This window comes from Tasmannia lanceolata, unplaced genomic scaffold, assembly GCF_043159265.1.
Source record: "Tasmannia lanceolata isolate RefF3 unplaced genomic scaffold, GAP_Taslan_0.1 ptg000023l, whole genome shotgun sequence".
NCBI lineage: Eukaryota > Viridiplantae > Streptophyta > Magnoliopsida > Canellales > Winteraceae > Tasmannia > Tasmannia lanceolata.
The window spans coordinates 26,764,269-26,836,357 of NW_027518700.1; the positions used below are offsets into that span (position 1 = coordinate 26,764,269).

The following is a 72,089-nucleotide window of genomic DNA, read 5'->3' on the forward strand; positions in this document are numbered from 1 at the left end:
AATCCAAGCATCCTTGATCTTACTTTATCAAGATCTACAACTTAGACAAACAAACACATTAGTGATAAATGATCACTTGTGTATTGGAATCATCAAAACAAGATGGGAATGCCAAGGTAAAAACCATTGGGCTTACAATCTCCCCCTTTTTGATGATGACAAGCACAAGAGATTTACAAATCAAAGCATATACTCTTTTCACATTTTTCTTACACTAGAGACTTTACTCTAGATTCTTCTCCCCCTTTGTCATCAACAAAAAGAAGGGGTAAGAAAAACAAGGGTTTAAATTTTAGAATTTTAAAGCTCCCCCTTTTTCAAAGAAAAATTCAATTTTAACTCCCCCTAGTTAAAATAATTTTACAATACAAGAGGGGTTATCAAAAAAAACATACAAATGAAATATATTCAATTTTAAGTTCAAAAACCCCTAATCTACACAATATGAATATCATCATATGGGGGTTTTGGGAACCCAAGATTTCTTGGTCCCACATCTAGCCCTACTCTTGGATGCACATTGGAATTGGTAATGACCATTCATTCCACAAAAATGGCATCTAACAAGAGGGTTAGATACACTAGTCCTATCATGATAAGCATGTTGAGGTCTAAGACTAGTTTTACTTAGGATTATGTCAATAATTTTATTTCCATTTAGAAATCCATGTAAACATAATCTAAGTCTTTCATTTTCATTATGAAGATGGGATGTTTGAACTAAAAGCTCATTTCTTTCATCTTCATAAGAATTGGAGGAGCTTGCCATATTTTGAAATTTTAAAAGTTGGCAAGTTTTCTCATCCAAACTACCCTTAAGGGTATTAATCTCAAGTTTATGATTTTCAAGTGTAACTTGTTCTTGAGATATGGAAGAAGATAAATCACTTTTCAAAAATTCAAGTTCTTTTTCTAACTTTAAAATGGATTTTTTAAGAACTTTGTTTTTGGAAATTTGGGTATGCAAGGTTTCACATAATTCATCATAAGGTATGCTATCACTTTTACTAGTAGATGAAGAATATGATGGGTTAGAGTTTACCTCAACTTCATGGGTGAATGTCATGAAGCAAAGATCATCTTTTTTATTTTCTTCCCCTTCACTTGAGCTTTTGCCCGATGTGCTTAACGCATCCCAACCGGCGGCAAGAGCCTTATGCTTCTTCCAATCCTTCTTACCCTTGTACTTAGAGGAAGTTGATTTTAGAAGTGGACAATCCGGTCTTTTGTGTCCTATCTTCTTGCAATTGAAGCATCTTAAGGCTCCATCAACATCACTTTCTTCTTTCTTTTTCTTATCTTTCTTATGCTTCTTTCTCCACAAGCTCTTGAATCTTCGTAAAGCTTCTTCTTCGTCACTATCCGCTTCACTTGATGAGTCTTCCTTGGAAGCCTTGAGTGCTAGGGATCTAAATTCCCTCTCCTTCTCCTTTGGCTTCTTTTCCTCTTGTCGGCTAGTAAGGAGCATCTCATGGGTGATGAGAGATCCTACAAGCTCCTCTATGGTTAGCGTCTTGAGATTTTTTGACTCTTGAATCGCGGTCACCTTTGGATCCCAATGGGGAGGAAGAGACCTAAGTAACTTACTCACAAGCTCATCGTTAGGATAAGATTTACCAAGATTAGCTAGTTCGTTAGAAATAATAGAAAAACGAGTATACATTTCCGAAATACTCTCGTTTGGACTCATTCTAAACATTTCATACTTGCTCTTTAACAAGTTTATTTTGGAATCCTTGACTTGTGATGTTCCCTCATGGGTAGTTGCAAGGGTATCCCAAATAGTCTTGGCGGAATCAAAAAGAGCAACTCTATTAAACTCCTCGGTAGCTAAGGCACAAAACAAGGAATTTATTGCTTTGTAGTTCAAATTAGCTTGCCTTTTCTCTACCATATTCCATTCTTCAAAAGGATTGGAAGGTACATTGTATCCATTTTCAACAATGTACCAAAGTTCCACATCTATCGAAAGAAGATAGATGCGCATCCTTGTTTTCCAATGTCCATAGTTTGACCCATTGAAGAAAGGAGGTCTAGTTGTGGAATGGCCTTCCGGAAGTCCGGTTCCAATTTGGTGTGCCATTTCACAATTAGAAGTTGCCAAATAAAATCTTTCCCTAGTTAGATTTTGAAATAACTTTCACAAAAATTTTAAAATCTTTTAAGAGCCACGGCTCTGATACCAAGTGAAAATCCGATATAGGGGGTCCCAAGTTATAATAGAAATGGCAACTATGAGGAGGGAGAATACGGTTGTTTAAGAAAACTAGAATTTACCAATTTGAAAAACTTAAACCGATTAAGAGATCAAAAACAATATTTTAAGCATACAAGTTAAATCTAATGGTGCAATGCAAATGAAAGAGCAAAGAGATAGAAAGAGTGCACCCGAGATTTAAAGTGGTTCGGTCCTCAAACCCGAGGCCTACTCCACTCCACCAACCAAACCCGTTGATGGCTTCACTATTTGATCTTCTTAACCTTGGCGAAGATCGGTGCCAATTACAATTGCTTTAACCTTGGTGGCAATCCTCACCACGGAGAAAAAGGGCTCCGCTTCTCCGAATACTCGCCCGAATACAAATCTTGAAAGATGAAAGAAAGAACTAAAAAATCCCTTCACAAGGGTTACAAAAGATGTACAATTGAGAGCCTATGATCCAAATCCTAGAGTTGGTGATGAGAGGCACAATTGAAGCTTGATTCACTCTTGGGTATTCAAATGAAGTTTAAGAGTGTTAGGATTGATCGTTTGTATGTTTAGAACACCCATATTTATAGGAAAAACAAAATATGACCGTTCAGTGGCATTACGGTAATTCCAGCAAAATTCCAAACGGCTCTTTTTCAGACCGTTGGAGTGTTCTCGGAGTTCCGAGAATAATTCTCGGAGTTCCGAGAATTCTCGGAGTTCCGAGAAGCCTCACAGAAGTTGAAAAAAGTCTACTGGACCATTTCTCGGAGTTCCGAGAATAATTCTCGGAGTTCCGAGAAAAACTCTCGGAGTTCCGAGAAAAACTCTCGGAGTTCCGAGAAGCCTATGCAGAGCAGATATTCAATTCTGTTTTTGGGCTTCCAGTTCTCAACCAAGATGGGATTGCTATGAGGGTTCCAAGGTGTTGGAACTCCACAAATACAATCACTTGTTTATTTAGGGTGTGTGAGATTACTTTAATTATGCCTCTAAAAACCTAATCTAGGTTTGGATCAATTACATTAAGAAATGGTCTTCAATATTAATTTCTTCATGTCTTCAAGTCTTCATGACTTCTTGCTTGATGACTTTAGCCTTCCAATTAGTGGTCCAATGTGGGCTTCTTGGCCTTCAATCCAAGCATCCTTGATCTTACTTTATCAAGATCTACAACTTAGACAAACAAACACATTAGTGATAAATGATCACTTGTGTATTGGAATCATCAAAACAAGATGGGAATGCCAAGGTAAAAACCATTGGGCTTACAATCTCCCCCTTTTTGATGATGACAAGCACAAGAGATTTACAAATCAAAGCATATACTCTTTTCACATTTTTCTTACACTAGAGACTTTACTCTAGATTCTTCTCCCCCTTTGTCATCAACAAAAAGAAGGGGTAAGAAAAACAAGGGTTTAAATTTTAGAATTTTAAAGCTCCCCCTTTTTCAAAGAAAAATTCAATTTTAACTCCCCCTAGTTAAAATAATTTTACAATACAAGAGGGGTTATCAAAAAAAACATACAAATGAAATATATTCAATTTTAAGTTCAAAAACCCCTAATCTACACAATATGAATATCATCATATGGGGGTTTTGGGAACCCAAGATTTCTTGGTCCCACATCTAGCCCTACTCTTGGATGCACATTGGAATTGGTAATGACCATTCATTCCACAAAAATGGCATCTAACAAGAGGGTTAGATACACTAGTCCTATCATGATAAGCATGTTGAGGTCTAAGACTAGTTTTACTTAGGATTATGTCAATAATTTTATTTCCATTTAGAAATCCATGTAAACATAATCTAAGTCTTTCATTTTCATTATGAAGATGGGATGTTTGAACTAAAAGCTCATTTCTTTCATCTTCATAAGAATTGGAGGAGCTTGCCATATTTTGAAATTTTAAAAGTTGGCAAGTTTTCTCATCCAAACTACCCTTAAGGGTATTAATCTCAAGTTTATGATTTTCAAGTGTAACTTGTTCTTGAGATATGGAAGAAGATAAATCACTTTTCAAAAATTCAAGTTCTTTTTCTAACTTTAAAATGAATTTTTTAAGAACTTTGTTTTTGGAAATTTGGGTATGCAAGGTTTCACATAATTCATCATAAGGTATGCTATCACTTTTACTACTAGATGAAGAATATGATGGGTTAGAGTTTACCTCAACTTCATGGGTGAATGTCATGAAGCAAAGATCATCTTTTTTATTTTCTTCCCCTTCACTTGAGCTTTTGCCCGATGTGCTTAACGCATCCCAACCGGCGGCAAGAGCCTTATGCTTCTTCCAATCCTTCTTACCCTTGTACTTAGAGGAAGTTGATTTTAGAAGTGGACAATCCGGTCTTTTGTGTCCTATCTTCTTGCAATTGAAGCATCTTAAGGCTCCATCAACATCACTTTCTTCTTTCTTTTTCTTATCTTTCTTATGCTTCTTTCTCCACAAGCTCTTGAATCTTCGTAAAGCTTCTTCTTCGTCACTATCCGCTTCACTTGATGAGTCTTCCTTGGAAGCCTTGAGTGCTAGGGATCTAAATTCCCTCTCCTTCTCCTTTGGCTTCTTTTCCTCTTGTCGGCTAGTAAGGAGCATCTCATGGGTGATGAGAGATCCTACAAGCTCCTCTATGGTTAGCGTCTTGAGATTTTTTGACTCTTGAATCGCGGTCACCTTTGGATCCCAATGGGGAGGAAGAGACCTAAGTAACTTACTCACAAGCTCATCGTTAGGATAAGATTTACCAAGATTAGCTAGTTCGTTAGAAATAATAGAAAAACGAGTATACATTTCCGAAATACTCTCGTTTGGACTCATTCTAAACATTTCATACTTGCTCTTTAACAAGTTTATTTTGGAATCCTTGACTTGTGATGTTCCCTCATGGGTAGTTGCAAGGGTATCCCAAATAGTCTTGGCGGAATCAAAAAGAGCAACTCTATTAAACTCCTCGGTAGCTAAGGCACAAAACAAGGAATTTATTGCTTTGTAGTTCAAATTAGCTTGCCTTTTCTCTACCATATTCCATTCTTCAAAAGGATTGGAAGGTACATTGTATCCATTTTCAACAATGTACCAAAGTTCCACATCTATCGAAAGAAGATAGATGCGCATCCTTGTTTTCCAATGTCCATAGTTTGACCCATTGAAGAAAGGAGGTCTAGTTGTGGAATGGCCTTCCGGAAGTCCGGTTCCAATTTGGTGTGCCATTTCACAATTAGAAGTTGCCAAATAAAATCTTTCCCTAGTTAGATTTTGAAATAACTTTCACAAAAATTTTAAAATCTTTTAAGAGCCACGGCTCTGATACCAAGTGAAAATCCGATATAGGGGGTCCCAAGTTATAATAGAAATGGCAACTATGAGGAGGGAGAATACGGTTGTTTAAGAAAACTAGAATTTACCAATTTGAAAAACTTAAACCGATTAAGAGATCAAAAACAATATTTTAAGCATACAAGTTAAATCTAATGGTGCAATGCAAATGAAAGAGCAAAGAGATAGAAAGAGTGCACCCGAGATTTAAAGTGGTTCGGTCCTCAAACCCGAGGCCTACTCCACTCCACCAACCAAACCCGTTGATGGCTTCACTATTTGATCTTCTTAACCTTGGCGAAGATCGGTGCCAATTACAATTGCTTTAACCTTGGTGGCAATCCTCACCACGGAGAAAAAGGGCTCCGCTTCTCCGAATACTCGCCCGAATACAAATCTTGAAAGATGAAAGAAAGAACTAAAAAATCCCTTCACAAGGGTTACAAAAGATGTACAATTGAGAGCCTATGATCCAAATCCTAGAGTTGGTGATGAGAGGCACAATTGAAGCTTGATTCACTCTTGGGTATTCAAATGAAGTTTAAGAGTGTTAGGATTGATCGTTTGTATGTTTAGAACACCCATATTTATAGGAAAAACAAAATATGACCGTTCAGTGGCATTACGGTAATTCCAGCAAAATTCCAAACGGCTCTTTTTCAGACCGTTGGAGTGTTCTCGGAGTTCCGAGAATAATTCTCGGAGTTCCGAGAATTCTCGGAGTTCCGAGAAGCCTCACAGAAGTTGAAAAAAGTCTACTGGACCATTTCTCGGAGTTCCGAGAATAATTCTCGGAGTTCCGAGAAAAACTCTCGGAGTTCCGAGAAGCCTATGCAGAGCAGATATTCAATTCTGTTTTTGGGCTTCCAGTTCTCAACCAAGATGGGATTGCTATGAGGGTTCCAAGGTGTTGGAACTCCACAAATACAATCACTTGTTTATTTAGGGTGTGTGAGATTACTTTAATTATGCCTCTAAAAACCTAATCTAGGTTTGGATCAATTACATTAAGAAATGGTCTTCAATATTAATTTCTTCATGTCTTCAAGTCTTCATGACTTCTTGCTTGATGACTTTAGCCTTCCAATTAGTGGTCCAATGTGGGCTTCTTGGCCTTCAATCCAAGCATCCTTGATCTTACTTTATCAAGATCTACAACTTAGACAAACAAACACATTAGTGATAAATGATCACTTGTGTATTGGAATCATCAAAACAAGATGGGAATGCCAAGGTAAAAACCATTGGGCTTACAATCTCCCCCTTTTTGATGATGACAAGCACAAGAGATTTACAAATCAAAGCATATACTCTTTTCACATTTTTCTTACACTAGAGACTTTACTCTAGATTCTTCTCCCCCTTTGTCATCAACAAAAAGAAGGGGTAAGAAAAACAAGGGTTTAAATTTTAGAATTTTAAAGCTCCCCCTTTTTCAAAGAAAAATTCAATTTTAACTCCCCCTAGTTAAAATAATTTTACAATACAAGAGGGGTTATCAAAAAAAACATACAAATGAAATATATTCAATTTTAAGTTCAAAAACCCCTAATCTACACAATATGAATATCATCATATGGGGGTTTTGGGAACCCAAGATTTCTTGGTCCCACATCTAGCCCTACTCTTGGATGCACATTGGAATTGGTAATGACCATTCATTCCACAAAAATGGCATCTAACAAGAGGGTTAGATACACTAGTCCTATCATGATAAGCATGTTGAGGTCTAAGACTAGTTTTACTTAGGATTATGTCAATAATTTTATTTCCATTTAGAAATCCATGTAAACATAATCTAAGTCTTTCATTTTCATTATGAAGATGGGATGTTTGAACTAAAAGCTCATTTCTTTCATCTTCATAAGAATTGGAGGAGCTTGCCATATTTTGAAATTTTAAAAGTTGGCAAGTTTTCTCATCCAAACTACCCTTAAGGGTATTAATCTCAAGTTTATGATTTTCAAGTGTAACTTGTTCTTGAGATATGGAAGAAGATAAATCACTTTTCAAAAATTCAAGTTCTTTTTCTAACTTTAAAATGGATTTTTTAAGAACTTTGTTTTTGGAAATTTGGGTATGCAAGGTTTCACATAATTCATCATAAGGTATGCTATCACTTTTACTACTAGATGAAGAATATGAGGGGTTAGAGTTTACCTCAACTTCATGGGTGAATGTCATGAAGCAAAGATCATCTTTTTTATTTTCTTCCCCTTCACTTGAGCTTTTGCCCGATGTGCTTAACGCATCCCAACCGGCGGCAAGAGCCTTATGCTTCTTCCAATCCTTCTTACCCTTGTACTTAGAGGAAGTTGATTTTAGAAGTGGACAATCCGGTCTTTTGTGTCCTATCTTCTTGCAATTGAAGCATCTTAAGGCTCCATCAACATCACTTTCTTCTTTCTTTTTCTTATCTTTCTTATGCTTCTTTCTCCACAAGCTCTTGAATCTTCGTAAAGCTTCTTCTTCGTCACTATCCGCTTCACTTGATGAGTCTTCCTTGGAAGCCTTGAGTGCTAGGGATCTAAATTCCCTCTCCTTCTCCTTTGGCTTCTTTTCCTCTTGTCGGCTAGTAAGGAGCATCTCATGGGTGATGAGAGATCCTACAAGCTCCTCTATGGTTAGCGTCTTGAGATTTTTTGACTCTTGAATCGCGGTCACCTTTGGATCCCAATGGGGAGGAAGAGACCTAAGTAACTTACTCACAAGCTCATCGTTAGGATAAGATTTACCAAGATTAGCTAGTTCGTTAGAAATAATAGAAAAACGAGTATACATTTCCGAAATACTCTCGTTTGGACTCATTCTAAACATTTCATACTTGCTCTTTAACAAGTTTATTTTGGAATCCTTGACTTGTGATGTTCCCTCATGGGTAGTTGCAAGGGTATCCCAAATAGTCTTGGCGGAATCAAAAAGAGCAACTCTATTAAACTCCTCGGTAGCTAAGGCACAAAACAAGGAATTTATTGCTTTGTAGTTCAAATTAGCTTGCCTTTTCTCTACCATATTCCATTCTTCAAAAGGATTGGAAGGTACATTGTATCCATTTTCAACAATGTACCAAAGTTCCACATCTATCGAAAGAAGATAGATGCGCATCCTTGTTTTCCAATGTCCATAGTTTGACCCATTGAAGAAAGGAGGTCTAGTTGTGGAATGGCCTTCCGGAAGTCCGGTTCCAATTTGGTGTGCCATTTCACAATTAGAAGTTGCCAAATAAAATCTTTCCCTAGTTAGATTTTGAAATAACTTTCACAAAAATTTTAAAATCTTTTAAGAGCCACGGCTCTGATACCAAGTGAAAATCCGATATAGGGGGTCCCAAGTTATAATAGAAATGGCAACTATGAGGAGGGAGAATACGGTTGTTTAAGAAAACTAGAATTTACCAATTTGAAAAACTTAAACCGATTAAGAGATCAAAAACAATATTTTAAGCATACAAGTTAAATCTAATGGTGCAATGCAAATGAAAGAGCAAAGAGATAGAAAGAGTGCACCCGAGATTTAAAGTGGTTCGGTCCTCAAACCCGAGGCCTACTCCACTCCACCAACCAAACCCGTTGATGGCTTCACTATTTGATCTTCTTAACCTTGGCGAAGATCGGTGCCAATTACAATTGCTTTAACCTTGGTGGCAATCCTCACCACGGAGAAAAAGGGCTCCGCTTCTCCGAATACTCGCCCGAATACAAATCTTGAAAGATGAAAGAAAGAACTAAAAAATCCCTTCACAAGGGTTACAAAAGATGTACAATTGAGAGCCTATGATCCAAATCCTAGAGTTGGTGATGAGAGGCACAATTGAAGCTTGATTCACTCTTGGGTATTCAAATGAAGTTTAAGAGTGTTAGGATTGATCGTTTGTATGTTTAGAACACCCATATTTATAGGAAAAACAAAATATGACCGTTCAGTGGCATTACGGTAATTCCAGCAAAATTCCAAACGGCTCTTTTTCAGACCGTTGGAGTGTTCTCGGAGTTCCGAGAATAATTCTCGGAGTTCCGAGAAGCCTCACAGAAGTTGAAAAAAGTCTACTGGACCATTTCTCGGAGTTCCGAGAATAATTCTCGGAGTTCCGAGAAAAACTCTCGGAGTTCCGAGAAGCCTATGCAGAGCAGATATTCAATTCTGTTTTTGGGCTTCCAGTTCTCAACCAAGATGGGATTGCTATGAGGGTTCCAAGGTGTTGGAACTCCACAAATACAATCACTTGTTTATTTAGGGTGTGTGAGATTACTTTAATTATGCCTCTAAAAACCTAATCTAGGTTTGGATCAATTACATTAAGAAATGGTCTTCAATATTAATTTCTTCATGTCTTCAAGTCTTCATGACTTCTTGCTTGATGACTTTGGCCTTCCAATTAGTGGTCCAATGTGGGCTTCTTGGCCTTCAATCCAAGCATCCTTGATCTTACTTTATCAAGATCTACAACTTAGACAAACAAACACATTAGTGATAAATGATCACTTGTGTATTGGAATCATCAAAACAAGATGGGAATGCCAAGGTAAAAACCATTGGGCTTACAACCAGGATGGTGTACATAACATTATCAGCGACCCATTCGGTAATACGTATACAAGGGAGCCGATGGAAGTAGATGAAATGGTTGTTGATGAATTAAATGTGGGGAGTATAGGACTTGAGGAGTTGAAGGTGGGGGGAATCTTCCCGAATTTAAAAGTATTTAAGAATAAAGTCAGGGAGTATGCAATTGAACGGCATTTTGTATTCATCCCAATAGACTCAAACCCTACAAAGTATGCAGTTAGATGCAAGAATCGAAGTTGTCCTTTCAGAATCAGTGGGACAAATTACCTGGATTGTGTTAGGGTGAACAGGTTTGTGCCAGAGCATACATGCTCAAGTACGATGAGTGGTAATGATCATCCCCTTGCCACAACAACTTGGGTAGCAGAAACTTACCCAGGGTTATTTCCTCATCCAGGAGACGTGAAGCCTAGTTTGATAAGAGCATATATCAAGGATAAGTGGAGTATAACCATAAGCTATACGAAGGCTTTCAATGCGAAGGTCATTATACACGAAATTATGTGTGGAAATGCCGAGGCTTCTTACCATATCCTTCCTGCATATGCTCAGGAGATGGAGAGATGTAATCCTTGCACCATTATGCGTGTATACCGAAATCAGCAGCAATGGGGGAGTGGAGATGACGCATTTGGTCGTTTATTTTGGTCATTCGGCCCCAGCATACGTGAGTTCAGTCGAACAATTAGACCCCTGATACTAATTGATGGGACACATTTGCTAGAGAAGTATAAAAGAATCTTATTGGCTGCAACTACTATAGATGATGATGGTGGATTATTTATGTTAGCTTATGCAGTGGTTGAGAATGAGAACTATGATAGTTGGCTATGGTTTCTTCTTTTGCTCCGCCAGAGGGTCATGCCAGTAGATAAAAACAACAATGAATTTACGATTTCCTCCGATCGGATGAAGGGTTTGCCTAGAGCTGTTGCTGAAGCATTACCGAGATCATACCATAGCTACTGTATTCATCACCTCAATGCCAATCTGTTGAAGACCTTTAAGAGTAAAAAACGTTGTAAACTATTCACGAGAGCGGCATGTGCCTTAAGGGAGAGTGACCATAAGGAGGCAATGGAACTCATAAAAGCGAAGAATGAAAAAGCAGAGAAATTGATATCTGAGATTCCTAAAGAAAATTGGGCTAATGTATATTTTAAAGGAGCCAGGTGGAATGTGTTGACAACTAATGCAGCAAACTGCTTCAACAACGTATTGAAGGGAGCAAGGGAGTTGCCGATTGCTGCTCTAGTTGGTCACACTAGATGGAAAGTACAAGACAAAGCTCGGGCTACATGGAAAACACATTTGACTCATAGAGCAGAAAAGTGGTTAGACACATCATGTTCGTATGGCAGTAAGTTTATACCCCGCGTGTGTAGTTGGAATGAATATGAGGTGCTCTCGTCAACTCATACAGATAGTGTGGACTTAGAGAAGAAAACGTGTACGTGTGGTCTTTTCCAAATGATGGGATTGCCGTGTGGACATGCCATAGCAGCTATGGGATTAAACAAGATGGATCGATATAAGTACTACCAGGATTGGTTTTTGGCTTCAACATATCGGAGTACGTATGAGGAAGTGATTCATCCTACTTTAGATCGAACACAATGGCCGAAGCCTTCCCATGATTTACAAGTACTATTCCCACCGCGAGCAAGACGACAGCCCGGACGACCCAAAAAAGTACTAATAGAAAGAGGGCTACAATTTGGAGAACATCACAAGTGCAAATCATGTGGGGAACCTGGACATAACAAAAGAACGTGTAGAAACCCGCTCCTCATAAATTGTCAGTTAAATATGGCTCCTATCGGTCCTACCGCACCTATGCAAAACAGGTATGAGATACCACTAGATGTATACCACTATTACTCAGTCGATATGGGTTGGAACTTTTAATCCGTTATAGTTAATTGATGGGTGCAACATTTTTTGAAGGTCCGGGGTGTCCTTTGCACCGCCATTTTTTGCTTAGGGATGGAGTTGTTGCTTTTTTTTGTACAAAATGTTCACCTTGCATCGTTTGACAAACTCGCATTGTTTTTGCATCAAGGCTACTGCACATGATACTTGTAATTAGACCTTGTACTCACTATTTGGCCGGGGGTGTACATGCTTTGGAACAACAATTATATTTTTCATACTAGAACCACAGTTTTGATTCTAGAACCACTCTTTTCCTTTGATAACTCAAAATTTGGAGTTGACAACCACCTTTTTGCCCTACTGTACTGTGTTTTGGCTCAAGGCTAGTGGACAGTGCAATATCGATGGAGAGGCCACTAGCCAGGACCAAATCCAAAAACCCACTCTATAACAAAACCTTTAGTTTGGAACCACTTTTCTGGTATTTGGAACCACTATCTCGAACCCATTCGAAAGTCCAGACGATCCTTCGGACTTCCGTTCGGAGTCCAGTAGCAAATGAAGTCTACTGGATTCCAATCGGAAGTCCAACGTGTACTTCAGAAGTTCGAATCGGGAGTCCGAATGGAGTCCAGTAGACTTGGTTTTGCTAATGGACTCCAATTGGAAGTCCGAAGGACCATTCGAACTTCTGATTCGGACTTCCGAATGATACCTCGGACTTCCGATTGGAATCCAGTAGATTTGGTTTCCTACTGGACTCCAATCGGATGTCCGAAGGTTCGCTCGGACTTTCGAAGCTAACCTCGGACTTCCGATTAGAGTCCAGTAGAATTGGTTTCCTACAGGATTTCAATCGGAAGTCTGAGGGTTCACTCGGACTTCCGATTGGAATCCAGTAGAATTGGTTTCCTACTGGACTCCAATCGGACGTCCGAAAGTTCGCTCTGACTCCCGAAGCTTATTTCGGACTTCCGATTGGAATCCAATACAATTTGTTGAGTACTGGACTTCAATCAGAAGTCCGAGAGTTTGCTCGGACTTCCGAGTCAAAATTCCGAAGGAAATTCGGACTTCCGATTGGAACCAATAGAATGGGTGTAGTTAGTGATGTGGTCAATTTAGTGAAGGTATGGTTGCTGGGGTCAATTTAGTGAGGATAATGACACCAAAAATTGTTTAACTTGGGAATCCAATGTTCTAATAATAGGTCTCACAAAGCTATCATGGGTGATAGAGACCCTTGGAAATCATTATCAAAGCTATCACGGATGATAGAGTCCTCAACATTTATGCTGCACATGTGACTTTTTATTTTCTTTTTAAAGGTGAACATGAATTGGAAAAGAGCTAAATTGTTTACTCGAAAATAACAAAATCAGTATTTCATGGTGGTTGCACTCCTACCAATTAATGCATATACTGCCCCCATCAAACAGGCTGAATCCATATTTGGTATGACAGAGCTTAAGACAACAAAAATGTGAAGGTCAGATTTCAAACAAATCCAAATATCTTTTAACTTCTCGGTAGATGTGCTTTTCTAGAATATCATTTTCTCTTATCTCACCCAAGATGGTATGAAAGATTCACCTTCTCAGTAGATGTGCTTTTCTGGAATACCCATATTCTCCTGTCATTTCTAGGTCCAAGCAAATCACAAGACACAACTAGTCATAAATTTCTCATGTGTTGAATAGACTTTCATCCACACTCTGTACCATATACAATCATATGCAACCATATACAACCACTGCCTTATACAAACATTCATCCACAACCACAACCACATACAAACATGGAATATAAACATAATGTACTTTACAATCAACAACAATGTCTCCCACGTAAGGGTGTCCATAAGTTACCTTCCGGATACTTTCCCATACACCCCATTCAGCATTTCGGAAAGTAGAGAAGCTCTCATAGCTGTAATATCTTTCTGGGTGAAATCCAAACTAGCATCGTGGCTGAGGTATTCCATCTCTTTCTAAACGAACAACCCACAGTCGTAGCTGCAAAACATGAAGAATATGCAACAATAAGAATTAATCATTTACGTGGGTTTCCCTAACTGAAGTAATTGCAAGTTACATCACCAGTTATCTTGTATGGGTCGAAGAGCCACTTCATCTATGGGGAATGCACTTATATCAATGTCTTTCACACTTTTGAACCATTGAACAAAGTAATTAACCTAGAAATCAATAATTATATGCATTAGGGCAGTAGTTAGCACAAATTAATAATTGGCCTACGAATCAAGTTTAGGGTAGTACTCACAAGGGGTTGCACCCTTCCAGAATGCGTGTGATGGACTAGAGAGTCGTACAGAAAGAAGGTACGCTGACCCATATCCAAGACTAGAAGAATCCAATGAACCATATCTATGTTGATTAGAATAAGTACTTTTCTTAGCTCTTCAAGAGGGATATTCTTTAGACGATTTACGAATAGGGAACATGCGTTGGAATTTTCACATCTATCGGCAATTATAAGTTGCTGCAAGCACCAAAACAAATGTTAGAATTGCCTGTAGCTTCAAATACAAAAAGCATTACTTATAAGTCACTTTAATCTCACCACTAGATGGGTAGTAAGGCAAATGCATGCTCCCTTTCATTCTTTCCGCGAACATTCGTCCTGCAAGTTCAAGTAGTCGGTATAGACATTAACAATCTACAGAACAGACCATAGGTCAGCGAGAATGAACTTAACAAGAAATGTGTAACAAAGCATTACTCACTCTTTACGTTACTCAATGAACCATATCTAACAAATATCGTAAGATCTTACCGAAGATGACAACCACCCTCTAGGATCGGTTAGTATAAGCAAGTCTTCTTTACACATGTAATAGCCATCACTTTCAATGACTTTGTCACTGCAAATCCAGTAAAAAGTCATCTCAGCTCATATCAGTCTACTGAAATAATCTATCTATTAATTTAATCAGACAAATTAGAGTTCCTAAAATTGAAATGGGCTTTCCAACATAATCTAGGTTATAAGGAAATTTACTAAGGTTGTAGTGCTGCCAATGCATCCACCTTGATCGTTGCAAGCTCGGTGACATTGCCAAGAGCATCATTGGTTTTCTGCTTGCCTATGAAATACCGTGAACTGAGTGCTCTACTAGGTTGTCTCCTCCTTAGACATTGCTTAACATTTTTTTCATTGCTCCCAATAAGTTTCTTATATTGTTTCTTATTTTGTTTCTTACTTTGACTGGGCTTCATTTCGGGACTGTCAAGCAAGATAGCAACCATATTAGCTGCAGCATCCCTGACATCCTGGGTAATTTGGCTATCAATATAGATATGTTCTATGCTATCATCAACCACAACTTTCCCCACATCATACTCTTCATCCACAATATCAATTTTCTTCATATCATCTAGTAATACACCATCCCCTATTCCCCCCTTATCACTCACTATCTCGGCTTCCCCATCCTTATTTTCACCATACCCTGTTTTAAGTAGTTCTTCACCTTCCCTCTTTGGCATCCTCTTCGTTGGGACATCATTCCATAAATGCAAACCCTTCCTCTTCTTCGAATCTCTCCTAAACAAATGACTTTTTATCTCCCTCATTTCGCGTTCAAGTTTCACTACCCTCTCTAACAAAGATCTCTTTGTAACAGATTCCTCTGCTTCGGACTTCCCATGTGCCTCTCTTCCTCTCCTACTTCTCCTCCTTTGTTCCCTCCCCTGATCTACCGCAATTGCCCCGATTGAATCCCCCACTACAGGCACAATTAGACCTATGCAATCCCCCACTGCAACCACAATTGAACCGACTGAATTGCAAGCAATACCAACATCGCCGTCTTGATCCTCGACGACTAGTAGGGATTCTTCCCTTGCCACAGCTTCTAACCTCCTATCCACCTAAATGAAATACATTTCATATTATCGATTAGAAATACGACTATAAAAAATAACAAGAAAGACATACAACGACCAATATGCATTATACTCTCACATATGAGGCTTTCACCGTCCCATGAAGAATACGGTTAATCAACTCTCTATGCTCCATCATCTTTGTATCCATCTCACCGGTCCTCTTAAATAGACGTGGATACGCATCAGGATGATTAGGTGCCCAAAATGTGGTATGCTCAAATAGCCATACCTGATATCAAACTAGATTAGATCGAACAATCCTATACGTTAGAAACAAGAAAATATATACAATGAATGGAAAATTACCTGCAAAAGGATAGAACAACCCAATCTATGTCCCTTTCCACGGAGTGCGGCATGGGAATTTAATGACCCGACCAAGAACTCATGAACGAGATAAGCCCATGCAACATTTCCTATAGTCGGCAGATCAATATACGGGAAGAAGCAAGAACATGCCTTGTGATCCCTCTGGGCAAACAAGACAATGCTGCAGAATAGCTATAGCTATATCAAATGTTTCACAGTCGACTTAATCAACTCTTCTTCATTTGAATCCATTTCGGTCTTCAAAGTTGGTTGTTGGAACCCCAAACCTCCAACCATCCGCACTTTCCATGCTACCCCAATCTAATTGCGGCCTCTCCCCTATCATACTTAAACCTAAAGTTTTCGCTACATCACTAACTAGAAAAAGAACTACAATGTCGCCCAAACGAAATGCTTTCCGTTTCGGATCCCATTTTTTTGACCAATGTGGTCAAAATCCTCTTCTGCAACTCGACATCTTCGAGGCCCTCATGTAGTATTAAATCTCTAAATGGTCTCATTTATCAAATTCACATGCGCATCCCTTAAACGAAACGTTTTTAGGGACTCGTGAAAGCGTGAAGGACAGTATCTAGATAAGACTTATTTCACCTGGGAAAAATGCCACTATGAAACAGGTGAGGTAGAAACACGAGGAGATGCAAACGGAAAATAGAACAGTTACTCACCATGACGAAGATGCAAATAATTGATGGGAAATGTCCACTATATCCTTAACTCGGTCCGTATCTGTACAAACCAACAACAATCACTTGAAACACAATATTAGTCTATTGAAACACAATATTACTCTATTGAAACAACATGGATAGAGCAACAATAGCTAATCCCTTGAAACAACCATAGGTAAAGATCATCAACATCAACTACAATTACGACAACCATAGCTAATCCCTTGAAATTTAAACAAGCAAAAATCACTTCAAAGAACATAGGGCTCCCCAACTCATAACAACCATACAAACCATACGAGTGGCAGCTAAACCATTCAAACTTAAACCACCAAAAACCACTACAAAATACAACACGTGCTCTCCAAGTGACTTCAAACAACCATAGCTATATAAATACTTCAATAATATTCATACAACCATGAAAACATACCATCCATCCAAGACAGAGAAATAGAACAACCATAATAACATATCATCCATCCATCCATCCATAATAACCTATGAAACCCATATATAACATACCATCCATCCATCCATAATATCAACCACAATAACATTTCACTTCATAACAACCATAATAACATACCATCCATATACATGCTAGAAACACTAAACCAAAAAGTAAATAACTGCACAGTGATCATTTAGAGCTCTCATCGGCAGCAACGGCCTAATGATCTGGGGGCAGCAGACGGCGGACCAAGTCGCTAAGTGAAGAAACCTGCTCACTGAGGGAGGTGACTGCAGTGCCGTACTCTTGGTGGAGGGTGGGACCTCGGTGCCTAGCGCAGTCAAATCTTGCTGAGTCGCCAAACGGTCCTGATGATGAGATTCGACAAGCTGATGAACCGTGGTAAAGTGGTCGTCAAGGTACTGACGATGTGCACAAAGCTCCTGCGCAAGAAACTCCTGTGATGCTAAACGCTGACCCGGCTGACGAGGGGGCTGAGCAGGGCATTGTTCATCAAGACGCATGGCCTTTATAGTTTTAGCATTCAATGTAGTAGAGGGACTAAGGCGTTCTTCACGACCTTGTATCAGCTTCGCATGCTTGAAGACATGTGTGACAAGCATTCCGAATGGTAAAGTAGCCAAGGCCTTCGTCCTGGTGTCCTCCATGAACCTAAGGATGATATAGCCAAGGTGAAGGGCCCTGCCGCTAAGAAGTCGGTGCATAATAAAGGCCTCAAAAGGCCAGACCATGTCAGCATTACCTCCGCGAGGCATGATATTGCTGGTCAGAATCTTGTGTAGGACCTTGCACTTAGAGCTGAGGGAATTATAGGAATCTGTTGGTTGAGCCGTCAGTAGGTGGACCTCCACAACCAAGCTCCCTATAGGCGGTGACAAGATCACGCATACAAGCACTAAGATCATCCATAGTACCGGGCCAAAAGTAGATTTGGTCGCCTGTGGTGGGAAGAGAAGCGACTTCACAAAACTTTTCAATTGTCATATGGATGGTTTTATTATTGCCTGTGGATTGGAAGAACTTCTAATATCTGTTGAATCTATAATTGGCATAGAATTGCTTCACGAGAGTCGAGTACGAGTCACAGTGAATTTTGAGAAAATTGACCCATCCAAAGGGGTTTAACATTAAAAGCTGCGAGATCTTTAAAAATGACTTTCCTACCTCGGAGTATGCCCTTCGTTTCTATACGACCGAGGGAGCCGACCTCTACATCCAGATCGTCATCGCCCATATCTTCGTCAGAGGCAGGAGGAGTAGGGGAGGGCTCACGGACAGCCTTCCCACGCCGTTTGCAGGTGGAAGAGCCTGCGTCCTGATTCACATTCTTCTTTGTTTGCTTGCTGCGCCGCATGACTATAGGGCTTTTGGCTTAGATGGTTAGGGGGTTGACACAGTTAAAAGGGAACCGCTTCCGGTCCTTATCTGCAGAAAGCAGGAGAACATACTTGGAGGGGAAGATACTTCAACGAGAAAATACTTGAAAAGTTCAAAAAGAAGATACTTCCAACAAAACCATTTCTCACATAGTTTGTACAAACACCACTATTTAGAGACTTCCAACCACTTCAAACCAATGTTAGAGGATACACGAAACCACAATTACGACAGTTAGAACCATATAGTAGAAAGTTCAAACCACATTTAATGGATGGAGGAACTAGGGAAGCACAAATTAGACAGTTGGAACCAGTATTACTGGATAGAGGGTCCATGGAATACTGGTTCCAACTTTGTAATATGTGGTTTCATGGATCCAACTTCCACGGAATACTAGTTCCAACTTTCAAACCCTTTCAAAGCATTGAAACCATTGAAAACCATTGAAACCCCAAATGAAACCCTTCAAACCATTGAAATCATTGAAACCCTATATGAAACCATTGAAAACCTATATGAAACCATTGAAACCATAAATGAAACACTAAATGAAACCATTGAAACCATAAACCCGAAACCTTCGAAACCCTTTCAAACCCTGAATGAAACCATTGAGACCCCTTCAAACCATAAATGAAACCCTTTCAAACCCAAAATGAATAATGGCAAAATACCAACTACAAATGAAACCTGTGGAACCACAAATTTGATACTTAAGAACATATATTAGAAAGCTGGACCGAGTATTACTGGATAGAGGATCCACAGAACCGCAAATTAAACAGTTGGAACCAGTCTTACCGGGTAGAGTATCCATGGAACCACTGTTTCCAACTTTGTAATATGTGGTTCCAAGGATCCAACTTCCATGGAATACTGGTTCCAACATTCTCAACCCTAAATGAAACCCTTCAAACGATTGAAACCCTAAATGAAACTATTGAAAACCATTGAAAACCTTGGATGAAACCCTAAATGAAACCGTGGATGAAACTCTAAACCATTGAAACCCTTTCAAACCCTAGACCATTGAAACCCTTTCAAACCCTAAACCAATGAAACCCTTCTAAACCCTAAATAAAACCATTGAAACCCTTTGAAACCCAAAATTCTGAAATACCAACTCTAACCCTTTCAAACCCTAAATGAAACCTTAATAAACCCTCATTGAAACCCTATGAAACCATTGAAAATCATTGCAACCCTAAATGAAACCCTAATTGAAACAATTTAAGCCACTATTGCAACCTAAACCATTGAAATCCTTTGAAACCATTACGAAACAACTGAAATCCTTTGAAACCATTACGAAACAACTGAAACCATAACGGAACCATTGAAACCCTCTCAAACCATCAATGAAACCCGTTAAAACCCACAATGAAACCGAAAAAGATGAAATCACAACTATATGAAACCATTGAAAACAATACATTGAAAAGATTCAAACCCTAAATCACAATCGTAGGAAACCACAGATCCTTCGAACCCAAAAAAATTATTTCATTTGCAATATTTCGGAATTTCAGACCATTGAAACCCTAAAATTTCAAAAACCCACCAAATGAAACTCTATGCAAAGCATTTCAAACCCTTCAAACAGTAGAAACCAACCGTACTCTTCCAACCCATCAAAAAGAAAAGAATTAAAACGAAACCCTAGAGGAAATGCAGTAAAAAAATACCTTTCGGGCTGATTTCCGGCGAGAACGAGTTCCTTCCGCCGAGGTGGGGATCATTTCCGGCGACAATGAGGTGGGGATTGTTTCTGGCGATGAGGGACGAGTTTCCGACCAAGATCGCATATTTCCAGCAAGATTGAGATCAAACCAGGGAGATAAGGAAAAGAGGCAAGGGTTTCTTCGTGATAAATGGTGAAAAGAGGGGAGAAAGGAGAGTAACAGACGAGGGTTTTTTCGTTCATTTTCAAAACCTAACCGTACCTGACACCCCTCTTTTAAAATGAAACAGAATATACCCTTACTAGACAATAACACCTAAAGTTTGCATTTTTCTAACAATTTTTCCTATAAAAAATTATTCTTAGAAATAAATTAAGAAAAATGATTATCATTCTGAGAGCACTCCAAAGAATAAGAATTGATTCTAGCTTCCAGAATGAAGATTAGGAGAATGGTTAAAGAACGCAACCTAATTTTAGCACAAAGAGTATCAAAACATTTCATGAATTTTCTCAACATTTGCCTTGCCAATTCATTACCCAAACTGAACTTCATAACTGTGAATTGAGGCATCTCTCATGATGGGTCCACTAGATGGTCAGGATCATGTAAAATGGAGGGGGTGTATGGACCAAATCATCACCTGAGGCATGATAATCATGACATCGTCATAGCCAAAACATTTGGCACTTTTAGATTTGAATTAGCAACTGAACTGTTAGGGGCATTTCCGAAGAAATTCGATTAACGTTTTGAGATGCCTAAAGTGCCCCTGAAATTTAGTAATCACATGTACAGATTAATCAAACCCAAATGAATGTTAATCAAAACGGATTTGCTAGGGACCATAGCAGAGGGCATTTCGCACTTGGGCTGTTGCATGTGAGAGCAGCCACCTCATATAAATTAAATGAATAAGACAAAATCTGAACCTGTGTGGCTTCTCTCGCATGCAACAGCACAAGCGCGAAATGCCCTCTGTGATGGTCCTTAGCAAATCCCTAATAAAAAAGACAATGCTGTAGACATGTGTCACGTGTCCAGAGGAACAGGAAAGGCAGCAAAAATAAACCTATTTTAGTAGTTAATTTTCAAGAGAACAGGAGCAAAGATATCTCCTGCAACACCAACTAGTCTCACCACCCAACAAATAGGGATTCCAGAAAGTCCGGCCAGCAAAAGAATCCCACAAGTTCGATCTAAAATGTAATGGAGATGGACATGGAGATAAAGGTACTCAATTTGGAAATCAACCCATGAACTAGGGTTATTTTTGTCAGATTGCACCGTTGTATCATTTTCAAAAAAAAAAAAACATAAATTCCCTCTAAAATATCAGTAATACCCATGCCTTAGAAAAATCAAAACCCAAAAACATGTAATAATCATTGATCTTCAAATGAGCAGATCATAATGGTTCCTACAACTGTATAACAGCCTCACTGCCTTCCTTGGGTTTGCCTTCTTTGATGCCTCGCCGAACTCAGATCCGTACTCTGCTATCGGAATAAAACCACTACCCCATGTCCCTGCCCTGTGCTGAATTCATTGGAACCATAGTGTTGTAAGCAGATGAGCATCAATGAGAAACATAGAACATTATTGAAGAGGTGCATCCATTTAAGATTTTAAAAAATATAAACAATACAATAGTAAGAACCGGTTGAGCTAGTTGCCTCCGCTTTTTTGGGTTACTTTACATGATGTGGCTATGCCATGGCGCCCTTGGGTTTGGACTTGGTTTTTTGAGTTTGGATTTGGGATCTTAACTTGGCTAAGGACCATTATACTGCTGATGGTTTTGGATTTTTTTAAAATCACAGAGGTCATCCTCGTCATTTGTTGGGATGTCATCGTTACTAAATGTGACGAGTTTTTTTTTTTTTTTTTGAATGATAGCAAAAAATTTATTAAAAAAGATGACACCGAGATGGTCGAAAAACAAAAGAAAAAATAAAAAGGAAAATAAAAAAGAAACAAACAGCCTTCCCACTTAAAAAGTAATTAAGGGGGAAGGGTATCAAATAACGCTAGTGTTGGAAGGGTTGTCACTCTCGGGCAAAATCGCTACGCGCAGCGGAACTACACTACAAATCGCGTAGAACAAAAATTTTCACGTAAATTTCACCCTTAAACCCAGGATTCCTAGGGTCTAGGACTCTAGATGACCTGATTGTGATTCAAATTGAAATATAAGACATAAAAAAATACCTTTGTGACTGACCGTAATATTAGCCTCTGCTTGATCTACTCCTCGAACGGCCACGAACAATCTCATCGCCGCGGACCAACAAATTGAACCGATGGATTCCTTCAAGTTGCGCGAAGGGAAATTGAATAACTTTTATTCAATTGTGTACGTTGATCATATCAGCACCTTTGGATGGATAATATGAATTTTCTTGATGGAGCTTTAATGATTTTTCCAAAAACTCCAACTAGAAGTGGAGAAACTACAAGAATTAGAAGAGAGAAGAGAAGAGAAATTTTGGACGTTCTCCCAAAGAAGGGAGAACATTTTGTCCAGCCAAATATCTGTAGAAAACATTCTCATATGTGTTTATATAGTTTTTGCTTTCCTCCTTTCAAGTTTCCAATTATCTCTCCTTAAAACTAGCTAATTCAGAAAACTAGCTTTTCTCTTTCACTAAATAAAAACAAGATTTAATCGGAAATCTTTAATACAAATTTGGACGTGTTTCCAACAAGTGAAAACGCCTTTTCCACTTTGTTTCCAACAAGTGAAAACACCTTTTCCACTTTGAAAACGTTCATAATTGGCTCAAATAAAATTCCAAAAAAATCTCCTAAAATCTCTCCTACATTCTTTCTCTACTTTCCCGCTCCAATGTTACTGGCCAAATTTCGACTTCGTTTTTGGACTATTAGATGGCCGAATCTGAAAAAGTCATAAACTACAAAGTTGTTCGAAACAAGTACTTACACACTCATTTTGGCAAAAAGGTTAGAAAGTTATGACTGCTTTAGTAAAATGAGTCTATAAGCTAAATACACACTTATTAAATAATTTTTCTAATTAAATAAACTTATTTCCTCCCATCCAATGGGATAAAAGCTCCATCTATAATATTCTATAATTCGCAAAATACCCCTAAGTTAACAATTAACTCTTTGGGTATTCCAAATGCGTCCTATGGTGTGTATACACAAAAGGAACTACGTAAATCTTTTCTCTGGCATCAAATGCGACGAATCTAGTTCGTCCATGCAATCTAGTAAATGTGGGACCCTTATCCAAAGGATATAAATGGGTCATTCGAGTTGTGAGTGGAATCCTTGCAGGGTTCCAACGATCGATCCTACAAAACCCAATGATGTGCCCCACTGCGATCTTGCTCCGTAGTTAACAACTACAATCGCATTGGATTAGTGGCCCCCATCAAGACGGAACCCTGAAGATGACCGTCAAATCATCATACGCCTAATCACATCTAATATGTGCAAGTCCCTTCTCCATTCCACATCTATTGAGTTGAATCCTACGGGGGGATAGACAACTACTACCTCGTGGGTCCACTCATGGTATACCTTCCAGTCAAGCAGTTAAGACCTGCAAATGCATTTGCAAAATCATTTAAAAATAATCAAGTGTTTTAGTAAAACTTTTGATAAACCATTCATCAAATCCACTTGGCCAAGCTATTTTATAGGCCCAGTGCTCTGACCGAAACTGTAAATGATATCCCCATAGTTGGGGCAGAGAATTCCATGTCGGGTATCACTATTAGCCTCGTGGGTTTATCCAAGACTGTATTACTACCCTCTGGTGATCTCTAGAAGGACCACGGTTAGATAGGCTAAGAATCAAGGTCGTGCTCACAGACTAATATGACCGCTCAGGTCTAAGGACATGTAAAGGGTCCTATCTGGTAGAATAGCCTTACTAACTTCTGTCCAGAGGCTATTCTAGTGTGATCATGTTCAGTGTGCAGTCCCTATTGTCACACACATTCTTTTTGCTTAGGGTCTGCTACCCAAGTGACTGCGACCCTCTGGTGATCTCTAAAAGGACCACGGTTAGATAGGCTAAGAATCAAGACCGTGCCCACAGACCAATATGACCCCTCAGGTCTAAGGACATGTAAAGGGTCCTATCTGGTAGAATAGCCTTACTAACTCCTGTCCAGAGGCTATTCTAGTGTGATCTTGTTCAGTGTGCAGTCCCTATTGTCACACACTTTTTTTGCTTAGGGTCTACTACCCAAGTGACTGCGATAAAGCACTTCACGACATGTGCATGTAGACAAGACCGGTGCTGGTTGTGTACGAGAGATATCCAATCTCGACTCTAACCAGGAACTTTTAAGGTTTGCAAAGAACCGGGATACCATATCTCCCTGCTCTTTAAGATCTGTGAATCCTTGAACATGGTATTCCTACTTTGCTACCTAAGGACGAATATGTGACGAATAACAAGCACATCACACATATTCAATCATTCATTACCCATTAGATGTCCTGAAATTAAACCTTTATTAATATTAATGTGACAAGACATACGAAATGTACTGGCTTTTAGGGCACTAACTCTAACAGCTAGTGTTTCTTTGGAAATTCCATCCCTCGCCGGACTATCCACCACCGAGTTAGCAGATCGCTTCATATGATGAAGCAGTACGGGCGATGAGACAATCCAATCAAACACTTCTTCAAAAAACCTGTCAAGGAGAAACATTTGGAAGGCCCTTTCTTGTACGATGGAGCAATAACTAGTGTCAGAACCACGAATGGCACGTCTAGTGAGTTTCCAATTACAATAGGAGTGCACCAAGGATCAGCTCTAAGCCCTTATCTTTTTACGCTAGTTATGGATTAGCTTACGGAGGGTATCCAGGATGAGATGCCGTGGTGTATGTTATTTGTAGATGACATAGTATTAATCGACGAAACCAAAGCAGAAGTAAATGCTAAATTAGAGTAATGGAGAACTACTTTGGAATCTAAAGGTTTTAGACTGAGTAGGACTAAGACAAAATATATGGAATGCAACTTTAGTAAAGTAAGGAGGCGGGACGAGGATGTAGTAAATATGACTGGACAGGAGGTACCTAAGAGGGATATCTTTCACTAGCTTGGTTCAATTATACATAAGGAATGAGAGATTAAAGAGGATGTTAACCATAGACTAAGAGCAGGTTGGTTGAAGTGGAAGCTTGCCTCTGAGTTCTGTGCGACCGTAAAATCCCTACCAAGTTGAAGGGAAAGTTTTATAAGACAGTTGTGAGGCCAGCCATGCTGTACGGCTTAGAATGTTGGGCCACCAAAAAGCAGCATGTGCATAAGATGAGTGTAGCGGAGATGCGAATGGTTGGATGTGCAACCACACAAGGCTATATAGAATTAAAAATGAAGACATTCGTAAAAAGGTGGGGGTGGCTCCAATTGAGGAGAAGATGAGAGAGCACCACTTAAGATGGTTTGGACATATCCAACGTAGGCCTTTGGATGCTCCGGTGAGAAGAGGCGACTCGTGCCAAATTGATGGAGTAAAAAGGGGTAGGGGCAGACTGAAAATAACTTGAGTAGAAACATTGAGGAAATACTTGATAGCTAGGAACATAACAGAGATCATGACCTTGGATAGGATAGAATGGAAGACAATAATCCCTCTTCATGAATTTTTTCTAAAGGATTCATTTAGCCGACCCTAACTAGTTTGGGACAGGCTTCGTTGAGTTGAGTTGAGAATTACACTTTCTTTTTTCTTTTCTTTGGTGGTGGTGGCGTGTGTGGGGTGGGGGGGAGGCTCCTGAGAGTTTATTGGGAATTGTAATAAGTAATAACATTTGACAGCTAGATAAAACATGTAAAACAAGCTGAGTTCTTCACATAATCGAAACATGGTCGTGCAGATATCAGTCCCCTTATATATATATATGTATATATATATATATATATATATATATAGGAAAGTGTTCCAAAGCTACAGCTTTTTTTTTCTGAAAGGTAACAATTCCTAAGCTACAGCTTAGATAAGCTTATCTACGCTATAGCTCAAAAACACATGTGGCCCCACATTGTTTGGGGATCCAAAGCATTCATTTGGAAGGCCCTTCCATAGATAGGGTGTGTACCAAAAATCAGCCCTATAGGATCATCCTGACCTTGCCATCTGTTGAGGGAAAAAATGGGCAGAAACATGGAGACACAGTGTGTAAGCCCAAGGATCCCATGAGTTCAATCATTCACCTTACCTTCTTGTTTTGATGCTAGCAAACAGAAATTGATGAGCATTGTCAGACTAATGTGTTGTTTTGAGATGTTGTGTTCTACACAAGAATTTGATATGTTATATCGCCATTACACAACTCAACACAACACATAGCTTGTAGATCAAGAAAGCAAGGAACAAAGATATTGCACCTACATTGAAGTCATCACCATTTCGAGATGATCAAGTCAAGGAGCTCAACATGAAGATCCCACAAGTCCCTAAGCAAGTGTCAAGAAGAAGCTTGAAGTTGAACAAGTCATTGGTGACACCTCATGCACCTCACAACATGCAGTGAAGATTGGAGGATGTCACAAGAACCAAGACAAGGTCAAGATGTTCACCCAAGTCCAAGAAAGTGCAAAGCAGCCAAGACATTCCAAGAAGATTCAATGTTCTTAATTTTAGAATGTATTTGGAGTCCTCTTGATTTTATATAAAATGCACTTTCAAAAGGTTTTCAAAATGGTTTTTACACTTAACATTTTACATCTTTGAAACAACACACCCAAAAATGTGTTTGAAAACCTTGGACTAAAGCCCAAAGACCATAGCCAAAAGCCCCTGTATTTTAAAATTAAAATGGAATTTCACTCAAGGCCGGTCGACCGGGCTATGCCGGGCGACCGCGGGATGGAACCTGGAAATCCAGGCTATCTCGAATTCTATCGGGCCGGTTGACCGGGGTAAGCCGAGCGACCGCGGATACGTTTCTGTTTTAAACAGAAACAATCCAGTATGGTGTAGGCGGTCGACCTCCATTGGTCCGATCGACCGCGATAGTATTTTGAGCGAAAATTTAATTCAAACAGTAAGCCCTCGCCGGGCGACCGCCATGGGCCGGTCGACCTCGCCGGTATGAAATTTGAATTTCGAAAGAAGAGCCCGATAAGAGCGGTCGACCGCCGTGCCTCGGTCGACCGCCGCAACTGGGAAATAGATCCGTTGGGGCTTTCGCATGTTGACTTTTTCAACCCTGTAAATTACAGTTTTACCCCCAAACGGTCATATTTCCTTGTGGGCTATATATACACTATCTAAACCTTTCTATACAACCTTTTGGCAAGATCAAATCCCATCTTCTTGAACTTAAACTTTCATATGAAAGGTTAAACCTCTTTGAACTTGATTTTTACATTCTATCAAGAGAATCTCCATAGGCTTTACATTTGTATATATTCCTTGGAGAATTTGTGAGCTTTGAAAGTTGCAGTCAGCCTATAGAGAGGCATTAAGAGTTCTTTCATTTTATTTCTTCATTCTATGTTTGAGGGTCTCTGATTTGGCCCGGAAAGAAAGGTAAATCAAGTGTACGAGAAAGGTGTTCTCTGTAAGGCTTCGTGCAAAAAAGGGTGTGATCCCTTTGAAGGAGTTGGTGTAAGGCTTTAAGATTCGCCCTTTGAAGAATCTTATTGGTTAGTGAAGAACCCTAAGGAGGAAAACTTGGAAGAGTGGAGTAGGTCAAGTTGTGACCGAACCACTATAAATCTTGTGCCTTGTGGATGCCTTCTTCTTCTCCTTCTCATTTGCACATTGTGGTGATTAGAAATCTCTAACCCAACTTGTATCTATGTTTTAATCAAACAAGGGTTAGTGAATGCATGCTTAAAGTAACATCTAAACCCTAGCTCTTAATATCTTTATTGATTGATCAAGGGATAAACATATTAAGGCTTAATTGGTAAATTGATTTTAGTAAATCCAATTAATTAAGCCCCAAATTTTTAATTAGCCAATTCACCCCCCCTTCTTGGGTTGTCACCTTGTATTTCACTTGGTATTAGAGCTAAGGCTCTTAAAGAGATTTTTAAATCCAAAATCTACAAGAGATAAAGATCCGTGACAATTCAATGGATTTTGGGCTAGGCCAATCCGCTATAATTCCTCCATTTTTTTTATGGAACAAATTTTAGAGGTTGAAAAATTAAAATGCTTGCCTATCTCAAATCCATAGACTTTGATATCTTAGATGTCATTGAAAGGGGATTTTCTATTCCAAGGAAATGCACTAAAAATGATGCAAAATTATTTTCATTAAATTCAAAAGCTATTATTAAAATATTTTGTGGACTATGTCCCAATGCTTTTGAAAAAATTTCATCATGTTCCAATGCAAAAGATATTTGGACTAATCTTGAAAATTTTTATGAGAAAAATGATGGTCTCTTTTTCAATGATAAAAATATTATCTTTAAACAAAAAGAGAATCAACAAAAATCTTTCGCAAAAGAGAATTCTTTCAAACATTCAATTTCCGACTTAGAAAAACAAATTGAAAAGTTGAAATCAGAAATTAATGATTGTTTGAAAAGAAATGAAAAATTTAGTCATTTGAGCAAAATTTTGATAATAAAAAATGATAACTTAATTAAATAGTGCAATATCCTTGGAAAAGGAAAGGAAAGCCTTGAAACCACAAACAAGAATTTAAATAAAGAATATAAACTTGTTTGTGAGAATGAAGAAAAACTGAAAGCTAATTTATCTCAACAAACAAATTGCTTTGAAAGTTAATTAATTGAGATTAAGTTAGTTAATGAAGAACTCTCTATGAAGAACCAAAGAATACAAGAAGAAAATGACAAACATGTTTGTCATCATATGTATTCTTATGGTTCTAGCCGCTCTTCATCTACCCACACTTATTCATGTTCATATTGTGGTAGATTAGGACATCACAAATCTAGGTGTAGGCTTAGATTTGTGAAATCAAGCAAGTTTGTGTGGATAAGAAAAGATACTCCCACACACAAACTTGATTGGAACCAAATGGATTTGGGTTCCAAAATCCCCCACTCAACTCATTATTTAAAATTATTAATATGAGGTTGTGCTTTCATTGTTATATCATATGAATTCTTTCTAGATACTATTTAAATGTTGCATTCATTGTATCTAGATCATTCGTGATTAAATGACATCATTTTATAATCAAGCATAGATTCACATCATTAGTAATGTATTTAATAGAATGTATCATTGCTTATTAAGCCTCATGATCATATATCATATATCTCATAGTATGTAGAAAACAAGAAAATACTTTTCTAGACTATGCTTGTACTTTATTGAAAATCTTTTAGAAAAATCCATCTAAGTGCAAAAGCACACATATATGCACTTAGCATCCACAACTAGAAGAGCTAACATGTCAAACATTGCTAGATATAGATCAACATGTATCATATTGTGTATCTAGCAAAATTCAACTAGTGCATAAAAAAAAAAGGACTTCATTGAAAACATATGTCCATTCATCCATTTGAGCTTAAATGATAGAAAAATAGAAATGAATTTTTTAGGAGTCCTCACATAACCTAGGGATCGAGTTTACATGTTCATTAGAATCCCATGAATGCAAGAAAAATAGGAGAAAATCGATTTGTCCACAAAGTCCCTTGAAAAATATCAAGAAATTGAAAACAGGGGTGTGCCGGTCGACTGAGCCTCGGAGGGCGACCGCGGAAGGCAATTTGGACAAAAATGAAAAATGGACAGTAGTGTCACGGCGGACGAGCGTGTGAATACGGTCGACCGCGGATGATCGCGAGTGAAAAATAAAAAAGGACAGTAGCGTCACAGTGGGCGACCGCGATAGCCCGGTCGACCGCGACGATCGAAAACTGCTTTTAAAGGACTCCCACCGTTTCATTTTTTACTCCCGCCGTTTCATTTTTTACTCCTAGGGTTTTCTTCCCCCTTTGCTCCCAAGCCATTTTCAATTGAAGATCATCAAGTGTAAGGCATTTTAGTGAGGTTTGATCCATTTTCCTTCTTCTATTTCTCATTCTCTCTCCGTATTCTTCGTTTCTCTCCATTAAATCTCTCCATTGCTCTTGATTCGTTATTTTCCTTACCATATCTCCTTTAATCTCTCTTCTTTTCATTGTTCATCATCCCTCTATTTTTTCCTCATTTTCCTCTTGTTTTTCTCATCCCTCTCAAAACCCTAGCTCTCTAAAATGTCGACATTAAGGAAAACCACCGCAAGTAAGGAAAGAGAGTGAGAACCGAACCCGAAGAAGAAGTGTTTCCCACCGAGCACTTCTTCAACAAACGAGCAATGGACCGCTATGAAGAATATTCAAAGCGAGTTCTCATTTCTGGAAAAAGGGTGACGTTTAGAGACTTCAAAAAATTCCAACTTAGGCCGCTCTTCGCTCATCAAGGTTGGGAATTCTTTCTTGAATATAATGCTATAATCTATCCCAAATTGATCAAATACTTCTATGCTAATCTTGAGATTTCTCAAAACGGTGTTGTGATGAACACATATCTCAAAAAGGCGGTTGGGCTAAGTTTAGCTGATTTTTGTACAATCATTGAAGTGCATAATGATGGTCAAAGAATTTTCTTCTGGAATAAGAATGAGATTGACAATCACTTCAACATGACAGATGTTTATAGAACCTTAGGAACTGTACCTCCTCAGGGCGAAAAATTAAATATAGTTGCCAGCTCCATGAAGGACAGTGCTAGATTGATTCACAAAATAGTAGCCTACAATCACACCACGGGCTAGAAATTTTGATGCCGTGAAGCCCTTTGAAGCCTTAGTAATTACTACATTATGCAGAAGATTAAACTGAATTTGGGATATATTATTTTTGGGTACATGGATGCGGCGGTTAAGAGAGGACAGGGAGGACTACCCTATGGGATGCTCATTACCAAGCCTGTAAGATATTGAAAAATTAATATAATAAATGAGCCCTACAAAAACCCTGATCCCATGCTCAACCAAACCACTATTACACTTATGAAGATCCCTGTACCTGGTCAAGAAGGTCCTAGTGCAGTTTCACGAGATGAGATTGATCATGCGGCAGATGAAGCCGAATGAGTGGCTCAGGTGCAGCAGGAGAGGAGAGCACATGAGAGATCACAGCATCAGGCTCCTACCGCTGGCTCATATGAGGATTTGGCCAGAGATATCTCATCCTTGAGGTCTGGATTAGATACCGTCTCGAGTAGACTGGAGACTCTCATGACTGGGTTCGATACACTATCTACTGCTTTTACGACTGCAAAGAGTCAGAGAGCCTCTAATCATGAGAGACTTATGCAGCTTATGGCGAGGCAGCATAGGGAGATGATGCAGGCTTATCAGAGAAGTCAGTCCACCAGATACTACACCTCCCGGTCTCCACCCCGTGAGCATCATCCTCCTCCTCCTCCTCAGGATTGACAGATGGCCAGTACCTTCTCGGCAGCAGTTGCAGTTGATTACATCTTTTAGCTACTTGATCATCTTTTTGATTTCATCTTCTCGCCCAGTTTGGGCTTTTGGACATTATGTTTCATTTTCTTCATGGATGATGGTTATGCCCGATGTGGGCTTTTATTTTGGTTTGTACATGCCCAGGATGGGCTCTTATGACTATGTGGATGTTGCCCTAGATGGGCTTGTGGATAGTATGTTGGGATGCCCAGTATGAGCTTGATATTATGGATGTATAGGATCTCTGCCCAGAAAGGGCTTTTTATGGATTATTTTATTTTTCATGTCTCAAAGATTGTATGACCGTATCTATTCATGTATCTTTGATTATGTTTTTATCTTGGTTCATGATGTGAAGGGGGTGTGTCTCTTCCATCATTCATTCATGTATATGGGATCTATTCATGTCTCATCTTTATATATATACATGAGTTCTTTTGGTTGCCATGGATATGTACTCCTGTGATTGTTTATTATTTTGGTATCCATGTGATTATTAGACTGTAGTTGTTTCAATTTTATAATCCTATGTCTAATATTCATCCATTCTAATTCAAAGTGTACTTCTCATTTGAATGGAGCAAAAATTAAAATGGGTAAGGTGATTAAAAATCATGGGCTTATGTGTTAGAGACAATTACATTTAGATTAATCGCACATAATCAGGGAGAGCTTTTCACTTACAAATGTATAATAATCTAGGGTCAAACAACTTAAACTCAAAAGTTAAGATATAGTTCTGAGCATGTTCATGCTCAGGAAGAGACTTCTCTGCCCTATGTCAAGAAATCCCCAACAAAATGCAACTAGTAAACTTAAATGCTTAAGTCATAGATCTGAGCATATCTTTGCTCAGGTAAATACCTATATGCCTTCAAAAGTTGTAAATAAAGCCCAAGTGTTTAAATCATTCACCTTGCATCATTGTACCTTGGCATGCCCTCCAACACAGGTTTCACCTAGGGCCTATGACAAATTCATAGGGGGAGAGATCAATGGTTATATATTGATTATGATATAAACCAATGTGATGTGCTCACATGGTTTATTGTCCCTATTATTGTGCTTAACTCGCAAATCATTTGATCTTTTTTTTTTTGGCTTATCATGCATTTCAATTGTGTTTTCTCTCTGATAAGCATTCTTAGAGCTTAAATGTATTATCATGTACAAGGCACATAGCTTAGCAAAGCTATTATTCATCTTGATACCCCACTTGCACTTTCACTTGTTTATCCCTACCTTTTTGCTGTTGCCAAAAGGGGGAGAATTTTGGGAATTGATTAGGTAGTCCAATTGTATATGCACCATATGTTTTACAGTTATTAATTATATTTGTGCATATAGTGAGGGGGAGCTATGCTCTATTGTGTATATCATATCATGCTTATTCGTCTATTGGTTGATATCTCCTTCATCCCTAATCAATTTGTTTGCCATCATCAAAAAGGGGGAGAATGTAAGCCCAAGGGTTCAATCATTCACCTTACCTTCTTGTTTTGATACTAGCAAACACAAATTGATTAGCATTGTCAGACTAATGTGTTGCTTTGAGATGTTGTGTTCTACACAGGAATTTGATATGTTATATCGTCATTACACAACTCAACACAACACATAGCTTGTGAATAAAGAAAGCAAGGAACAAAGAGCTTGCACCTACATTGAAGTCATCACCATTTGGAGATGATCAAGTCAAGGAGTTCAACATGAAGATCCCACGAGTCCCTAAGCAAGTGTCGAGAAGAAGCTTGGAGTTGAACAAGTCATTGGTGACACCTCATGCACCTCACAACATGCAGTGAAGATTGGAGGATGTCACAAGAACCAAGACAAGGTCAAGATGTTCGCCCAAGCTGAAGAAGTCCAAGAAAGTGCAAAGGAGCCAAGACATTCCAAGAAGACTCAAGGTTCTTATTTTTAGAATGTATTTGGAGTCCTCTTGATTTTATATAAAATGCACTTTCAAAAGGTTTTCAAAATGGTTTCTACACTTAACATTTTACATCTTTGAAAACCATCAACACACCCAAAAATGTGTTTGAAAAACTTGGACTAAAGCCCAAAGACCATAGCCCAAAAGCCCCTGTATTTTAAAGTTAAAATGGAATTTCACTGGACCGGTCGACCGGGCTATGCCGGGCGACCGCGGGATGGAACCTGGAAATCTAGGCCATCTCGAATTCTATCGGGCCGGTCGATCGGGGTAATCCGGGCGACCGCGGATACGTTTCTATTTCAAACAGAAACAATCCAGTATGGTGTGGGCGGTCGACCTCCATGGGTCCGATCGACTGCGATAGTGTTTTGAGCAAAAATTTAATTCAAACAGTAAGCCTTCGCCGGACGACCGTCATAGGGCCGGTCGACCTCGCCGATATGAAATTTGAATTTCAAAAGAAGAGCCCGATAAGGGCGGTCGACCGTCCGTTGGGGCTTTCGCAGGTTGACTTTTTCAACCCTGTAAATTACAGTTTTACCCCCAAACGGTCGTATTTCCTTGTGGGCTATATATACACTATCTAAACCTTTCTACACAACTTTTTGGCAAGATCAAATCCCATATTCTTGAACTTAAACTTTCATATGAAAGGTTAAACCTCTTTGAACTTAATTTTTACATTCTATAAAAAAGATCTCCATAGGCTTTACATTTGTATATATTCCTTAGAGAGTTTGTGAGCATTGAAAGTTGTAATCAGTCTATCAAGAGGCATTAAGAGTTCTTTCATTTTATTTCTTCATTCTATGTTTGAGGGTCTCCGATTTGGCCCGGAAAGAAAGGTAAATCAAGTGTACGAGAAAGGTGTCCTCGGAAAGGCTTCGTGCAGAAAAAGGTGTGATCCCATTGAAGGAGGAGTTGGTGTAAGGCTTTGAGATTCGCCCTTTGGAGAATCTTATTAGTTAGTGAAGAACCCCAAGGAGGAAAACTTGGAAGAGTGGAGTAGGTCAAGTTGTGACAGAACCACTATAAATCTTGTGCCTTGTGGATGCCTTCTTCTTCTCCTTCTCATTTGCACATTTGGTGATTGGTAATCTCTAACCCAACTTGTATCTATGTTTTAATCAAATAAGGGTTAGTGAATGCATGCTTAAAGTAACATCTAAACCCTAGCTCTTAATATATTTATTGATTGATCAAGGGATAAACATGTTAAGGCTTAGCTGGTAAATTGATTTCAGTAATCCAATTAATTAAGCCCCAAATTTTTAATTAGCCAATTCACAACCCCCCCCCCCCATCTTGGGTTGTCACCTTGTATTTCACAGTGCTTGTCCATTTTCCACTCCACCTTTGATTGGGTTTAGGATTATCCTATAGGGCTAATTTTTGGTACACACCCTATCCATGGAAGGGCCTTCCAAATGAATGCTTTGGATCCCCCAAAAAATGTGAGGCCACATGTGTTTTTGAGCTATAGCTTAGATAAGCTTAGATAAGTTATAGCTTAGGAACACTTTCTCATATATATATATATATATATATATATATATAAGCTTAGATAAGCTATAGCTTAGGAACACTTTCTCATATATATATATATATATATATATATATATATATATATATATATATATATATATATATATATTGATGTATTTCTATTCAAACAAATGTGTGCAATGATTTATAATGCAATGAAAAACAATATATCTTTTAATATTATGATATAATGGTATAGACATGTTGCCAGAGAGTGAATGAAAGCATTCTATTTGGGATGAGCCTCTAGCTGAATGATCAAGGCTCTGTTCTTCAACCTCGAGGTCGGGGGTTCAATCCAGCCTACCTACCAAAAAAAATGTTGGCAGAGACAAATGTGTCTGCGTGCTACCAAGGTTAGCATACACTTATTGTTTGCCCATATTGACTAGTTCTCCCTCATGCAATGGTCAATGAGAACCATTATTTAAAACTCTCTCATATACAGAGATGAGTTGATCCCCTGCAAGGTTTTAAATTTCGGTTTCGGAATGCGTTTCGGTCCTCACCGAAAGCAAAATTTCATCCGAAATTTCCAAAATTTCAGCGAAATCTGACAAAATCTTTCTACGGCTATTTTCTAGGGTACAGAATTTCCACAGGGGTACAGAATTTCCACAGAAATTTCTGGCAAATTTTCGGTAATTTCAGCTGAAAATTTGGGATAATATTAAATAATCATCAAGAATCGAGATTTTTGGGTGAAATCCCTTAAATTTCGGACGACATTTCGGGATAAGCGAAATTTTGATTGAAATAAAATACCGTTTCGAGTATAGTCCATTTCGATTTCGGTCTCAACCGAAACCCGAAATTTTGGATTTCGGTCGAAATTTAAAACCTTAATCCCATGAAGAGAAGAACTATTACTATAGCACTACATGTAGTCACCTTCTCTGAGCAAGTACCAAGAAAGCCTATCAGTTTATGTTTACCATCAATAGAAAGCCTGTCAGTTTAAGTTTCCCAATTTACTAGATCCCACTTAACTTTGATGGAAGCTCCCTTGGAAATCCTGGCAGGGCAGGATTTGGAGGCGTAATCCGTGATCATAACAGTCCTATCGTCATGTCATACTCCGGTTCCACGGGGATTTGTGACGCTAATGAGGCTGAGGCAACGGCACTACTATAGAGGTTGAGATGGTACGAGAAGCATAATTTAGGGCCATTGATTGTCGAGGGTGATTCTGCAAATGTTATTGCATGGGCTCGGAACAAAAGCCCGGGACCCTGGAGATTAGCTGACAAGATTGACGCAAGGAGGAGATCTGCAAATATTGTGGCGGACGAGTTGGCAAAGCCGCAAAGGCAGGACTAGATCGAGATATATCCCCGGGTGGTGATGCAGTTTTGGCGGGGGCCTCCGTTTGATCTACTTTTTATCTTATTTCTGGTTGTAACTGCTGACCTTCCTATGGTCTAGAATTTTCGGGGACATCTTGTCCCCTGTTTCTGTTCTTCTTTGGGAATAAAATTTTCATTATCTTTAAAAAAAAAAAAATTGGAGATATAAATATAAAAAATATGTAGAACAGCTGCTAACAACAATATAAGGAAATCAATTGAAATGTCCATGAGAATCATATTACATTTCTTTATTACTTTCAGATTATTTAAGAAGCTACATAAAAGTACTTCACATTTCTTTATCAATTCAAATCTTTGATGGCACAAGCACAGAAAACAGACCCAGACTGTCAAATATATGAATTGAGTGTATTTATAATGTGAATCAGAAGAGCCGTTCAAACTTGCATTTCCATCCCAAATTAAAAAAATTATAATCACTGTAGTAGTGGCTTGGTGAGGGACGAGGATACCTCATGCTCTGGTATGTACACAATGATTGGCTGGCGACATAACTTTGACAACACCTGGGGAAAGTTTTACGGTCAAAACTCTAGATGTCGAACCAGAGAAATTAGAAAAGAGGAAGTCAGATTGTGTTAATCAAGAAATTCATAATCTGCAGAAAATGAAAACTAACACACATCTTTTCAGTTCAATAAGATGGCCTTCTTTTAGGTATCGTTCATAAGTTCAAGGCCCGACAATTAGGGCATCAGCAGTTTTTACAAACTTGTTAGTCACAAACTGATTTATTTCGATAGAAATCAAAACCTTTCAAAAAGGGAAGTGATATGTCCGCCCCCTTTTGATCACCAGAACACCCACTGTCAGTGTTTGTGCCAATCAGGGGCATTGAATTCTTCTGACACAAGTACAACAGCCCTATTTAGTCATTGATACACTGACAGGGGGGTGTTCCTGGTGATCAAAAGGGGCAGATATATCATTTCCCTTAAAAAATTTAAGGATAAATTAAGTCATATCTGACGCTATAGTGCTAAAAAACCAGGCACTAGTAGAGCACTGACCAATAGTTCAGATTCTCCTCCCCAGAAATCAGATTGTCCAATGCGTTGGCAGTACCTACAATAAGGAACCAATGAATTAGTTAAACTGCTTTACATCATAGAAATCCAAGAGAAACTTTTTCCAGATTTACATAAAGACCGAGGTTCCCCTTCATACCGGGAGTCCCTACGCATGCAGGGTGAGCTAAATCCAAGAGAACTAAAGTGTGCATTTAGGGAAAAAGGAGTACAACTAAACAAAAATCTTCAAAATATTTAAAGCTTCTAAAATACACTTGCCGATTCAAAGGCTCTTCAACAGTGATTGCAATTATTGCTTCTTGATGCTGAAGTCGCTCTTTTTCACTTTCACATATAACCTCCTTTACGGCCATCCTCAATTCATCTGCATCATCTCAAAATCATCGATAAAAAGTCCAAGGCATTCCATGACAACATTTCACAAAATAGTATTGGTTCCAGAAGAAAATTAAGTTCTGAACTTGCTTAATCTTATGAGCTCAAAGCCTCAAACCATGGCACTAGTCATTACTCATTAGCCTTAAAACAGAGAGAAGTAATGCAGTCATAAATAGAGATTGCCAATAGGGTAGTTCAATGCATTGCCTAAAAATTTTGCCACGTAAATCGTCGACTCGCCTGAGTTGATTCTTGTTCGGGTCCGAGTTTTGCCCTGCCAAGTCAATCAAAACTCCTGTGACTCGGCTCAGTCAGTGAAAAATTGACTGTGTAGATCATTGAGTCACCCAAGTTGACTCCCGTTTACCGTAAGTCCGTAACTCGGCCTCATCTTAGTTTTGAAACACTGGTTCAATGAATTAGTTGCATTGTTTCCAGCATTAATTCACTAGTCATTTCAACTCAGATGCACCTCTGCCAAGAATGATATTTACATCATTTTTTCAGGATATTAACACCATTTTTTATAGCAACAAGCCAACAACTAAACTTCCTTTGATCTCCAAAACTTTAAGTGTGCATATTCACACTGTTTTTCAAACACAAACCAACTAGTTTCACTTGGATCTACAAAACATAAGTGCCCTCAACTGCAATTCGTGCAACTTTCCTCACAGAAAATTAATGTCATTGAAGACGCAGAAAGACAGGTACATTTCAAATCTGAAAGAAAAAATGGTATACTGGAACAAAATTTACATCATTGTACACCCTACCCTCCTAGATCTTATATTTTTGCGAAGGGTATTCAATCGTAATTCTTGTACTAATCAATTCCACGATATGGAATTATTATATGAATTTATAATAACACTGATGAGAATCATGAATATCACCGAATTATATTGAAATAAATGAAATCCCCACCTAATCACATACACGGTGACAAGTACAGTCAATGAATGTGGTCTATGTCAACGAAACTCTCATTTAAATGTCCAGTGTAGAGGTCTATTTCTCTCATTAGTAGACCAAGAAAGATGTTGCACCCAATAAGAATACAAAGTATACTGCTACTTTGTATAAAACCATCATACTCTTACGCCACCTATTAATATGAAAACCTCCAAGTTTCCATTCTTCTAATCTCACTTGACCCCAATGTAGTGGCATCACCTGCGTTGCATCTTTCAAGAGTAACAAGACTCATTTGCTGATGCCAAAATTCAGCCCCAAATCCCTCCAAAGAATGTCAAAACGTACTTCAGAAGGAAAAAAAAGAGTAGCAGAAATCTGTGTCCAAAGGGAGGCCGTATGGCTGTTGATCGCATGAGATCTGTGTGATGCCTGCTGATGTCAGGAGGTGGGTCCAACCTTTTAAGAACAAGATAAAATTCTCTATGCACTGCTGCTTTTTATTTCTGGTAATTATAGGCAATTTCCAGAAGTACAGGAATGATTGCACGGGGTTTTAAGAGGTTTCTACTTGGGACAAACATATGGCCTGAACAGTACAGAAATTGAATCAAATCCAAAATTCTCTATGCACTGCTGCTTTTTATTTCTGGTAATTATAGGCAATTTCCAGAAGTACTGGAATGATTTCAAGGGGTTTTAAGAGGTTTCTACTTGGGACAAACGTATGGCCTGCACAGTACAGAAATTGAATCAAATCCAATGCCAGAATTTGGATTAAATCCAATGTATTCTGAAGGTAATATAGAGGTCATTAGAGCTAGAATTGGATAACAATATGACAGCCGATTGGGATTGGGATTTTAGAAGTTGTTTTAAGTGCTATAGTTGATTTACACATTGATTATAGTAAAGAGCTCTGTATTTTCTGAAAATTAACTCAGAAAACTAACTCAGAAAACCCAAGTCTCAGTCCTTTATTTGTGTTAGGCAAGGAAGCAGGAATCTTCCCCTGCATCGGGGAATCACGATTCCCAGGAACCTGATTCTAAATCGGGAATCTCTACACTTCCCCAAAAAGTGGGAATCGCGCTTCCCCAAAATGAGAATCCCGCTTCCCTAATAATGGGAATTGCGTTTTCCCAAAATGGGAATCGGGCTTCCCCAAAATGGGAATTGCGCTTCCCCAAAATGGGAACGCACTTCCCTGTCACTTCCTATCATTTTAATTTTATGGGAATCACCAAAATGGGAACAATGCTTCCCCGGCACACTTCCCCGACCCTTCACGCTTCCCTCTTCCCGCCATGCCGGGGCCTTCGCTTCCCGCTTCCTGCTTCCTGCTTCCTGCTTCCTGCTCTGGCAACCTTGGTTAGGATAGATTAGATGTCAGCGTAGAAGTTGCTAGATAATAGTTTGGTCAAGACTGTAAGAGTAGAAAGTATGAGTGATTAGTCAAGGTTTTGGGTATATAGATAGTGACTGTTGGGCAGTTGCTACAGTTACAAGTTCCATGAAAAAAATTATTCTTTTATAGCTCAAAATTTAGATCCATAATTATCATTCTGTTACTTATTCCTCCTCAGCCTTGCTTGCCTTTGCTATTGCCTCTTATCATTGATCAATTACAAGAAGATAATATTATTTCTAGTTCTGAAATTTCAGAGAACTCAAATTTCTGGATTTAGTGAAAGCAAGGTAGTCCCCTATCTTTAATTGTTAACTGCTTCGATCAATTGCTAGAAGTAGGGGTGTTCATTATTCTGTAACAACCGAATTAACCGATCGAACCGAATTTGTTCGTTTATTTCGGTTCGGTTTCGGTTGTGTTTTTTTTACAACCTTCGATTTTCGGTTTGAGTTCGGCTTTGATAAAAAAATCCGGTGCAACCGAAAAACCGAATAAAGTGCCGCTTATTGGGCCCCATGCATGTGACGTGCATGTGATTGGACACGTGACCGACCAAAGTTTGGTCAATTGTCATTGATCCCACGTCCCGACCTTTATAGGATGATCGATCCTAGGCCCTTCACGGCTTCACTTATCAAGCCTCATGTTATCTAATGTACATTGGAATTGATGTGAGATGTGATTGCGAAGAAATATAGGTGGTCATCATTAGATTGGCAGTGTATTATGGGGTGCTTAATTGATGTGAGATGCATACTGCCGAGGTACTGATGCTTTAACTGAATAACCGAATAACCGAAATATAAATCGGTTTCAATTATTTCGGTTTTTAGAGAGTTAGGTTTCGGTTTCGGTTACTTAAAATAGATAAGCAAAATGAATAGGTTAGTTCGATTCAGTTAAGTTCGGTTTGGTAATAACAGAATGAACACCCCTAGCTAGAAGGCAGAATCCGCAGAACAAATGTCGCCTGCATATAAAGGGCTGGACCGAAAGACAGTTAATTTCTACAATCATATAAGTTGGAGCTGAACAATATCAGAAATTTCAGTGGAATTTCAAAACTGAAACCCATCAATTACATCTAAATGATCATGGGAATTTTCTTATTTAGCAGGGAGTAGGAGAACAGTAGCAACTGTAGTACAAGCAGTTTTAAGGTTATACCTGCATCATCTTTCTCTTCCCGTGGGCCAAGAGAAATTCCTTTGTTGATAGCCATTCCTTTTACCTATCGGTACCATTTGGATTGCATAAATCAGAACTAGACTTCTTGCTGCAATCAAGTTAGCCCATAAAAAACCCAATTTCTGAAGAAAACAGAGTACCACAATAAGCCCCAAAATAAGAGACATTATCAATCAGATGAAGTGCAAGCCAGTGGATATTTCAATCAATGTTAAAAAAACACCAGCATTTGAAATGAAAAATAGTACTTATTGCAGCAAAACTGCAAATTGTCACTAAGAAAAACCATGAAGGCCAGGTAAAAAGCCAATAATTTTAGAGATAATATCCCCTTATTCTGATGTTGGCCTCCAAATATATTATGATGTTGTGTGCCACAGCTTCGCACAGATGGACCCCAACTTTGAACAATTTGGATTGTCCAGATGGTGGGTGCACCTTGAATTCCCATTTGCAGGTACTGGATTTGACAGTTAGGATCTTCTGATTACAGAAAATTTGCTCCAAGGGAATCCAAGGTTACCAACAGTAGGATTGTCCATATCCAGATCCATATCCATCAATGGTATGGCCATCTATTGTAATTGTTGGGATATGTCTTGTTTCCTACGCAAGCGTGACTCTCTGTGATGTGGTGAAGAAATCTTCCCTTGTATTCACCAAGTTGGACTAGAAGAGAGGAACAGATAGGTTAGTTCTTTTTGAGATTTCCTAGTTAGAATAGGGTTCAGTTTAGGTTTTTTGAGAGAATAAAGAACCAACCCGTAGGAAAAGAGGGTGAACACACAACACAGGCACTTTGTTGTCTCAAGGAGAGAGAATGGCTTGAGGGTCTGATTCAGTTAGAAGTGAAGAGTTACTAGTTTTGGGGGCTGGGTTAATCCCAGTGTAATCTTTACTTATTCTTTCTCACACAGTGGAAGATCAGATCCCGCCCGTGGAGGTAGGCATCACTGCTCTTTTTTTTTTTGAACCAAAAATATCGTCTGTTCGTGGGTATGTTGGCATCTTCCTAGATTTCAATTACATTTTACATGATTCAATCAGTTTTTTGCCTTTCAGATTATCTACAAAAGTAGTATAAGAAATGTGGATTCATCTAATTAGAGAAGAATAACGGAAGATAGAAAGCTTGTTCTAGAGATTCTCGTTGGAGGTGAAGTTCAAAAAATGAAGCATTTATCATCTAAACATTTCTCTATAATTTACAAAGGTTGTTAAATTAATCTAAGGTTGTTTAGATTAATCTGTGTGTAAAGAGAGTTTTATACTTGTCTTTCCTAGATTTGCTACTGTGTGGGAAGACCGACATTACAAATTTTCAATTAGAGGTGTGGGTAGTCTGAAATGGTGGCTAAAACTCAAAATTTGATACTAAGAAATTTAATAGAATTGGGAGCTTCACCCTTTGGCAGAGAAGAATGAATCCATGTTCAACAAGACCTGGGTAAGGCATTGCATGGAGGAGGAAAGCTGGGGAAGATGCAAGATGCTGCGTAGGAGGACGTTGAATCAGCGCAAAGTTTTAAATTTCCGTTTCAGTTTTGGTTTCGGACACTACAGAAATTGAAACTTTTCAATTTCGGTTAGGTATTTCGGAAAAATCCTGTAAAATCACAAATGGATGCGGAAACATAAACAAATAATAGAATTTAAAGATGAAATTTCAAGAAACACTAGAATAAACACAAATACACACTTAGAAACCACCACATATGCATTCAACCAACGAGAATGGTTAAATAATTTCAAACACCTAGTGACGTGCGTTGTTGCGCATATTCTGTGTAGTCACAAGTAATCGTACTTATCCTCATGATGAGTGGATTCTAGATTTAGGATGCTCTCACGGGTCCACTTGAAAGATCATAAACATTAGGACAATGGAGATCAAGTAGTTTGAGAAGGGTTGTTTGTAGTTTGGGTGTTGTAGCACCTCCTAAAGATGCAACATAATCTAATGTTTCTTGGCCAGTTGGACTGTAGGGATTGCAGCTATTCAGTTGCCGGTATTCGATTGTAGGTGGAGCCATGAAAATCGCACGTGACTGCATGGTTCTAATGAAAGAATAGAAGTGTGGCAGATTATTATATCATCTGGTCGGAAACACGATGAAATGTGGTGTGCGTGGTAGTTCGATGGATAATTGAAAAGGGAGTGGCGTGCGCACGCATAAGGTCTCTTTCGTAGTTAATACAGAGACGAGTTTCCAGACTGCAGACGGTAGTGAGCAGGTGACAATTCCTGTCCGTTGGGATATAAAAGGTCCGTCTCTAGAGTTGACTGCGCGAGTTGACTCGGGCAGCTACACTTGTCTATCTAGCGTGTTGATCAAGTCAAGTCAAGTCATAACCGATTTGATTCGATGCTCTTGTGTAGCTGATACTTCAGACGGTCAATGGTGGTTTGCAATGACAACATATCAGTAGAGATGCCAATGGTGATTTGGGAGTCAGCGGACAGATAAAGACACCAATGGAAAATCATTGGGTGACTGGAAAATAAGACAAGGTGGAGATCGGTTGGATAGGTGTCTTGTTTCTAATGCAAGTGGATGTGGAGTGGGACTCTTCCCTTGTAGTCTACTGCTTGAACTATGAGAGAAAGGGAGAAATATGTCAGTTCTCTTTGAGGTTTCCTACTTCCACAAGGATTAAGTTGACGATTTTTGAGAGAATAAAAAGCCAACCCATAGAAGACACAACATATGGCCACGTAAAACCTTATGAGATATTAAGGGTTTTCCCTTTGTTGTGTTGGGGAGAGTGAAGGACTTGATAGTGTTATTTCCAGGATTAGAGAAGGAGAATTAAAGATTTTTTGGGTTAGATTAATCCTAAGTCCTGACATAAACTTTGTTTATTCTTTCTCACAGTGTATAAAACACCAACGGACAACGATGAAAATGCCACTGGTCAACACACCTTACGAATCAAAGACTCTGGTAAAGGGTTCTTATAGGTGTTGGGACCAGACGGCCAAGTCGGTGTCAAACAAAAACCGAGTTTTCATGGGATTTCTTTATATTGGAAGATTGGATCTCACCCGTTAACCTAGGCATCATTACCGAGCCAGTATATCTTGTGTTTGTGAGTGTGTGTGCATCTTTATCATCGTTCCCGTCGGATTTTCTACAGTAATGAAGGCCTAGGACATCATAAGATACTCGAAATGGCATGATACGTTTTCAAATATGTTAACTTACCAACTTCTCCAAAAAGCTTAAGCTGTAGAAGAAAGGCGTTATTATCCTTTATACTTTAACACTCCCCAGCACGTGTGGCCCACTTGGCAAACATGTGGCACATGTGGTCCCACTTTGGGCCAACCATCGCATGTGGATTTTTGCTATCCGGGAGGTTTGAACTTGAGACCTTTGGCTCTGATACCATGTTAACTTACCAACTTCAGCTTAAGCTGTTTGAGGAAGGTGTTATTTATCTTTTATACTTTAACAAAATAAATCTAGCATTATCCCTGTTGGGAAAGTTGCCTTATTTCCCACCCACGGTGGTTGCTTGGGTGGGAAGGCAAAGGCAAAAATAGAAACCCTCTTATTTGGGTTTCTTGGAAACAACTAAAAAGATGAAGTGGCTCTCTTCTTTGGAGTGTGGAAAAATCAAGCGAGGGAAAGAGATAAAAACGAAAAAGAGAAGTGAAGAGAGAGAGAGAGACAAAGGAAGAAGAAGAAGAATAGAGGATTTTCTATTTGGGTTTTCTTCTTAGGGTATTCTCTTGGGTTTCTCTTGGGGTTTTCTCTCGAGTTTTCTCTTGGGTACGATCTTAGGTTTGAGAAGCGAGGAAAGGTTTGCGGGTTTTGCGTTTTGGGTTAAATCCATTGAAATCCTTGTTTATTGTTTTCTCATAGTGGAAGATCGTGTTTCTCGCCCGTGGAGTAGGCTTGGCCGAACCATGTAAAATCTTGGTGTTCATCTTGTGGCTTGATTTATTATTTTACTTTTCCGTTAATTTATGCACGATCGGATCGGATTGCTCGGCGGATTTTCTCAACAAGTAGTATCAAAGCTCAGGTGGAGCGATCGTCAAGGTCGGGTGGAGTGATCGTGGGTGTTGTGGTTGGATCGCAGTTAGAGCGATCTTTGGGAGTATAAAGATTGTCCAAGAAAGATTCTCGTTCGAGGTGGAGCGCTACACCGTGAAGAGAGAAAAGTACTCTAAGATGGCGGTAAAATCAAGTTCTACTCAGTTCAACATCGACAGATTTGACGGAAGGGGTAGTTTCACCCTATGGCAGATGAAGGTGAAGGACATCCTAGTTCAACAGGGCTTGGCTAAGGCGTTGAAGGGAAAGGATGGCAAACGTGAGAGGATGACGGTACTTGCGTTGGGGAGGATGGATCGAGATCCCTCTCCAAGGTTGACTAGGTAAGTCAACGGGTTGGCAGCTACACATGTGCATTGGCCGTGTTGATCGAATCGAGAGGAGTCAGAACCAAGGTGATTCGAGGGTGTGTAGCTGGTACTTCGGAAGGCTAATGGTGGTTTGTTGCGATAGCGGACCGGTGGCGACATCAACGGAAAATCTTCAGGTGGTTGGGAAATAAGCCAAGGTGGAGATTGTTGAGAAAGTTGCCTTATTTCCCACCCACGGTGGTTGCTTGGGTGGCGGCAAAGGCAAAAATAGAAATTCTATTTTAGCATTTGGGGAAAACTAAACTATAAAAAGAGAAGTGTTGTTCTCTTGGGTGGCGGCGAAGCAAGACGTCTTTGGTGTGTCGGCTGCCAAAGGAGATAGAAGAAAGAGAGAGAGAGAAAGGGAGAAGTGGTTTTTCATCTCGGGGTTCTCTCTTACGTTCTTTTTCGGGTTTATCTCTTGTGTACGTACGGTCTTGGGTTTGAGAAGCAAGGAAAGGGTTGCAGGTTTGTGGGTTTGAGATTAATCCATTGTAATCCTTGTAAATTGTTTTCTCATAGTGGAAGATCGTGTTTCTCGCCCGTGGAGTAGGCTTCGCCGAACCACGTAAAATCTTGATGTTCATCTTATGGCTTGCTTGATTTATTACTTTTACTTTTCTAAATTTGTGCGTCATCGGATTGTTTTACCCGGCGGATTTTCTCAACAATCCCCATTTTGCTGCAATTGTTTTTCTTAAAACGAAATTCAAACAGAGATTCTGTTTGCAGAGCAATAAAAAGTATTATAAAAAGAAAAGGAGCAAAAGATTTGTTACCAGAGCCCGGAACATACAACGACCATCTCCAGTTACTTTCCGAACCGAGTAACGCTCCACTTTCTTCATCGCCGGAGAAATCTCACCCCTTAAAAACAACAAATGTCAAATGTAACGAAATTCGTAGAGCAAAAACTGAAATTTCATAAAGCAAAAAAAACGAATGAATAAAAAAATTACAGAGATTGTCCAATTCTTGAAAAGAATCGGTGATTGCCCCGATGTTCGCGAGAAAAACTCGTAGCCAGAATCGGAGAAACCGGCGAAGAGACGAACTCGAATTTTGCGGTGCCGTCTTTCAGCTGCTGCAGAAGAATCTCTGCAACGAAAATAGAGAGAGAGGGGGCGGGAGAGAGAGAGAGAGAGAGAGAGAGAGAGAGAGATGAGTGTCTGTAAATTCCAAGTTAGGGCTTTGGATGGGAAGGGTGCATAGAATTCAACAGTGAAAGTGACAATGGGTTTTGAGATAAGATTACCGTTTAAAGGCTTGCGGGGAATCTCCATGAGACAGAGAGAGAGGCGGCTGTTCTTACAAATATTGAGGGAAAGTAGGGGTTTGCTGAGAATGAAGAGAGCACGAGTGGCAGAATTGAATGAAGAGTTACTGAATTACCATAGGAACTCAGTACTGTATAATGTGCCCTACCTTCGTTGGATCTAGACTGTTCACCGGATAGATACCCTTGATCTAGACGTTACGGTCCTGAGTGGGGCTGCTTAGGTTTGGGACTATGTGGGACCCATCTCTGAACGGGTAGACCTAGCAAAATGGGACCCGTACTAGCGGGTACACCCGGCCCGCAGGGGTACGGGTACCAATTTCATTACCCGTGAAAAAAAATACCCGCACCCAACCTGTACCCGTGAACCGCGGGTGGGTCTAGGTCGAGCGTTGGTGCCCGCGGGTGCCCACGGGTTACCTGCCATTCGGTTTTCAACTTTTTATTCTTAAGGCCTAAACACTAAACAGTAAAAAATAGACTGTTGGTGGGCCAACAAAACAAGTCAAAACAATCAGACTATGTGACTGGTATCTTTTGTTGTACCAAAACAAACACTTGTTAAAGAAAATGAAATTTGTATGATGAATGGGCATATAAACATGTACTCATCATCCCATCCTTGATATTTGATCCAACAACAGCTGACTTGTTAAGAAGCTGCTGTTGGATTAAATATCAAGGCTTGTACATCCATCGTACCACCTTTATGTGTTCATACACCCATTCATCATATAATTTCTTTTGGTAAATATATATATAATTTCTTCTTTAAATTTGCCGGGTTACCCGCAGGTATACTCGTACTCGCTCGAGTGGGTTCCGGGTTCATGAAAGGCTACCCGTACCCGTGCCGGTATTTCTTACCCGTACCTGCGCGGGTTACCCGTTTGCCAGGTCTATGTACGGGACAGGTTTGGCCTCCCCTTGGGTTCCAACAGCTTAGATCTTTTCACATATTGGTGCAATCTAACATTCAAATAGCCCAAAAATATGCTGACAGTAAGATTATTTGAGTTTTGGAAATCTATGATGCTACAATGGTTGTCATGGAGAAATGCACAAGTCTTGAATAGAAAATTGGGAAGGTGACAAAAAAACATGGGCTTTGAATATGAAATAATGCATGCAAAGGAGAGATTTCAAAATGAACAAAACTTGTCTCTCAACGTTGAGGAGGAGACTTGCGCAATTCAACGTGGCCGACTCTTCATAATGCATGGAAAGGAGAGATTTCAAAATCAACAAAACTTGGCAACTCAGCGTTGAGGAGGAGACTCCTGCGCAATTCAACGTGGCCGACTAAGAGTCTGCCACATTGAGAACTCTTTAAACAAAAACAAAAAAAAAACTAAACTTTCACGAGGGCAATCCTCCCCCTAAACCGTTGACTTAACTATCATGAGTACAATCGTACCCCTAAACCCTTTTCATGAAGTTGTATCGTTTTTCGCTGTGGAGCCTGATCCTGAGGTGGCGGCGAGGAACGAGTCTCCGTCGGTCCTTTGGGATCTCCACATGAATGAGACATCTACTAAAGAACTCTTGAAACAAAACGCCTTATGGCGATATATGAGATACCTCTTGATCCGGAGACAAAAAGCATCGAAACCAAGACGTACATAAAATAACTTAGAGTCGTCATTCATGGATAGGCTATGGAACCAAAAATATGCTCTGTTTGCAATGGATAACCAGAGAAGAGAGGGTCCGTGCCTGATTACGAGTTGGGAAGGTGGTAGCATCCAACTCACCATAGCACACTCGGTCTGTTATGCCATATTTTATTAACTTTGAAGAGTTTTGAGCGAAAATTATGTGAAATTGGAACAAATATCTCCGAGAAAACGTTTACCTAAACATGCATAACTCGGGGATGGGCAAAAAAAAATAAACATCCAAGTCCTAAGAGAATTGATATCAGTGCCATCCAACATTGTATTAAACACTAGAATCCGCCGTCTCTAAAAGAGACAGAGAAGACTAGAGTTTATCCAATATCACATAACCCTGCTATCTATCTCTACACATCACATCTAACATTCATGCCTAAAGAGAAATGGAACCAGTATCATCTGTCATTATAATAAACACTAGAATTCTCTGTCTCTGAAAGAGGCAGAGAATACTAGAGTTTATCTAATAATAGATAACCCTGTTACCTATCTCCAAACATTCCATCTAATCCTAACTAATCACATCTACAACTAAAGAGATAAACCTGCACAGTGAGCAAATGTCAGTAGATAATAGCAAAAATAATATCAGCAATAGTAAAGAACTACAGCTAAGCATAAGATCAAGAGATAATGAACTAATAAGCAGTAAAGAAATATAGCTAAACATGTGAATAAGCAAAGCGATATAGTCATAAACACTCTACAGCTAAGCATGTGAATCACCTAAAGAAATATGTGTAACGCCAACTGACCGGACAGAGGCGTAACAAACTCCTAGCTAGGACAAACTCCTAACTGTAACACAAATACAAAACACCCAAAAAACTCAATATATCTATAATAAAATCCTAACTCTAGAGGAAGATCTTTTTTAAAACAAGGTTTTAAAATGGTTTTAAAAGTTTTTACTTACAAAGTTTAGTTGGACTTGGGAAAAATATCCCAAGCTGCTTACGTACCTCGTGAAAGAGGATCAAGCTAACGTAGTACGAAAATAAAGTTTCCTAACTACACTCCTAAAACTATGAAATTTTCTAGTTTTTAAATGTTTTTAAGTTTCAACTTTCTAATGTTTTTGAGTTTTTAAGAGTTTCTGATATTTTTTGAGTTTTAAAATGTTCAAGTGTTTTTAGATTTTTAAAATGTTCCAATGTTTTTGGACTTTTAAATGTTTTCACCCTTAAAGGGAACATGCAAACATAACAACAAACTAGGGCAAAATCCTAAGGCTAAAAGGGAAAATCCCGAACAAGCAAACTAATGTCCCAAGAACATGAAAATGATAAGATCCCAAGTAGTTCTAACACAAGGCAAACTCCTAAGCTAAGGACAAACTAAAAATCTATAAAACGGACTCCTAGACAACCAACTTTAAGAGGGGAGGGTAAATAAGTCAAAGAGTGTCTCACACTCTAAAAGTTGGTGCAAATGTATCAAAGAATGTCTCACACTCTAAAAGTGGGTGCAAATGTATCAAAGAATGTCTCACACTCTAAAAGTGCGTGCAAATGAGTCAAAAAATGAATACTAACACAAAAGAGATAAACAAGGGTGCTCGTGAGACTAGACAAGTCTCCTAGACACAAAGGTGGGCTCCAAGCATCCTTATCATCGCCCCTGCAATGATAAATAGGGATAAGACAACTAAAAACTAAGTTCTTAGTAGGGGTACAACTTAAAGGGGGTTCTATAAATGAGACTAGGCATGCTTCCTATAGGTTAACTCTCTAATATGACCAAGGTAAACTCCCTAAGGGGTAGGTTTTAAACAACAAGGCTTGTCTCTAAGGAGAATCGCCTTATGAGACAGAGTGTGTCTCTTAGTGGGGGCACTAGATGACTCTTTCATTGCCCTTGCAATGAGAAGAACTAATGTACAAAGGTATCTAAAAGATTAAGTAAGTCTACTAAAATAAAAGAAGGGAGTACTACTAGGACCGAGCATGTCCCCTAAGGATGGGCTTGGGTTGACACCTTCATCGCCCTTGACATGAGATCAGTTTCCTCACGGAGGAGAGAAGACTCAAGAAGACATGATCAAGATGAAGGATAACTATACCCCCTAAGGGTGGAATCAAAGCAAACATGTGAGTACATGTCATATCCCATGAAATGAGAAGAATCACCAAACATGTGAAGCACATGTAGGCTCCCTTACGGAGAAAGGACACACTAAGCTAGAAAGAATTCTAGGAATTGATGAGATAGGATGAGCCTAAGGCAGAGGGTATCCCATTAGATGTAATCAAGAAGTGAGTGAAGGATGTAAGGCAATCAATGGATGATGTCTGCAAAAGATGTAATCAATGGGCAATAATGCAACCGAGAGGCAAGAGATGCAAGCAATGGATCTCAAAGACGGAATGACACATGACATGTCTCCAAGAATGAAACTCGCAAGATTTGAAAGATTTAAACATGTTTTAGAAGTGATCCAATAAATTTTATATGCTAAGTTGTCATTTATTTCAAGAACCGGAGAATGGAGCAAGCGTGTTCGTGGTGTGTCTCTAGCAAGGTCCTAGCATCTTTTAATGCTTAATTTCAACTTCTTTTAGATATTTTCAACATATTTTATTCAGGTTTGATCATGATTAAATCATTTGTTTGCATACATCATTGATTTCAATCACTTAGTACTGTAAAGGTATTGAAAGCACACAACACAATATGCAAATTTCACTAAAAAAGCACAAACATTCAAAATAAATTATAAGAATTACTCTATATATGATTTATAATCTGCTGGCATGCTCAACATAATCAAAAGCATCAATTTGAATTAATCTAAGCTCAAAACAACCTTAAAAATGAAGAAAAGGCAAAATTTTCACCAAACATGTAATTTTCACCAAAAAGGGTAAAAAATGCTAAACAATTCATGAAAATTATTCAATATATGATTTAAAACTTGTTAGCATGCTCACCATATCCATCTATAAGCATTATAAATGATTTAATCCCAAAATAGCCTTGAAAAGCAATAAAAAGCAAAATCACAACTAAATATGCAATTTTCACAAAAATGTCCCAAAAATGACAAGTAAATCATGAAAAATATCCAAAAGATGATTCATGACTTGCTACCAAGCTCAAAACATCCAAAAACAACTACTAAAAACGATTAGAGCTCATGTTGTCCATGATTTTTAAGAAATTGCAAAGTTATGTCATATAATGTGAAAAATATAACTTTGCATTGAATTTCGGACCCCTCAAACATCAAAACCATAAAAAACCCTACTAATCAAAATTGTAGATCTCAGCATGGGTGACATTCTCAGTTAACCACTTAGTCTGGTTCAGGCCGAAAGTGGCCGAAAAATGGCCATTTCCGGCTCATCGCCATTAAAAAGCACATTAGTGTTTTAGCTGAGAGTTCGTGCTCAGTTTTGACACTCAAAACATCATTTTTGGAACAATTTGCTCAAGGACAAAGTTTTAGAAAATTATTCAAGGAACAACTTTTTATTCTTCGGCTCCGGCCAGATCCAGCCGGAAGTGCCCCAAAAATGGCTGTCAATATGTTGTTACAGCAAACATAGTTTTACTAGAAAACTAAAATTTTGAAAGTGATTTTAGACACATCAGACATTGTTTCTGAAAAAATGCTCATATCGACAAAGTTCTAGAAAATCTCATGACGAACAACTTTGTCTTCCATGGTTCCGGCCGAACACGGCTAGAAGTAGCCCATAAGTTACTCGACGCGATAAATTTTTAAAAACTTAAAAAAATTACACATTGAATGACTGAAACTTAAAATGAGCATAACTCTCATCCTTTGGCCAAATTAAGGCCATAATATGCCAAATCGAAGATCTCGGAATGTTCTACAACCTCATTAGTCCATTCCTTTCAGATTTGACAGAAAATAATGAAAAATGATGAAAAACAAATCTAAACACCATGTAATTTTGAGGTTTTTTAACATCTTGCAAGAGCATTTCACATCAAAACCCTAGATCTATCATGTATTTCAGTAGATATTCATATTACATACATATAAACACAAAATTTTGAATTCCAAAGCCTAACACATCAAATCTAAAGATTTTCACAAAAATTATTCAAGAATTCACCATTTTAACAAAAAAATTCAGCTGAAATCTTAAAATTAGCATAACTTCTTCGTTTTTTGGCCAATTTTGGACCATAATATGCCAAATTGAAGATCTCAACGAGCTCTACACATTTTTGTGAGAAATTTTCATAAATTCCAACAAAATATTGATGAAAAATTGGCAAAAATAAGGCTGTACAACACCTAGTTTTGCTATTTTCACATCGAAATTCAACTAGAACTCAAATTCTGAGGTAAATTCCTTTAGATCTTTATATGAGACATGTTTTTAAACATATTTTGGTAGATTTTAGCCCTATATTGCTAGATCTAACCATTTTAAGCATTTTTCACTTAGATTTTCTATTTTAGGCTAGATTTTTAAAGAAAACTCAAAATAAACTCAAAATCTAATAATATTGTGCTCTTCTCTTGGATCTCTCAATAAAAGCTTTTTCTCATCATTCTTTCTCTCTCTAGATCTTCTTCTTTCTCTCTCTAAAACTCTTTCTTACTCTAGAATTCTCTCTCTCTAGAAAGCTTTCTCTCTATCCCTCTAGAAAACTCTCTCTCTAAAAAGCTCTCTCTCACTTAAAGCACAAACCCTAGATTTAGAAGAGAGATCCCCAAATGAGGGCCCTTGATCTCCTATTTATAGAAAAAATGTGTTACCCCCATAAGTTTCCTCAAACCACCTTCTTTTATGTATATTTTGTGCTTTGATTAAAAAAAATGGGTAATTTCAAGTAAAATTCTTCATGGGCGAATTTACAGGGATAATACACCTTCCTTTTTGCTCTAGTGTAAATACTGGTTGTGTAAGCCCAATGGTTCCCACCTTGGCATTCGCATCTTCTTTTGATGATTCCAATACACAAGTGATTTTATATCACAAATGTGTTTGTTTGTCTAAGTTGTAGATCATGATTGTATAAAGACAAGATTGCTTGGATTGACGCCAAGAAGCTCTCTTTGGACCACATTCGGAAGGTCAAGACATCGGAGATCCAAGACGCATGAAGACTTGAAGCATCACAATTGAAGATCGAAGTCGTTTTAGAATATAAAGATCCAATCCTAGTTTAGGTGTTTAGAGGCATAAATAAACTAATCTCACACACCCTAAAATGTTTAAGAGATTGTCCTTGTGGTGTTCCAACACTTTGGAACCCTCATAACAATCCCAACTTGGTGTAGAGTTGGAAGCCCAAATGAATAAGAAACAGAATTGAAAAACAAGCTGCATATAGGCTTCTCGGAACTCCGAGAAATTTCTCTGGGCTCCGAGAAATGGTCCAGTAGCATTTTTCCATCTTCTGTTTGTATTCCCGGAACTCCGAGAGAAATTCTCAGAACTCCGAGAATTTCTCGAAACACCGAGAAAATCTCTCGGAACTCCGAGACCACTATGTCGGGAACAAAATTATGACCGTTGGGGATTTTGCCAGATTTACCACTATGCCCTTGAAACAGTCATATTTGGGTTTTCTATATATATATGAGTATTCTAAACTTCCCAACTATCAATCCTAACACTCTAAAAACCTATTGGAATATCCTAAGAGTGAATCAAGCTTGTTTATGCCTCTCATCCTCTAGAATTAGGATTTGGATCATTAGGCTCAAATTTGTACATCTTTTACAAACCTTGTAAACCCTTGTGAGAGATTTTTTGTTCTTTCTTTCTTATTCAAAAGATTGTATTCGGGCGAGTGTTCGGAGAAGCGGAGCCCACTCTCCGTGGTGAGGATTGCCACCAAGGTTAAAGGCAATTGGAATTGTAATTGGCACCGATCTTCGCCAAAGTTAAGAAGATCAACATAGTGAAGCCATCAACGGGTTTGGTTGGTGGAGTGGAGTAGGCCTCGTGTTTTGAGAACCGAACCACTTTAAATCTCGGGTGCATTCTCTCTTATCTCTTCCTTTATATTTGCATTGCACTTAGGATTTAACTTGTGTGCTTAATTGCCTTTTTGATCTCTTAAATCTTCAAAATTGGGTTAGAGTTTTCAAAAGCTTAAAACTTGTTAGGAACCTAATTTTCCCTCCTCATAAGTTGCCATTAGAATAAGTACTCGGGCCTATCCTTGGAATTTCACTTGGTATCAAAGCCTTGGCTCTTAAAAGATTTTCTTTTCTTAAAATCTTTGGTAAATTTGTTTTAAAAATTTAACATGGGGAAGATCATAAGATCATTGGCAACTTTCTAATTGTGAAATGGCAAACATAAATGGAACCAGACTTCCGGAAGGCCATTCTACAACTAGACCTCCTTTCTTTGATGGGTCTAACTATGGACATTGGAAGACAATGATGCGCATCTATCTTCTTTCGATAGATGTGGAGCTTTGGTATATTATTGAAAATGGATACACTTTGCCTTCCAAGCCATTTGAAGAATGGAATGTTGTAGAGAAAAGGCATGCAAATTTAAATTACAAAGCTATAAACTCTTTGTTTTGCGCCTTATCTACGGAGGAGTTTAATAGAGTAGCTCTTTTTTATTCCGCCAAGGTTATTTGGGATACTCTTGCCGTTACCCATGAGGGAACATCACAAGTCAAGGATTCCAAAATAAACTTGTTAAAGAGCAAATATGAAATGTTTAGAATGGGTCAAAATGAAAGTATTTCCGAAATGTATACCCGATTTTCTAAAATATCAAATGAATTAGCTAATCTTGGTAAATCTTATCCTACTGAAGAGCTTGTGGGTAAGTTGCTTAGGTCACTTCCTCCACATTGGGATCCAAAGATCACCGCCATACAAGAATCAAAGGATCTCAAGACGCTAACTATAAAGGAGGTTGTAGGTTCTCTTATCACTCATGAGATGCTCCTCACTAGCCGACAAGAGGAAAAGAAGCCAAAAGAGAAAGAAAAAGAGAGTAGATCCTTAGCACTCAAGGTGAAAGCGGACTCATCTTCCTCAAATGAGGCGGATAGTGAGGAAGACGAAGCTTTGAGAAAATTCAAAAGCTTGTGGAGAAAGAAGCACAAAAGGACAAAAAGAAGAAGAAAGAAGAAAGTGAAGTAGAAGGAGGAATAAGATGCTATAATTGTAAGAAGACGGGACACAAAAGACCGGAGTACCCTCTTCTCAACTCATCTTCTACAAAGTACAAGAGATAGAAGAAGGATTGGAAGAAGAACAAGGGTCTTGTAGCCGCTTGGGATGCTTCTAGCACTTCGAAAAAAAGCTCAAGTGAAGGGGAAGCTAATAAGGATGATCTTTGCTTCATGGCACTCACCCATGAAGATGAGGTAAATTCAAACCCCTCTTGTAATTCATCAAGTAGTGATAGTGGAAACATATCTTATGATGAATTGTGCATTACCTTGCATTCTCAAATTTTAAAAAATAAAGTTCTTAAAAAATCTATTTCAAAATTAGAAAATGAACTTGATGTTTTGAAAAATGAATTTTCTTCTTCCAAATCTCAAGCTAAAGTAAAAATTGAAAATTTTAAACTTGAGATTGAAACCCTTAAGGGTTGTTTGGATGAGAAATCTTGCCAAATTGCTAAACTCCAAAATGTGGCATGCTCTTCCAAATCTTATGAAGATGACTCTAATGATTTTGTTAATCAAATAACACATCTTCATAATGAAAATGAAAGGTTAAGATTATGTCTCCATGGATTCCTAAATGGTGATAAAATTATTGACATAATCTTGAAGAAGGCTAGTCATAGACCTAATCATGTATTTCATGATAGGACTAGTCTATCTAACCCTCATGTTAGATGCCATTATTGTGGAATCAATGGTCACTACCAATTCCAATGTGCATCTAAGATTAGGGATTGTGGTGGAACCAAGAAAGCTTGGGTTCCTAAAGCCCCCATATGATTCTCTTCATATGTGGTTAGATTAGGGGCTTGCACTTAAAATTGAATATCTTTGTATGGTTGTTTAAATATCCCCTCTTGTGTTGAATAAAAATTTTAAATAGGGGGAGTTCTATATTTGTCTTTTTTCTTGAAAAAGGGGGAGCTTAAAATTGAAAATTTTATCCCTTTGATTTTCTTTTACCCCATCTTTTTGATTGATGCCAAAGGGGGAGAAAAATCTAGTATAAGGAAATATATGTACACTTTTATTAGAAAATCTCTTGTGCTTGTCATCATAAAAAAGGGGGAGATTGTAAGCCCAATGGTTCCCACCTTCTTTTAATGATTCCAATACACAAGTGATTTTATATCACAAATGTGCTTGTTTGTCTAAGTTGTAGATCACGATTGTATAAAGACAAGATTGCTTGGATTGAGGCCAAGAAGCTCTCTTTGGACCACATTCGGAAGGTCAAGACACCGGAGATCCAAGACGCATGAAGACTTGAAGCATCGCAATTGAAGATCGAAGTCGTTTTAGAATGTAAAGATCCAATCCTAGTTTAGGTGTTTAGAGGCATAAATAAAGTAATCTCACACACCCTAAAATGTTTAAGAGATTGTCCTTGTGGTGTTTCAACACTTTGGAACCCTCATAACAATCCCAACTTGGTGTAGAGTTGGAAACCCAAATGAATAAGAAACAGAATTGAAAAACCAGCTGCATATAGGCTTCTCGGAACTCCGAGAAATTCCTCGGAGCTTCGAGAAATGGTCCAGTAGCATTTTTCCATCTTCTGTTTGTATTCCCGGAACTCCAAGAGAAATTCTCAGAATTCCGAGACAACTATGTCGGGAACAAAATTATGACCGTTGGGGATTTTGCCAGATTTACCACTATGCCCCTAAAACGGTCATATTTGGGTTTTCTATATATATGGGTATTCTAAACTTCCCAACTATCAATCCTAACACTCTAAAAACCTATTGGAATATCCTAAGAGTGAATCAAGCTTGTTTATGCCTCTCATCCTCTAGAATTAGGATTTGGATCATTAGGCTCAAATTTGTACATCTTCTACAAACCTTGTAAACCCTTGTGAGGGATTTTTTGTTCTTTCTTTCTTATTCAAAAGATTGTATTCGGGCGAGTGTTCGGAGAAGCGGAGCCCACTCTCCGTGGTGAGGATTGCCACCAAGGTTAAAGGCAATTGGAATTGTAATTGGCACCGATCTTCGCCTAAGTTAAGAAGATCAACATAGTGAAGCCATCAACGGGTTTGGTTGGTGGAGTGGAGTAGGCCTCGCGTTTTGAGGACTGAACCACTTTAAATCTCGGGTGCGTTCTCTCTTATCTCTTGCTTTATATTTGCATTGCACTTAGGATTTAACTTGTGTGCTTAATTGCCTTTTTGATCTCTTAAATCTTCAAAATTGGGTTAGAGTTTTCAAAAGCTTAAAACTTGTTAGGAACCTAATTTTCCCTCCTCATAAGTTGCCATTAGAATAAGTACTCGAGCCTACCCTTGGAATTTCAGGTTGGCTTACAGGATATTTCACTCCCCTTTTGCACTACAATTCTAATTCGACTTGTCTTATTGGGCCTTTTTTAATGGATTTTGACAAAATTTTAAAGGGACCTACTTAGGATCCTAACCTACCCTAGCGTACAATTTGGGACTCTAAATCATTCATTTATTAGGTTTTTATTCAAAACAACATGTAAAGGGGTTCGATCAAAATGAAGTGTCTACACCCGCAAGAAACGAATTGAAAAATCGAAAAGTCGGGCTGGGCTTTCTATTGTCGAGATTTCTCTTCTTCGCACCATCTTCTCCAAAATAGCCACATCTCTGTTGGGTATATAGTATAACCCATATATGTTCTAATATAAGCCCAATAAGATAATGGACCGGTGTAGTGGGCCTAATTGGGCTAGAGCCCATTAACTGGTTATAACCCTAGATAATGGACCGATGTAGTGGGCCTAATTTGGCCGGAGGCAACAAACTTGGTATTCCAAGAAACCTCTTGGGTGTAATGCTTCAAGAAACCTCTTGTTTGACCTAATTCCTCTAACAATCTTGAAGCATTAAAAAAAAACCCTTAACGATTTTGGCTTCGTTTTAATTATCTCTTGCCCTAGTTGGATTCAAGAAGGGACGCTTGCACCTCTCTAAGAGACGTCTGCCTCTCAAAAAATAATTAAAAGAGGAACGTCCGATTCTCACACTCGTTTTTTTGGGGGTTACTTTCTCTCTTGTGTGCACCAATTCTGTGTGGCTGAATACACTTTGTGTGATTATCTATCTCGTGCGTTTCACTCCTTTGGAGTTCTCATCCAATTTACAGATGGTGGGTTCAAGAAAGAACGGATTTCTTGGTTCTCATCTACTTTATTTGGGTTTTTTCACACGTTGGAATAGAACAATCAAGAAGGGACGACCTTGCAGAGACATCTGTTTCTAATACTTTATTTGGGTTTTTCTCAAGGGAGTGGAGCCCATCTCTCTAATGTTCTCAAATTGGATTTTTTGTGGTGTGACAAGAATTTGTATTTCTTGGTGGCCTACTACTGATTTCTGCAAAGACTACCTGTTGAATTGTCTTTCAGACCGTCTTGCAGAAACCTATAGTAAATATAACACTGCTAAAAAAATCTGGGATAACTTAGATGCTCAATTCAAGGAGGAATTGTCCAAGACCCATGTTGTGGACAAATTCATGGATTTCAAGTTTCAAGATGATAAGGAAACCACTCCTCAAGTGACTAATCTTGATAACTTGAGATCTAAATTAAATAATGAGAAAATAGTTGTCTGTGATTCGTTTTTTGTGGGTGTAATCATATACAAGTTACCATCTGCATGGCACTCTTTTAAAATTGAGATGTATTGGAAAAGGTGTAAGTGGGACTGGATGATTTCAAACGATTCATTCGAATTGAAGATGAGAATCGAACCAGGAATAACTTGGAGATGGTTAGACAACAACAATCTGCTGCTAACGCGGTAACAAATCACAAATCACAAGAAATTTCCTCGGAAATCCAAGTCACCTAAAAGTGAACATCCCAAGTTGGAGGCCAAAAAGACTATCTTTCAAAAAAAGAAGGGCAAGTGCCACAACTGTGGAAAATGGGGTCACTTTGCTGCAGATTGTAGGTAACCTAAGACGGTTAAATCTGACACACCATAGAAGGAAGCTCATATGATGGTGGGCAGTGCTGAGCCTAAAGGTTTTGTTGGTATATTGGGCAACGGTAAAGCCAGTACCTCTCTAGACTGTTGGTTAGATACATGAGCCACCTAGCATGTTTGCAACTCTAAGAAACTACTTACAGATGTTGTTGAAGCAAAAGAGACCATTACAGTGGCTAGTGGAGTAGAGGCGAAGGTGACTCACACTGGAACTGCGAACTTAGTCATTTTTTCAGGTAAAATACTCACTTTAAAAAATGTTAAAGTAGTTCTTGCTATTCAAAAGAATTTAATTTCTATTAGTCTTTTAGACAATGCTGGCATGTGTTCATCTTTTTTGCGTGGTAGAGTAACTTTAAGTGTTAACTTTTATTATTTTGGTTGTGCTTTCTTAATCGATGGTATGTACAGATTGAGTTTAGCAAATGAAAATGTTAGTCAGGTTAGTTCAACTCTTATTGATCCTAAGTTGTTATACAATAGATTGGGATATGTGAACTATAGGAAAATGGTTCAACTTGCTAAAACTTATAATATTCTTTTAGATACATCGATTAGATTTGATAGATGTGAAGTGTGTGCACAAACCAAGATCACTAAAAAATATTTTTGTTCGGTTTCTAGAAGCACACAACTTCTTGAGTTAATACGTTCTGACCTCTGTGACTTTAAAAGTTTTACTACTAGAGGTGGTTGGAAGTATTTAATCACTTTTATAGATGATTTTTCTAGATATTATCATATTTATCTCCTAAAATTGAAAGATGAAGCTTTTGATAATTTTTTTTTTAAGAATCGTGTTGAAAATCAATTGAACTTAAAAATTAAGAGATTTAGGAGTGATAGAGGAGGAGAATACACTCTGACAGAGCTCAAGAAATTCTGTGTCTCTCAGGGCATAATACTTGAAACTACTGCTCTTTACTCGCCTCAATCTAATTGCATAGCTGAACATAAGAACATGACGTTAACTGAAATGTTAAACTCTATGTTATTGACAGCTGGCATGCCTACTAGCTATTGGGGAGAAACAGTTCTAACCGCAAATCACATCCTGAATAGAGTACCACACTCTAAATTGACCTCTACTTCTTATGAGTTATGGCATAAACATCCTTGTAGAAATGACACTCTTAAGACTTGGGGCTGTATTGCTTATGTGAGGATATAAGACCCTACGAGACCTAAGGTAGGACCTAAAACCAACACTTTTGTTTATCTAGGTGGTGCAGAAGATAGTGCTGCTGATCGATTTCTTGATCTATCTACCAATATGGTTATAGAATCTAAAGATGCAGTATTTTTTGAGAATAAATTTCTCAGAGATCATGGTTTGACCATACCAGGTGATACTGAGATGGTTACAAAATCGCATATAGAGTCTGACACCCGTCCTACACTGATTTCTGATTTAGAACCTTTATGAGTTTCTACAAGAGATAGAGTACCAAACAATTTTGGTGAGGACTTTGTGACCTACTACCATTTAGAGAATGATCCATCATCTTATAAGGAAGCGATGAGATCTAGGGACTCTTTGTTATGGGCAGAAGCCATTGATGATGGAATGAGCTCTTTGTTACAAAATTAAACTTGGCAGCTAGTTGATTTGCCAAAGGGGGCTAAGACTGTGGGTTGTAAATGGATTTTGAAGAAGAAACTTAATCCTGACAGATCCATAGCTCGGCATAACGCACGTTTAGTAGCTAAGGGCTATACTCAAGTCAGTGAGATAGACTACTTTGATGTTTACTCCCCGGTCTATCATTTGTCTACGAGAAGAATTCTTCTTGCTTTGGCATCTATTGAGCAGTATGTTGTGCATCAAATTGATATAAAGACGGCTTTCCTTAATGGAGACCTCACAGAGGAAATCTACATGAACCAACCTGAAGGGTTTATCATGGAAGGTTTTGAGCACAAAGTTTGTAAGTTAAATAAATCCTTGTATGGTCTTAAACAAGCACCTAAAATATTGCATAAAAATTTGACAAGGTAGTAAAGAGCTTTGGTTTTCAGACCAGTTACTCAGATAAATGCCTTTACTTCCATTCCATGTCGAATAAGTTTGTAATTATTTGCTTGTATGTAGACGACATGTTGATTCTTGGTTCCGATCTCTTTGTAGTGAGTGACGTGAAATCAATGTTGGCTAAAGAATTCGACATGAAAGATCTTGGTGTGGTAGACACCATTTTGGTATGAAAGTAAGTTTTGATAGGCAAGGGATCAGTCTTAGCCAAGCCCATTATATTGAGAAACTACTTTCTACATGGGGCTACAGTGAGTGTAAACCGATTGAGACACCCGATTATACCAAAAAGCTGAGACCTAATGAAGGAGCCAGCGTGAACCAGTTGAATTATTCTAAACTGATTGGTAGTTTCATGTATGCGATGAGTTGCACTAGACCAGGCATAGCCTTTACAGTTGGCATGCTGAGTCGTTTCAGTAGTAATCCTGGCCATAAGCACTAGGATGCCCTTACGAGACTGATGAGATACCTTCAAGGTACTCAAGGTTATGCTCTATGTTATAATGGCCATCCTCCTATCTGGGAAGGATATTATAATGCATCATGGCACTTAGAATTAGGAGACAATAAATCTACCAGTGGTTATGTATTTACACTGGGTGGAGCCGCTGTTGCATGGAAGTCAAAGAGACACACTTGTATTGCTCTGTCATTTATGGAATCAAAACTTTATGCTCTAGCTTCTGTAGGAGATGAAGCAGAGTGGATAAGAGATCTGTTCTTGGACATTCCATTGACCCGTTTAAAGATTAGTTTTTTAAGTTTGTTCTGTGATAATTAAGCTACAATTACGATTGCGAAGAACTCACTCTTTAATGGTAAGAGCAGACATGTCAGGCTGAAACATGACACGTTGAATTATCTTATAGAACAAGGTATTATCACTTTGGTTGATGTGAGATCGAAGGATAATATGGCCGACGCTTTTACGAAGGGACTGAACAAAGATCGAATATTCAAAATTGTGGGGGAGATGGGGTTAAAGACTGTGTAGACATGTCTTAACCTACATCCATGTTATTTTGAATTTTTTGAATCTCCCTTTCTTGGCCAAGATAAGCACTTGATATGTTTCAATGATGTTTACAGTTCTCTTTAGGTCATTCCATATTTAATGACATGTCCTTCTTGGGAAGGTTGTTTCATTCCAAACTTGATGATACAACTTAACTCAATTTGGATATGATGGCTGTAACATTTCAAATGGAAACATGGAATAGTTCTTTGCAACAGAAACTATTAAGGTCTTGCTCTTATATTGAAACTTGACAATGATGCTTATTGATATTTGTTTTTTAGCCAATATGAAATGATACTAAGTTTTTCTAGTAGAATAAGATACTTTTGTATTTTACACAAATGATTGGATTCATTTTTATGAAATTCATATTTGGTAATTTACAGAGATTGGCGAAAATGGAGGAGCTTGCCTCGATCTGGATTTTGATGATGATGACTTACTTGATGAGTGAATCCTTATAGAGCTGTGGGGAACTATTATTTTCTTTTCAGTTGAAGAAATAGTTTACTTACATGTGAAACTGCTTTTGTTTGAGTTTAGATTATTTCTAAAACTCTTGGTTATTCTTAAAAGTAATCTTGTTTTCAGTTGGATTACAGATCTTTTTTGATATGGTGATATGGATGATTCAATATTTTGTTTGGACATCACATTATCTATCTATTGGATTGTGCTATATGTAGAACACAGGAGGAGATTGTTGGGTATATAGTATAACCCATATATGTTCTAATATAAGCCCAATAAGATAATGGACCGGTGTAGTGGGCCTAATTGGGCTAGAGCCTATTAACTGGTTATAACCCTAGTGTATCACTATATATAGGGGCTAGAGGCAACAAACTTGGTATTCCAAACTAGATACCTTGGGTGTAATGCTTCAAGCAACCTCTTGCTTGACCTAATTCCTCTAACAATCTCCTCCATCAATTTTAGTGGCATCCTCTTCTCTAAAGGCATCTTCTTCTCCAAGCTTGAGTGAATTCTTCTAGGTTAGTCTCTCTCTCTAGCAACAGCCCATAAAAATAGTTTAAACAGAAGCAGTGTAATACCAGTCAATTGAAAAGGATTTTGAAGTCTATCATTTATACTTGTGTATAGGTTAAAAGATTTTGCCATACATCATTTATAATTTGGAATGCCAATTTAGAAGTTTCTTATATTGTAATTTGGAAAAACTATTCTTATCATTCTAGGGTCATATTAATTGAGATCATTAATGAAAGAATACCAGCTCTTATCTTTTGGAGCACTCCTTATGTTAGAAGGGTTGTGTAACCCCCGGACAAAATCGCTATGCGTAGCGGAATCAAATCGCATAGTATAATAATTATCTTTCAATTTTGCCCTTAGCCCAGGATTTCTAGGAACTAGATTATATTTTGGTGATAAAATAAACAGGTAAAAAACATACCTCTGTAGAAATTATCACGAAGAAGATCGGCTGCTTGATCTACTCCCCGAATCACCACGAACGAACTTTTCGCCGCAGACACCGCAAGTTGATCCGATGAGATCCTTTGGTCTTTACACAAAGGGATAGGACAAATCTTATTTTATTTACGGATCTGACATGAGAAGTGTTTTTTTCTTTTCTTTTTTTCATAATGAAATTTATCTAGGGTGATGCTAAATTTGAACCCCCTTAAGGGTAATTCACACCCCTTATAATCTGATTGGACGTCAGAAAGCATTAAAGTCTGCCACAACAGAAGGGGTGCGAATATATCATCTCCTTATTTATTGCCAAAAAATGTTACGTGTGAAAAAGCTAAAGTACGGTTAAGGAAATAGCAGCAGCTGGCATTTTGTTTTTGAACGCTTGCACAAGGTATTTGTTGCCAAAATGGCAAAAATACCCTAAAGGAAGCGGCAAATTTCATAAATCTTTATCTTAAAGGACAGGCAGAATGCAAATGGGATATAGTTGGGATTTAGGCTAAAGGAGGGAAGATCTTACTCATTAGTAAGACTGTTTTAGTGGTAAGTTGCTCTTTTAAGCTGATAGGATCAAGTAACAGACATTTGCATGAAATTTAACTATAACTTGCTTACGAAAAAACATAAAATTGAAATGCATAGCACTCGGCCTCATATATCACAAGAGATTTCTAACTTAACCAAATAAGTGAAATGCATAGCACTCGGTGTCATATATCACAAGGATGAATGGAACAAGCAAAGTTCATAAGCAACCCCAAAATTTAGTAAAGGTGATTTAAGAGAATAAAATGGACAATCAAGACCCAGAAATATGCTCAAAAGATATTAAAAAGAAACATCATGTTAGCATTGATTGTGACCACCGCCAAGGCTACATTCATTAAGAAATTAGCATGCTATTTCACTGTAATTTATTGTAAGTTTTAGTGTTTTTTATTAGATTTTCGGATAACGTTTTATGCTTTAGTCAGTGACGTGAAAGGAATACACGAAGAGCTACTAAATAGCCTTTTTTAGGGAAATGATATCAGCACAACTATTCTTTAATAATTGCACAAATGCAGCTTGTCTTTTCCCTTTTAATTTAATTGGTTTGTAAGAGTATTTTTGGGAAATGTAATAATCCTCCACAGCTCTTTAAACAGTAAACGACAAGGTGGATTAGTGCAATTAAAAAAGGAAAATGATATCACCACTACTGTATTTTGATGAACGCACTCCTCACTTTATTAAAAGGTACGGTATGGCCCGCACCATAGGATGATCCAAACTGTCCATTAGATGGGCCACAACCTAAATAGGTTGAGCCCTAAAAATCATTTCAATAAGTTGATCCTAACCCTCCGATCTATAGAGGGTTAGGATCAACGCTCTAATATTCAATCCCTCTATAGATCACAGGGTTAGGATCAACCTATCAAAATGTGTTTTGGGACACAACCTATTTAGAATGTAGCCCATCTGATGGACGGCTTGGATAATCCTATGGTATGGGCCATACCGAACTTTTTAATAAAGTGAGGAGGGTGTTCATCAAAATTCAGTAGTGGTGATATCATTTCCCTTAAAAAAGGGAAATGAATTATGCGTTACAACATTTTGATAAACATGCGCTCCACATGTTTGTCGTGTAGTATTTAAGGGCTTTAAGAGCTTTCTGAGTTCCGTAATATTCCTCTGACAGCCTTTTAAATACTACATGACAAAAATTGGAGTGCATGTTTATCAAAACGTTGGAGGGCAGAAATCATTTCCCTAAAAAAATATGGTTGTGCTGATATTATTCTCTGTTTTTTAATGGTATGATCTCGAACCACTTGTCGAAAATTGAATAAACAAAATGGGCGGTGGAGGGAAATACGAAGTTAGCGAGAGAGAAAGCGAGAGGCCTAGGAAGACAATTGTCGTGTTGTTTGGACGCATGTGCATAAAGTAAATATGTTGCAATGACCAAATAGCCCTGCTGGAATTGGTTATAAGAGGAAACTTTGGTTAAATATAAGAAGGAGTTGGATGGAATTAAGGTAAAAGACGAGAATATTTTTTAAAGATTTTGGGTAAGTTTTGGACGTTTCTCAAGGGGCAAAGTAACTGAATTGGATGACGGAAATACCCTCGCACAATGGAGGAAATCTAGAGCGTGATGACGGGGTGTTGAAATCTTAAAGGCTTAAAATAAGGACGTCGAGGGAATTTAAGCGGAAGTGTGGAAGAAAAAGTTAAGGATTCCTGCTTTATATATAGTATAAGGATTGGATAGAGGTCCCGAATTTATTTTGTTGCTCACACGAACTAGTTTCGTGGCATTGGATGCCTTGAAAGGATATACACAATGTATAGTGTATATACATTATGGGATACATTGGGAATACCAAAATGGTTAAGTATTAACCATAAGGGTATTTTAGAAATATCATAAATTATATTGGAGCTTTAATCCTATTGGATATGATTGGATTGCATTAATTTAATTGGGAATTAAATAAAGAATGCAATGAGAATTTGAATTGGATAAGTGGACCCACATGGGACGAATTTGGGTCAGACCCATGTCGACACGCCCCATGTGGTGTGCCATTATCAATTTAAAATTCAAATAATATTTGAAATATTATTGCTTGATTTATTTTGACAAATTAAAGCAACACATATGGTGAAATTGGAAAGAGGGAGAGAGAGAGAGAGAGAGAAAGAAATAATTGACCAAACAAAATTGGAAACTAGGAAACCACATGAGGCAACCCAAGGTTGCTTGGGTAGCAAGTGACGCCCCCCTTGGGCTCTCCATGTGAGTTTCCTAAGTGGGGTGGCTTGTTTCCCCAATTGTTGCTTCCAATTTTGACTAATTTTCTTAGTTTTTGAGATATCTCTAGAAACTTTGGATTTTGCATAAGACAATTAAAAACTCTATATATACAAGACATATTGCTGGAGTTTTTAGAGCCCTCCCATGGTTCCATGTGCTGGAAATTGGTAGAGACACCCCAAAGTCTTTCTCTTGTTCTTCTCTCTCAATTCTATCAACTAGTTTTGTCTTTACAAGGTCAAAGACAATCATCTAACTAAGCTCCATTGATCTAAACATATATTCCATATTATAATCTGATTTAGATTAGATTATAAAGTGAACAAAGAGCTGTACACAAGTTCCTTTGTGCAACAAAAGGAATCCATCGATTCAACTTGGGTTTCGCGTCGATTAGATCGTCGGCGGATTTTCAAAAAGTAGATCAAGCGGATGCTTTCTTCTCTACAACAACTAAAGGTATTTGATTTATATTTGTGTTTATTAAATCACCATAAAATCAATTAGTCCCTAGGAATCTTGGGTTAGAGCAAAATTTTTATTCTACACGGCTTATTCTTCCGCTACGTGTAGCGATTTTGCTCGAGGTTTTACAACCTTTCTAACACAAATAAGAGGTGAAATGCATAAGGGGTATGACTAATGCCCAAATATACATATAGAAATATAAGATATAGCATTTTATTCTAGTCTATAGTCCTTATCATGGGAGAGAGTAATAGAATGTTCAAGCAAGTCGTGAAAGACAATTTTTTTTTGTTTATTTGTCTCTTGAGAGTGATTTATCATGCAAGATACTTAAGAGACACATGAAACATGTTTTAATATGCAGTACTAAGATGATGTAGTGGTCACCATGCTCGTGAAAAATTGCCAGCCAGTTAGGCGAAGTTAGTGGTCATATGGCTTGACAATTGCCCCACACTGTTACATGATTTTTCAAAGTTCAAAATTTCTAAGATTTGAAGATTTGCAAGTGAATAGAAATCCTATATGAAGTGTGATGATGTCATCTAGACTAAGTAAAGCTCCATTGGTCCCTTTAGTGTGAAAGTGAATGTATGATTCAGGGAATTGATAGATGGAGTCCCTTAGGAGATCAAGATAGAACCCTTGGGCTTCAACATTTACTAGTTTGCTAGGAATTGCCTTGAGGTAATGCAGACAAGTCTCTTCTTGAGCATGGATATGCCTAGATCTACTATATAAATTTCCGAGGTCAAAATTTGCTTCCCCGTTAGAGTTTTGGCATTTGATATTGCTTAGAAAGGGAATCCTGAGTTTTCAAATGAAGGAGTCTTAATAGGATGTGGTACTTTATGAATTTTGAAGGCTCCCCCTGACTGTGACACTCTCCCCTGACCCTATGCACTAGGTGCAAGGGAGATATCACCTATTTGATGGTTTCGAATGCCGGCCTTAAGGCCAAAGTTGTTAGACTTATTAATTAAAGTGATTGTGTCGTTCCTTCATAAGAAGGCATGAGCACACATTGAGTAGCTTCTAATTTTAGTTTGACATCCTTGCCATTCAAATTGATTCATCAGAAGGGTATTACAATTTGATACAGATGAATGAGTATCAGACATAAGATAGAGAGATGATACGGACATGGTCTGATACAAGAACATGGATACATAGATATCATGAAAAGCAAGTACACATCCATGATAAAAAAATGAACATGTATATACATAGAAATGACATATAGATCCATATACAACTCAAAAGTGATGAAAGAGACAGTCCCTCTTCTCATTAACCTAAATCATATAGAGTTGCATAAATGGGTGTGAGAGTCTAGTGCTTCTCATCACCACTACATCAAACAAAACATATGAATTCTGAATCTAAGCAAGCCAAAATAAACAAAGCCCCATTGGGTAGCATCCCTATACATCCATAAACTTGCCAAACATGGCAAGAATATCAATAAACTGAAAATAAAGCCCCTCCTGGGCAACTATATATCATCATAAAGCCCACACCGGGCAAGAAACACCATCCATCAAAGAAAATATACACAACCACAATCAAAAGCAGAGGAGACTGAAATGAACAGGATGACCTAGCAGCAACAGAGTATACTCTGGCATATCAATCAACAGTGCATCTGCTACCAAAAAGGTGCTGGTACATCCATCAGATATGAGGAGGAGGATGATCACGGGGTGGAGTCATGGAGTAGTATCAGAGAGGTCGACTCCCTGTGATGTCCTGTACAAGCTAGCATGCTCTCTGGCTCTAGCTCTCCTGTCAGTAGCTAAAGCCTGCATTACCTGCGAGTGATCTGTGGCCCTTTGACTCTCGGCCTAAGTAAAGCTGGTGGTGAGCTTTCCTAGCTCTGTTCTCATGAGGCCCATCTCCCTGACAAGCTGCTCATATGATCCCTGATGTCCAGTGGTAGGGACATCCTCATGCTGCCCAGCCTGTGCCTTAGCCTCTCTCAGAGCCTCATCAATATCCTCATCTCTAAATGCACTTAGACCACCTCCACTACTACATGCTCCTAGGGCCTCTTTGAGTCTCATCTGAGTTATGGTGGTAGAGTTGAGTACTGGGTCCGGCTTCCTAGAGAAGGCATCAGTGAGATCCATTTCATGATACCTGAGCAATCTAGTGATGAGCATCCCATAACACAATCCTCCCTGTCCTCTTTTGATTGCCTCATCCATATATCCCTAGATAATAAATCCTAAGTTCAATTTAATCTCCTTGAAAATGCAATGAATCATAAGGGCTTCAATTGGCTTGACAACATCAAAGTTTCCTGCTCTAGGGGTTAAGTTGTATGCCACTACTTTGTTAATCACCCTAGCTTGATAATTCATTTGATTTGCTTGGATATTCAACCTTTCTCCTGTAGGGGGACGGTTCCTAGAGTCTCATAAACCTCTTTCCTGGTGAAGGGGTATTTCTCAATTTCATCTTTACCCTAGAAGAAAATCCTTCTTCCATCATTTGGGACATCAATGAGATTGCAGAATTGCGAGAGATTAAGCCTAAATTCCCCTTTATAGTAGCTATCCATCAATACCCCGCATGCGATATAACAAGATTAGAATAAAAATACTTAACAAACTCAGGGTAAATCACGGAACTATGCAGGAAAAACCTTGTCCAACCTTGCTCGTTAAAGAGATCGAGGAGCTGACATACATTGAAATCCGTGAGAATCACCTTTCTCCCTGAGATGACCGGCCTATCCTTTAGAGTCATGTATTTGTCTCTTGCCTTTTCATTGAAGAAGCATTCGGTGGGAAAAACTTCTTGTTGTTCAACCCTTGGCCTCTTTCCCTTTGCGCAATAGATTTCCTTGAAGATGCCATTCGATCTAGGGTTAGGGTTTTGAAGATAAAATGGATGTAGGAAGGATGATCTCGGATTTGAATGAGGGGAAAATGAAGTAAGAGTTAAAAGGATGTAGAAACTTAGGAAACTAGAGATTAAAAGAGAGGGAATGGAGAGTTAGTGGGGGAAATGGAGAAGAAATGATTTTGGAGAGAAGAACAAAGAGAAAATGAGAGGAAATGGAGAAAGCAATGAGGTGGATGGAGCAAACTTACTCAAATATCCCTAATTTTGAAGATTCTTGATCGAAAATGGCAAAGGGGGTGAAGAGCAAGAAAACCCCAGGAGAAAAATAACTCACGGAAGTGAGAAAATATCCGCGGAAGGGTACTCAAAAGCCCATTCCCGACGCTCGCGATCGCCCTCCATGACCCTTCTGGTCATTTTTATTTTTTCGTTTCAATCTTCCGCGGTTGCCCACCATAGGGTCGGTTGACCGACGAGTCTCTGCTGGATCTTTTTTTCTCTCTCTTTCTAAGCTACCGCAGTCGCCCACCGTGCTTTGGTCGACCGCCACTCCTCTGTTTCCAATTTCTTGATATTTTTCAAGGGAATTTGTGATTTATTCATTTTTCTCCCATTTTTCCTTTTTTCATGGGATTATAATAGACTTGCAAGTTTGTCCCATGAGTTGTTTGAAGATGTCTAAAATTCATTTATATTTTTCTTCCATTTTGGCCTATTTGGATGGAGTGACATGAGTTTCTTGATTTCCTTTTGAATGCAAAGTGGATGTTTTTGCCTGTTTTGCTAGATGAATTACATACAACATGTGTGACCTTAATTCTAACAAAATATCAATATGTTAAGCTCTCTATTTGTGGATGCTAAGTGCATAGTGATGTGATTTTGCACTTAGATGGATTTTTCAAAAAGATGTTCAATATAGCACAACGATAGTCTAGCATAAGTGTTTTCTTGATTTCTTCATAGACTATAACTTGTATATAATGTGATCATTTAATCTCTATGAACATAGATACAATCATCTTAAAATGCATTGTTATATGAAAGGATATGTCAATTAAGCTCATGTAGTCTAGATGCCATGATTAATGCAATGAAATGAAGTATCTAGGGAAAATGTAGATGATGTTACAATCAAGCACAATCTCTATGATTAATATATTCAATGAACATTTTGAGTAGGGGACTTTGGAACCCATATTACCTTGGGTCCATCCAAGTTTGTTCTTGGGAGTGTATCTTCTCTTAACCAAACAAACTTGCTTAAAAACCTAAATTTGCATTTAGATTTGTAATATCCAACTCTACCACAATAATAGCATGAATGATCATGGGTAGAGGGATGATGTGAACTACAAGAGTGA

The 72,089-nt window shown here is 38.4% G+C and overlaps 3 protein-coding genes across 6 annotated transcripts; 1 reads left to right on the forward strand and 2 right to left on the reverse strand.

Annotated features, from left to right (window-relative positions):
* The first annotated feature begins 10,120 nt into the window (after positions 1–10,120).
* LOC143855973 (uncharacterized) lies at positions 10,121–11,989 on the forward strand. Its single transcript, XM_077366015.1, has one exon. The coding sequence runs from the start codon at positions 10,121–10,123 to the stop codon at positions 11,987–11,989; it is 1,869 nt and encodes a 622-aa protein (XP_077222130.1).
* Positions 11,990–13,627: 1,638 nt separating this feature from the next.
* Positions 13,628–15,853, reverse strand: LOC143856428 (uncharacterized). Its single transcript, XM_077366634.1, has 6 exons — positions 14,978–15,853; positions 14,753–14,840; positions 14,540–14,599; positions 14,240–14,458; positions 14,056–14,153; positions 13,628–13,971 (listed from the first exon to the last, which is right to left on the reverse strand). The coding sequence occupies exons 1-3, from the start codon at positions 15,550–15,552 to the stop codon at positions 14,576–14,578; spliced, it is 687 nt and encodes a 228-aa protein (XP_077222749.1). The 5' UTR covers positions 15,553–15,853; the 3' UTR covers positions 13,628–13,971; positions 14,056–14,153; positions 14,240–14,458; positions 14,540–14,575.
* A 1,034-nt stretch (positions 15,854–16,887) lies between these two features.
* On the reverse strand, positions 16,888–47,459 carry LOC143856429 (Cysteine proteinases superfamily protein). 4 transcript variants are annotated; one of them, XM_077366637.1, is made up of 8 exons: positions 47,305–47,459; positions 47,009–47,147; positions 46,829–46,916; positions 41,615–41,678; positions 38,002–38,107; positions 37,723–37,777; positions 37,165–37,218; positions 16,888–16,926 (listed from the first exon to the last, which is right to left on the reverse strand). In XM_077366637.1, the coding sequence occupies exons 1-8, from the start codon at positions 47,330–47,332 to the stop codon at positions 16,903–16,905; spliced, it is 558 nt and encodes a 185-aa protein (XP_077222752.1). In that variant the 5' UTR covers positions 47,333–47,459; the 3' UTR covers positions 16,888–16,902. The 4 variants fall into 4 exon arrangements, with proteins under 4 accessions (XP_077222752.1, XP_077222750.1, XP_077222753.1 ...); XM_077366635.1 differs by lacking the exon at positions 16,888–16,926 and adding an exon at positions 21,628–21,944; XM_077366638.1 differs by lacking the exon at positions 16,888–16,926 and adding an exon at positions 21,784–21,939.
* Between the last annotated feature and the right edge of the window lie 24,630 nt (positions 47,460–72,089).

What these genes read in the sequence shown, in the direction of transcription:
- LOC143855973 (XM_077366015.1), top strand. Translation starts at nt 10,121, where the DNA reads ATGGAAGTAGATGAAATGGTTGTTGATGAATTAAATGTGGGGAGTATA.
- LOC143856429 (XM_077366635.1), bottom strand. Translation starts at nt 47,332, where the DNA reads ATGGAGATTCCCCGCAAGCCTTTAAACG. An exon ending in GTTGAAGAGCCTTTGAATCG is followed by an intron (nt 37,778 to 38,001) that starts GCAAGTGTATTT and finishes TCCTTATTGTAG; the next exon opens with GTACTGCCAACGCATTGGAC. An exon ending in GAGGAGAATCTGAACTATTG is followed by an intron (nt 37,219 to 37,722) that starts GTCAGTGCTCTA and finishes AACTTTCCCCAG; the next exon opens with GTGTTGTCAAAGTTATGTCG.
- LOC143856428 (XM_077366634.1), bottom strand. Translation starts at nt 15,552, where the DNA reads ATGAGGGAGATAAAAAGTCATTTGTTTAGGAGAGATTCGAAGAAGAGG. An exon ending in TTGGCAGCACTACAACCTTA is followed by an intron (nt 14,841 to 14,977) that starts GTAAATTTCCTT and finishes CTGGATTTGCAG; the next exon opens with TGACAAAGTCATTGAAAGTG. An exon ending in GAGGGTGGTTGTCATCTTCG is followed by an intron (nt 14,600 to 14,752) that starts GTAAGATCTTAC and finishes TTGAACTTGCAG; the next exon opens with GACGAATGTTCGCGGAAAGA.